Source organism: Notothenia rossii (assembly GCF_949606895.1).
Source record: "Notothenia rossii genome assembly, chromosome: 1".
Taxonomy (NCBI): Eukaryota; Metazoa; Chordata; class Actinopteri; order Perciformes; family Nototheniidae; genus Notothenia; species Notothenia rossii.
Window position 1 is genome coordinate 38,753,686 of NC_136912.1, and position 72,089 is coordinate 38,825,774.

At 41.5% G+C, this 72,089-nt stretch overlaps 2 protein-coding genes and 4 long non-coding RNA genes across 6 annotated transcripts; 3 read left to right on the top strand and 3 right to left on the bottom strand.

Annotated features, from left to right (window-relative positions):
* Positions 1-8,019: 8,019 nt before the first annotated feature.
* LOC307044927 (uncharacterized protein) lies at positions 8,020-24,334 on the top strand (the record flags this gene model as incomplete). Its single annotated transcript, XM_079690380.1, has 4 exons — positions 8,020-8,573; positions 8,922-9,099; positions 10,319-10,587; positions 24,137-24,334. The coding sequence occupies exons 1-4, from the start codon at positions 8,361-8,363 to the stop codon at positions 24,332-24,334; spliced, it is 858 nt and encodes a 285-aa protein (XP_079546506.1). The 5' UTR covers positions 8,020-8,360.
* A 10,468-nt stretch (positions 24,335-34,802) lies between these two features.
* On the bottom strand, positions 34,803-42,465 carry LOC307015393 (uncharacterized protein). The gene is made up of 3 exons (XM_079643953.1): positions 41,001-42,465; positions 39,600-39,690; positions 34,803-39,275 (listed from the first exon to the last, which is right to left on the bottom strand). The coding sequence occupies exons 1-3, from the start codon at positions 41,421-41,423 to the stop codon at positions 39,202-39,204; spliced, it is 588 nt and encodes a 195-aa protein (XP_079500079.1). The 5' UTR covers positions 41,424-42,465; the 3' UTR covers positions 34,803-39,201.
* On the top strand, positions 42,110-42,784 carry LOC307015709. Its single transcript, XR_013801620.1, has 2 exons — positions 42,110-42,218; positions 42,645-42,784. It is a non-coding gene; the product is annotated as an uncharacterized lncRNA (long non-coding RNA).
* LOC307015611 lies at positions 42,775-44,064 on the bottom strand. Its single transcript, XR_013801607.1, has 3 exons — positions 43,571-44,064; positions 43,344-43,442; positions 42,775-42,906 (listed from the first exon to the last, which is right to left on the bottom strand). It is a non-coding gene; the product is annotated as an uncharacterized lncRNA (long non-coding RNA).
* A 201-nt stretch (positions 44,065-44,265) lies between these two features.
* LOC307015564 lies at positions 44,266-45,318 on the bottom strand. Its single transcript, XR_013801588.1, has 2 exons — positions 45,048-45,318; positions 44,266-44,659 (listed from the first exon to the last, which is right to left on the bottom strand). It is a non-coding gene; the product is annotated as an uncharacterized lncRNA (long non-coding RNA).
* A 6,059-nt stretch (positions 45,319-51,377) lies between these two features.
* LOC307013295 lies at positions 51,378-54,284 on the top strand. Its single transcript, XR_013800925.1, has 2 exons — positions 51,378-51,987; positions 52,696-54,284. It is a non-coding gene; the product is annotated as an uncharacterized lncRNA (long non-coding RNA).
* The last annotated feature ends 17,805 nt before the right edge of the window (positions 54,285-72,089 follow it).

The window sequence follows — 72,089 nt, forward strand, 5'->3', positions numbered from 1 at the left end:
AAAACATAAACAACAGAACAACAAAAGGACATCATACAGCAAAAATTACAGGGATTACAATTTACATATCTATCCACATGTACAGGTACCAACAGCATGTGGAGCATCCAACCAAGCTTTAAAAACATGTAGTGGTACCAGCTTGGTAATTTTACATTCTTTTTGCAGACTGTTCCAAGTTAGTGGAGCTGCACATCTAAAAGCTTTCTTCCCTAAGACATTCCTAGCACATGGCACATTTAATAAAACCACAGCATGAGATCTCAGGCAATAAGTACTTTCAATTTGCCGAGAGATCAGGGAGCAGATAAGATGGTACTTTATCCAACATGGCTTTGTAAATGAAAATGTACCAGTGACTGAGCCTCAGTACAGTAAGTGATGGCAAAACCGCCTTGGTTTACAGTGTACAGTGATGCGTAAGTGCTTTACAGTTTGTCACAAATTTCAGTGCGCTGTGATAGTAAAACCTTATTGTGGTGTCATTATATATCCAAAGCAGTCAGAAGTCAGGAAATCATTAGTGATGTTTAACCACTCAGAAGACAGCCCATCAAAATGAACACATTGGGACCTTTCAGAGAGGTAGTTCATCTTCTACATATAATAACGGACAAAGTAAAGAATGAAGTGTAGGCTATGTTTAAATGTTCGGAATTTTACCGTGTATGATGGTCCTCTTGAGTTGCCGTACAGCCAATGGCGTACAGCCATTGCTCCGTTTTCATGTTTCTTTAACATGTTTTTCACAAAAATGTTCACACGCTAGGAGTATAGGAATACTTCAATTCGGTTCGTCATGATCTGTAGATGTGATTTGCCCCCGAGCACCGCTGGGTAAATTACCGTACAGCCAATCACAATGCGTACAATGCGTGAAGTCATTGGTAAGAGACGGCCCCCGAACACATCTGGTACCGACAACGGCGTTCCGCTGCGCCAGCATAAAATAAACATTCTGGTCACCTCAACATCAGGGATCTTATTCATTAAACTCCTTCTGAATCAAACCGTCACGGTAGCCTTACCTTACTGATCCCTCTTAAAATAGAAAAAAACACGTTACTTTACCAGCAGAGGGAAAATGAATTATTACATTATTAATGTGACTAATAAAGAGCAGTTTGATTATTAAGTATTATTCTGTTGATGGATGTCATTACATTTGTCGAAAAGCACATAATGACTTGTTTAAGACTCGTTTTGTCAAAGTTTAGGACTTGGACTTGACTTGAACTTGCCCATCCTGACTTGAGACTTGACTTGGACTTGAGCGCAAAGACTTGAGACTTGACTCTGACATGAGCGCAAAGACTTGAGACTTAACTCGGACTTGCAAAACAATGACTTGGTCCCACCTCTGCTTTTAATCGGTCCTTCTTTGCTCCAAAAACAATGATTTCAGTTTTTTGTTTGTTCAGTTGGAGAAAGTTCTGAGTCATCCAGTCAGTGATGTGCTCAATGCACTTGCTCAGTGTTCTAATCAGAGAACAGTCTCCTGGAGTGATTTTAAAATAAATCTGGGTGTCGTCTGCATAGATGTGATAACTTAGATCGCTCTTTTTAATAATTTCAGCCAGAGGTAGCATATAAATATTAAAAAGCAAAGGTCCTAAGATGGAGCCTTGAGGAACCCTGCATGACATATTTGTCAAAGTTGATGTGTTGCTTATTGAGACAACGTTTTTTCTGTCCTTTAAGTAGGTACTAAACCAAGCTGTTCCTGAAACTCCCACCCAGCTTTCTAGACGGTCTAGCAATAAGTTGTGTCAAACAGTGTCAAACAGTGTCAAATGCAGCGCTGAGATCTAATAATACTAAAACTGATATTCTGCCACTGTTTGTGTTTAAATGAATGTCATTTAAGACCTTAACAAGAGCAGTTTCAGTGCTGTGGTTAGGTCTAAAGCCCGACTGAAACACATCAAAACCGTCATTTAAAAACATGAAATGACTCAACTTTTTCAATCAATTTGCTTAAAAAAGGAAGGTTTGATATTGGCCTATAATGATTCATCACGGTTGTGTCCAAGTTATGCTTTTTTAGGAGCGGTTTTATTACTGCAGTTTTCAGGGCCTGTGGAAATACACCTGATTGAAGAAAGTTGTTTACTACTGTATGTGTAGTATATCTGAGGCCATACATGGAAAAACTGTTTTGAAAAATCCTGTCGGAATAATATCGAGGCTACAGGAGGAGGATTTCAGATGTTGAATAATGTCTTCCAGGTCATTAGCATTTATCAGACGGAATTGTGACATGATGTCTGGATTGGCTTTAGGTGGACACAGGGACAACACATTGGCTTTACCTGATGCAGAGGCACTGACTGCCTTTCTAATTTGCATGATTTTGTCAGTGAAGAAGGAGGCAAAATCATTGCAGGCCCTGGTGGATAGAAATTCTGAAGCTACTGACACTGGGGGGTTAGTTAGTCTGTCGACTGTAGCAAATAAAGCACGTGAATTGTTTTTATTTTTGGTAATGATGTCAGAAAAGAAAGACTGTCGTGCCTTTTTTATTTCCTGATTATAGACGCAGAGTCTCTCTTTAAGGTACATTTAAGATCACAGAAAATAGAGACAACAGAGCTAAATTGATGAAGAGCAATCAGCTTCATTAACTAAATCTGAGATAATGCAGTGTTACAGACCTGAAATCTAAAGAGAAAGTAAATACATCACTGCAACTTATAAAGAAAATTGGAATCCTAGTTCAACCATAGCCAGCTTTTGTCAAGTATGTAAAGACATCAAATAGATTTGTTTTTCGGCTTGTACATGGTTCCTTTTCACTGATCATCTTGATTACATCTCAACTGTTCTCTGTGAGTATACCCATCAGTGTAATAAGCTAGGTGGTAACATGGTTCATGTCTCTCATCAGACACAAATTATGGCCATGATTTAACATCCACAACTACATGGTGTAAGTTAAAAGTCAGAGCGTCAAAATCATCAGCAGACTGTTTTGAGGTGCATAGGCTAATGTATGGCGCATTTCCACTGCAGCGCGTAGCACGGTTTAAGCATACTGTGCCAAACCCGGCCCGTTTTTTTTGCGTTTCCACTAGGGGAACTTTTACATTCTTTGAGTTGTTGAAACATACTTTTTTTAGTTTTCCTCTACTCAAGAATGATATAATAATAATATGTGTCAAGAGGTTCCAAGCAATTATAGGAGTTGGGTCAACTCAATCATGTGATTTTTTTCTGCATGTGAAACGATGAGTTGAGTCTACAATTAAAAGCTAAGATATTAAGTGTAACCAATGCAGATAACAATCTGCTAAGAACCACATAAGACAAGAATAAATTATAAATCACAATTGAGTTGTCTGAACCCTTTATATATTTGATAGCATTGAAACATTGCAGATTAAACAAATACATTTAAAAAAAAAAAGGGAACGTTATAGACATGCAGAGATGGAGTACTCGAGTCCTGGACTCGGACTCGAGTCGGAGTCGAGTGCCGATTTTCGGGACTTGTGACTCGACTCGGACTCGCGCACTGATTGACGCGACTCGGACTTGGACTCGTGAATTCTCGCGTACGCTGACTTGGACTCGGACTCGTGAATTTTCCCCCCCACGATGACTCAGACTCGACTTGTACATTGACGCTCTGACTTGGACTCGGACTCGAGCAAGTTTTCTCTGGAGTCTGATGTCCTCTATCCTGGCATGTGCACCTGTGAGGCGAGTTCACGGACTGGGCCCCTCTATTCCAGTCTAGAGATGTCTAGAGACACACCCCGCATCGTGCTGTATGCTTTCACACATTCTGCTTCCACATTGGAAAAGAGAAGTGCAAAATGCTCGTTATGTGGAAACAATATTGAAGAGAAGGCTTCGTAACACATTACCCTAAGTATCGAGTTCAGACATGGCTGTTTTGAACTTTCTGGCGCTAAATAACCGGTAAAAGTTCCTTCAAAATAAGAGTCCTGATCTTATTACTATCAAAATAAAAGTACAAAACGAAAACTTTACCAGAGGAAAATATTGGCATACAAATATAATCTCTTCTCTAAAAGGCAACTCATTTTAAATATAGTTAGACATATCAAAGGTCATTTACAATAATACTACTAATATTAGTATTAGTAATAAGCTTTATATTTGTATAGCACCTATTACAAGAATTGTAGCCAAACTCGCTTCACAGCAGTTCAATAGACAGATTAGTATAACATGACAGGATAAAAGCAATGTAGAGGAGCAGCTACATTTCAACAAATATATCCACGAAGGTTAATACATGAAGACTTGTGACTCAGACTTGACTTGGACTCTTCTTAGGTGACTCAGACTTGGACTCGAACATAGGTAATGATGACTCGGACTCGACTCGGACACTCCTTGGGTGACTCAGACTTGGACTCGGCTCGAACACAGGTAATGATGACTCGGACTCGACTCGGACACTCCTTGGGTGACTCGGACTTGGACTCGACTATGACTCTCCTTTGGTGACTTGGACTTGGACTCGGATTCGAAGAGTGGTGACTCGAGAGTGACTTGGACTCGTGAATTGGTGACTTGACTACAACACTGTATAATACATTATAATACAATACATTTTATTAAAATTTGAATTTCAAAACAGTTTTCATAAAACAGTAACAAGCTTGTTTAAAAGCACAATACATTAACATACATGGAGACACATGGTTATTACTTGATGGTTATTCCAACTGCATCTGGCTCGTGGGCATCGTATAACTTCATGCCGTGCATCACGAGCCTCTGTTAGACTTCGACCTCTTCTGTTCCCTGTGTATACAAACAAAACACTAAATTGAGTGCAAATCAGGACACACCATGTGTTTTCCTCAACAACAAAAATGAAATCCGTCTTGAAAACATAACAAGACAGTTTACATTAGCTGTTAACAGACGGTAACAGAGGTGCTCTAGATCAGGGGTTCCCAAAGTGGGGGTCTCGAGATGATTGCAAAATAAAAATGGAAAATAAATTTTTTTAAATTATTATTATTAATAATAACGTTTGCATAGACATTTTCAGGGGCGGACTAGTGAGACAATAATGAGTGGGGAAAACTGAAATTCATTTACTAGCACCCCCCCCCACCCCCCCACCCCCCCCCCCCATCGTCAAAATAACTGGCGACCCCCTGTCGCCAGTCTCTGGCTCTGTTATTTTGGGGGTCGCAGGCTGAAAAGTTTGGGAACCCCTGCTCTAGATACTGGAGGCGTGTGGCACAGTGGATAGAGCGTTGGTGTATGCAGTCAGCATGTCGTTGTGTCCCTGGGCAAGACACTTCAACCCAAATTGCTCCAGTGGGGATTGCCCACAGTATTGAGTATGTAAGTCACTTTGGATAAAAGCATCTAACAAGTAATAATAACAACACTGAAGTCGATAGCAGGAAGCAACATGTCTTCAAGAGGAGGTGCGACTGTTTTCTGGTGAGGCAAATAAAAGAACAGAAATCATTTCAGTAGAATTCATTAAAACAGCTTTAATTCAATTAGTGGAATCAAACATTATTAAAACAAAAGTATAATTTAAAACGGTATTGTATTTATATACATTTCTAAGGATGGCATTTATTAACCCTTTGGAGTACTGGGCTAATTTGGCCGTTTTCGCATACTGTTGATTTGTCTTACTAAACCCCATTAAGAAATGTTTGGCGTGTCAATGTTTAGTATTTTCTCATTAAAGACAACCTCACCTATACAACCTGATAGTTATTTTATTCATTTGGAGATACTATATGAACATTCTAGACCCAAAATCCCCCAAAAAAACGTAAAAACGGATTTTGAAAATGATATTATTTTTTATATAGGTAACACAAACATGCACAACGAAACAATTTGAAAGCTGGCAATATATGCATGGGATGTCATGATGATAATGTACAAGTTTGATTGAGGTAGCATGAACCTATATACAAATGTTATGAACAAATAACAGGTGTATCCATAGACGTTTTTTCCTCATTTCCCAAGTTCTGTCAACAGTGACACAGTAGGCACATCAACACATTTAAAAGCTTAAATAATGTACATGGGATTTCATTCTGATAAGGCAAAAGTGTTATTATAAATATAATACAAATATATATATATCAACCCAGTCTCATGGCATTTCGTGTTCACCAACACGATTTTTAATCTATTGATTCGTGTTCAACAATACGATTTTCCCCCTTTTTTTCGTGTTGCACAGCACGATTTTAATAGCAATGTATTTCTATTGGTAGTCTCACGGCATTACGTGTTATAGGAAGACCGGAAGCTGTTGGGTTCATGAAAACATGTTCTTACTCAATAGCAAGCCACAATTATTGCTTTTATTTGATCTCACCAGAATGCGTGACTCCACCACGACTCCTTAACACCGCATTGCGTGGTGGAGTCACGACATTTGTTACATTTACGTGTCGGCACCACGAAAACAACGCCAATGTAAAGTGAATGAGGCTCCTTTGTCGTGGTGCACACACGCATTTCTACAACCTCCTGCAGTGAGCTTTTTATTCTATATAACGTTTTTAAAATCTACTTTATAGCTTGTAGTAACTCACGGGAAGCTTGTTTTATTTTATTTGTATTCATAATAAAAAATAAATTCCGTCAGAATGTATTATGGTGCATTATTTACCAAATTTGTGTTCTCAAAAAACAGTGCATTGTGTGTAATACAACTGTGATTTTTATTAAATGTGTTATTTTTTAAGGAAGGCCAGAGCTTCAGCTGTGTCAAATAGATTGTTCCCTTTAGTTTACGTTAAAAGACAATTATATTCCTATTTGATCAATACAGGGGTATTGTAGGCCAATATTAGTCATTTAAAAAATATATAATGATGATAATGATGGTGAAAACCACTCCCCCCACATCGGAATGACGATGGCTACTGACTGTATTTTAAATGCTTTTTGTTTAATAGTAATAATAATCATTTTTATTATAACAACAATAAACCAGAAGAAGATTCCGTCGTTACCACGGCAACGTTACGTCGCGCTTGATGGCAACGGGACGTAGCCAAATTACGTTACCCACAATCACCTCACTTTCATTAATTTCATCTGACAACGGACTTCAGTAAGTATCTAAAATCAGGGGAGTTTATTTCTTTAAAACACAAAATAATATTGCTTTTATTTATTCCACTGTAGCACAGTCTCTATGGCGTTTCATTCCTGGATATTAGGTTGAGTTTTGTAGTGTATTTAGCTTTTACAAAAGGCTACGCGCAACCTACTGTAGCGGCCACGTCCTCCTACCAGCTACTAGCGCCCTCCGGCCTTCCGTTCAAAGTTTTTAGCTGGATAGCATTTATAGTTTATACAGCTACATGACATTAGCTGTCCCCGGCACAGTTGGATAGTGGAGGTGCCTGCTAGAAAGATATGTTTAAATGCATGTATTTGCACATGTGTTGTAAAGACAGTGTTCAACACAGAGTTTTAATAGTGACTAAAGGAGATGGAGTGGAACAAAAATGTGGAACTGGAGTTTTTCCAGAGGATTTGACTGGCCAGTGGGGACCACCCAATGTCCCACTCTGAATCAGAAATACTTAATTGATCTCCGGGGGAAATTGGGATTGGTAAATTGTAAAATTAAAATATATAGTAGAAGATATAAGAAAAAGAAGTATGTAAAAATATGTGCATAATATAACAATATGCAGTGTTTCCCCTAGGTTTACTGCTTTGGGGGGGTGCTGGCTGAGGGGAGAGAGGAGCTGTGGATTATTGTTATTGATTAATGCATCAGTGTTTCTTAGGGTCAAAAACACTAAACTCACAACTTAAAATGAAAGCATTTAATTTATTTAATAAAAGAACACATGTTCAATGTGAAAAGTGACAGTAGATATAGATTAGTTGCAATTTGGTGCTATATAATATTTAATATTTAATATTTAAAAATGTTTATCAAAAAGTGTTTTTAAACACCTTGAATTTCAGGGGGAGCGCGGGGCTCCGTTGTCGGGGCGCAGCGCCCCTCCAAGACAATGGTAGGGGAAGCACTGATATGCACAGTATAAATGCATAATGTGTGCCAGAGTAATGCTCAGATTAATTATTATTGCATATAGAGTAATGCACAGATTAATTATTATTACATAGAGTATTGCACAGATGTTACTGTTATTCTAAATAATCCTATTTATTTTTCCTGTTTTACAGCTTCATTACAACGCTTACTATCACCAACACACACATATCCACACACACACACATATAAAACCAACGGCACTTTTAAGAGCCACTCTCTCTCTCACTGTCTCTCTTTCTATCACTCTCTCTCACTTTCTCTTTCAATCACTCTCTCACTTTCTCTTTTAATCACTCTCTCACTCCTACAAATGGCTGGAGGGTCACAAAAAAAGACCTGCCCAAACTGCAGAGAAAATATTTACTGTGGAAATAAAATCTGCCCACTATGCGAACATCCACAGCCAAACAATGTGAGACTCAAAAAGAAAATGGACAAATTCCAAAGCCAGCAGAAGCAGTGGTTGTCATCCATGACTAAAAACCGAATCAAGTCCCACGTTCTTGATGACGCCGCCCTTCTGGTATGTAGTTTACAAAATTATCTCATTCACCAAAAGTGTGAAAAGTAGTTTTTTTACTTTGACAGAGGATTATAAATGAACTGGTATTGCTTCACATCCACAGTATTAATTGTATAATTAATGAGAATATAATTCATGATTAATGATTTTCAAACAGAGTTAAATATTATGTGTAGGAAGTTTAGGAAGTGTCTCATAAGTTAAAAATCCCAAATGTATCCAACAAAACATTATGAACAAATCATTGTTTTTATTATGATGCCAGGATATTAGGATAAATTCAAATGTAAACAACAGTTTTGTGTATTTATCTAATTGATCTCTACCTCTCAACAATTATTTTCCCAGCTGGAGAAGTTGCATGCCCTTGGCTTGAAGCCCCTGCTGCTGCTGGCGTATCCCCCTACCAAGAGGGTGCCACGGACATCTAAAATGAAGGTTTTGATGCCCATGCATGCCCAGCTTAGCCCATCAGCCAAGACATGCCTCGACAATGTGGAGGCCATTTTCAAGCTGATGGTTGCAGGTGATATTGCATTTATTTAATAACCATCTGCACGAGTCACTCATGCATATATTGACTATCTGTTATACAATGTGTGGTGTTGATTTGTCCTGTTTATTTCAAAGCAACAAGAGCGTAATTTTAAAGAGCTGGGGTCTCGTTTATAACTGTTATGTATGCACAAAACAGGGCTTGAAAGAGGTGTATGCCACTTCCCATGCAAAAGTTGTAATCTATATCTTTTTTTTGATTGACAGAAGATTATGATGACAGGGGAAATTGTCTATGCAGATGGTGAGGTGGTGAATTGAAGCCAGATTGTAGAAATACATGTTATAAGCATCATTATACATATAATAAAGCCTATGAGTCCTAATTATATTGCAGGCCAAAACTTAAATAAATACATTTTGTTCACTTATCAAACTTCCAATTTCCAATGATAACCCAGTGTGGGGGATACCATTGACTTTTGCAAATATTGAAGCGATCAGTTTGATTGCTGTAAACATTTAATTACTGTATGATACTCGTAATGCTGCATGGGGGACCACTGGCACTGCTAGGACCCCCTGCATGTAAGAATTAAGAGGGGATAAGTGTTCTGGGACATCCTCCACCACAATCAGAGTCACAGCCACACAGTCAGAAAAAAAATGTGTTTCTTCTTCAAATAACCCTCAGCTTCTCTGGCTCCTCTGCCCTGATGCCAAGCAGATACCTGTGGGTGACATCATACTCAATCAATCTTTTTTTTACAGTTTAGCTTGATTAGGGTTGCCTTTGTTTGCATGTTTTGCACATTGGCCTAATTTCATATTTTATAATGTATGTGTGTGTATTCCATGTTCCTGTTTTCAAACATTCAATGTTCAAAGGTGTTATTGTCATATGCACTGCTACAGCGTAGTTGTTGGAAATGACAATCTTAACTCCCAGGCTCCTCCAACAATGCAGCATACAAATAGTACAAGAAGAAACTAGTCCAACAACGTAGGTGCAAAACTAATATGCAGGAATAAGTCAAATATATACTTATAAAATAGAATAAGATAAGACAGAAAGTAAAATGAAATACTAATATGGGGAGGCATGAATGAAAAGGTTGTATAAACAGATGTGGATATGTATAAATATATTATATATGAACGGATAACTAACCAATGCAACATTATGGTATTATACATAATAAATACATATGTGGGCTTTTAAACAGATTTGTACTACAAACCCTTTGTAGGTTGGACAAGACTCAACCCAGACCAAGAGGAGAACCCTGACACACCAACACCACCCCAAGACCCACCCAACCAACTGCCTGATGGAAGCTACATCTTAAATTTGGTGCCATGTGATCCATCACCCATCACCCATAGACAGCAACCACAGGAAACAGCAGATCCACCACCACACCAGGCTCCAAGCACCCACCCACCACCACCACACCAGGCTCCAAGCACCCACCCACCACCAAACCAGGCTCCCAGCACCCACCCACCACCACACCAGGCTCCCAGCAACCACCCACCACCAAACCAGGACGGTTTGTTTTTTCATCAGGAAATGCAGACCGGCTCAAACAAACAATTTTTAATCATCATCCTCACGATCATTTAATATATCATATGTTCGCCGAATTGACATGAAAGCACTAATAAATGTAATTTCATCCACTTGAGTTTACAACTACAAAAATAATCGATTTGTTTTTATATCACATCCGACGGGAGGAAATTCAGCAGCTCTCACTACCGATTTGTAATCCTAATTGAATCATCATCTTCACCACGATCATTTATGTTTATGTTCGCCGAATTGACATGAAAGCACTGACAAATATGAATATACTGTAGTCAACTTCATTAAAACGCTATTAACGTGCCTAAACTCAGTAATTCACAATTTCTACGCAAAGGAATACCAGGTGGACCAGGATACAAGCTGACAGTAGACTAATACAAATTAATGTAGTTCAGTGCTAATATAAGATGAGTAATATTAAGCTGTTGATCAAACATGACATCCAGTAGTGATGTTACGTATTGCGCCGAAGCTTCGGAGCGCGTGTCGAGTAATCCCCAAAGCTTTTTGTAAAGCTTTTATCGAGTATTTGTATTTTGATTTTGAAATTCAGTCCCTGACGGACGCCAAAAAACCCGAGATTATGGAATTAAACAAATAAATAAAAACAAGGATAATTGTTTGTTATTGGTGAGTACATAACAGTGTGTTATTTAGAAAATAATAACAAATTAGAAGGAAAAAAAGATTAAAAAAAATACAGATTTCAGTATTCTGAGGCTCTGAGCACTATTTATTTTCCTTATTAACACAATAATGTCACCGAATGTTATTCAGTTAAAATATCAATATTTTGGCTTTCCAAGTTAACATTGATTGATGTGACTGCGATTAAATCAGCATATACTTCTGCCAAGGGATGCCACCCTCAAAATGTCCTGCTACCCTCTTGCCACCCCATGAATATTTTTTCTAGATCCACCCCTGAGTAGGCAATGTTTTTCGTTTTGTTTATTTAATAAGTTAATTTCAGTACAACTTTGGGAATTTTGTTTGTTTGTTTTGAGATTTAAATAGATTTTGAAAATGGAGATAGAGAGAGAGAGAGAGAAGCAACGCTGTCTGCTTAGTTTGCAATACTGTCGCTCAAGCCTTTATGCAACAGGCCTATACATTGTTTATGTTACTTATGTGCTGGTGTGTCCATGGTTTTGAGTCTGTGTGTGTTGAGCGCAGCGCCGTCTGCTTTTTGCAGTACAGTAACTAAAGTAGGACTAAGCATACCGGTAGTTTTTTGTGCACTCACAAAACGGGCAGACAGGTCTACTGCGCACTTGTGGCATTGTTTGGGATGACCTAATTAAAATAGTGTCCGCCGTCCTCTTTGAAAAACATACACAACGCAAACAGACACCGGTCACAAAAGTATCAGATAGGCTTCAATTTACTTTTGATTGTCTATAATTAACTATAAAAAAATATCTGCATTTTAACACTACGTTTATATATGTACTTATTTTTACGGTTTGCATATGAGGTGGTCCTCGAAAATCCTTGATAATAAATAGTGGTCCGCATCCGCATAAACTAAAAGTTTGTGTGTAATTAACCTCACAATAAGAGGTGTGTATATTACAAATATTAATGTCATATTTCAAGATGATTACTTAGATATTACATTATAGTTGGTTGAGCTGGAGTTCATTATTGAGCTTACACGTTAATGTCACAGTCATATTTGAAGAACGAACCCAAAACTTGTTCTTTTTATTAATTGTATTACAAAATTGGTATCAAATAAATAGTAAGTATCGGTAACACCAATACTGATAAAGTAAACTATTTTATTTGTGTCTGGGAGAAGGTACTGTACCCAGTTCCTATGTTCGGCAGTTATGGACTGGGCTTTCTTGTACAAGAAAATAAAAAAAATCAATATGGACCATTACTGTATAATTATCCTTAAATGATGTTATACAATGCCCCTAATAAGTATGGCATTTTGAAACATGATGTGCAACAATTGTTACTGTCATTTGTGTGCATTTTGTTGTTAACTAAGATAATGTTATGATGTTGTTAGTATGCACGTGGACGCTTTGGGCATACCTGGAGAAGGAAGAAACGGGTCTTCGGAATGATGGGAGTTAAAGACAAAAAGCGGAGACTAGTGTTGAATCTAGTGGAGAAACGATCAAGATGCCACCTTGTCCTTCTGATTAGACAGCATGTTAAGTCAGGAAGTAGCATCATGAGTGATGAGTGGAGGGCATACAGGAGAGTGCTGAGTAACACGGGGAACAACCACTACACCATAAACCACAGCAGGTGGTTTGTGAACCCCCAGGCTGGCAGTCATATCCAACATAATGAAAGAGCATGGTCGACCGTCAAAGGACATGTCCGTCGACAGAGAGGAAACCGCACAGAGAGTTTGTCGGAGGAACACCTCAAGGTTCTTGAATGGTCATCTTGGCTTGGCTCTGCTCATCCTGATGGACTGCTTGGATGCTTGTTCAAGGATATACACAAAGCCTTTCCAGTCTGAGTACAATTATTTCTTACCAAGTCTTTAATTTATCTCTGAGAAAAGCTTTTATGTTTAAATATGTGTATCAGTCATACTAAACAGTCATTAGTTACTGTGAGTCCTAATTTTCTTCATGTGTGAATAAAATGTTTTGCTTGGCTCTTTTGCATCTTACTTTGCATTTCATGTGAAAAATGTGTATTAGGTCAGCATGAATGTTATAACTCATTCATAAATGGACATGTGTATTAAACTTAAAAACAACGCACCCTTTCAGTTATAAATGTTAGTGACTCATCAATAGATGGTGATGTGTTTCACACTTTACAATAAGGCTCCCTTTTACCAATTATAAATAATTGTAACTCATTAATAAATGGTGATGTGTTTCACACTTTACAATAAGGCTCCCTTTCACCAATTATAAATGGTTGTAACTCATTAATAAATGGGAATGTGTTTTACACTTTACAATAAGGCTCCCTTTTGGCAGTTATAAATGTTAGTAACTCATTCATAAATGGTCATAAGAGATGCCAAGAAAAATCAAGATGGAAGGGGGGGAATCAACTCAGTGAACAACAGATACCAAGGATGCTGGCTGATGAAGAAGACAAAGTAAGCTAGATAGCCAATAAGGCTTAACAGTACAGATAAATGTGGGCTCACTATTTGGCAAGCAACCGGTCACAGTTGCCCTGTTCATCTCATGTCTTATAAAAGCTTATTCATAATTTATAAAGTGTTCACAACCTAATTAATTAATGAATTACAAACTATTCGTAAACCCTTTATTATTGTAAAGTGGTCCTGTAAGAAATTAAAATCAATGTTTATATGGCGTAATTTAGATTGAACACACTTAAAATGGTTTTATTCTGACAATTCTTCATTTCCAGTTAGCATTAGCATGTGGCTAATGTTATTGCTGAATATTAAATGAATGTACACTTGTATTTTGAAAAGCTTTTTTAACCAGTTTAGCCCTGAGTTGGATGTAGAAAAGTCAGAATCAATATAGATGTTTTTTATTTTAAAGAAAATTCAGAATGAACATAGTAAAAAACTGTAAATTATAGTGTCCGTCCCAAAAATATTTTGTACTTAGAGTGAAAACCAGTGGTGTAGTGGGGATTTTTTTACTGGGTGGACAGGGCGGGGGGTTGACGTGGATACACTATGGACGCGCTCGTGAACTGTAAACAGGGGGGGGTACACTGTGTGTGGACCTCTGTGTCGCCTGTCAGCGCAACTTAAATGATGCCGTTTAGACAATTTAATAATAATGGGCGGTGCCGGCCGTCAGCGAACCGATCCGGCCTTTCAGCGTGACTGTCACTCAAATGCGGGACATAATCTCAATTTGTGGGACGCGGGAAAAATAATAAAAATGCACACACACGCACACGCTTCAAATCAAGTCGCATAAATGCTTGAGGTTAAAGGACAACCCCGTCGTTTACAAGACGTTACTTCCGTCTTCACGCCATCAATGATTATAGCTGTTAAAATGCATTAAATAAAAAGTCATGAATGAGAATACGAGGAGAAAAGGCGTGTGGAGTTACAAAGGGCCGGCCCGTAGCACCGGCGTTATAGATGTTCGCCTAGGGCGCCAGATCTGGGGAGGCGCTGCGCTGGCAGTTCTGGGAGGGAAAAAAACATTTTTGACCATTGGTGCTCATCCTAATTTTCGGCCTTGATGTAACAATATTCATAATTAAGTAAATGTAACACCATTTTCACCCCGGTTATATGTTTCATTTGCCATGTACGATGGGCGCTGTAAGTGATGAAAATGGGGGATGTTGGCTTATCTGGCGCCCGCAGCTCACAGCCAAAATGCGAGTGAGCGAGGGAGAGAGTGAGGGTACACCGGTACCGGCGCTGTTATTAGAATCTGCTGCTAGCTGCTCTGATGGATATAAGAAGAAGATGTTTCTACAATAATGTGGAGGGAGAGTCCTCTCCAGTCAGACTGAGAGGCTGATGACTACAGCTCAGTGAGGTAAAGGAGTGTTTAGATAGTTAACTTTAGTCTAAGTTATCTCAGTGGGTCTCCCTAGGCCAGCTAAAATCTTGCCTAGCACTGCAAATTGTCTAGAGCCGGCCCTGGAGTTATACAATAAACACACAACGTCTAAATCCTCTTATTTACGCGATATCAGACACAAGAACGAGGGGGAAGACCCCCCCCCCCCCCCTTCGTCAAAGCAGCCAATGAGAGGAGGAGCCAGGAATCGCATATACAGATGCTGCACGGAGAATCTGCCTCTCTCCTTACTCCTCCCGACACGGCGCTGTTTTTGATTTGCTCTGTCTGATTCAAAACCACGTTACTTCATTAAATTACCATTTTAACTTTTTTGGGACTACATTGTCTCTTTTTAACTTCCTCCTGGGTTTGAAAACAATGATCATGATCTACAGTACCCAATAATTATATAAAATGTATCCAGTGATGGATCAACAAAAAATGTTCACAAGTTAAAACCCTGTGAAGCCTAACACATCAAATAATAGTCAGAAAATTCTATTTTTTTTAAATTGAGGTGTTGAAACTTCTAACAAAATAGAAGAAACAAAATATTTGGTAATTATTTACATATGATTTTTTTTGTATCATATTCGATACGTCAGGCCTTTATGAAAATGTATTGCACAACCCGAACCAACAGACTGCAACAAAGAAGGGAGATGCGTGCCACAACGTAAGGGGTATTGCGGGGGAACTACGCTCCTTGATCTTTTGGGGGTTCCAGCTACACTGGCCCAGGTGCCACCCGTGTGGCTGATTAGACGACAGCCCCGCCCACCTCCAGGAACCTGCTAAGACAAACACAAGCAGGCACCCTGGAGTGGGTGGGGGCGTCAAACATTTCAACTGATTTTGTTCCGCTTTTTTTTTTAACAGGAGCCTTTTTACAAGCTCTATTTTGCCTTGTGGTAGGACAAAATGCAGTTTCTGTCTTTGTTGAGGCACAGATGGACTTTACATTTCCCACAGTATACATGTGTGAAATGATTGCCTGTGCAGTGCTTGCATCTCTGTCGGGTTTCCCATGTTGGGGAATGATCAATGCCATCCTTTCTCACATCAGCAGGCACACTGGAGTGTTGCCTTTTACGGGGGGTGTTGAGTCCGGTTCTGGAGAGGATAGTGGTCTGCCACGCTTGATTTTGCCCTTTCCTGAACTTGTAAGGGAAGTGCCAACAGAAGCCTGAAACCTTCGCAAGGCCATGGGTTTTATCCTGGGCTCAAGTTTCTTCTGGTCTCTTCTGTAGAGGTTCCATGCATTGATAACTGCCACTGTGACAGTGTGCCACCAAATGTACATGTACCATCTTCGGGATTTGAAGCTGAATTTGTAGAGTGCAGACAGCATATCAAGGAGGTCAACACCTCCCATGAACTTGTTGTATGCTTCAACAATGGCTGGTCAGGGAACCATAATGTGTGTCTTGGTTTTTCGATCCCACCTTTTCACACTTCAAGTTGGTTCGATGCCAACATAAGAGGAGAGTAGGTTCACAGCTTTGTTGTCAAACCATCTAACAATGATGATGTTTTCCTGGTTTGCTCTGAAGTCCATTGACCCTCTTCTCTTTTTCTTGAGCTCTTTTTCATCCATCATGTTGCAGTCTTTGACCCTGTTCATTCGGACAGTGCCTATGTAGTGGATTCCTCTCTCTTTCAGGTGGTTGACCAGTCGAACTGATGTGAAATAGTTGTCTGCAAAGACATTGTGATTTCTTCCTGCTGGAAGGGTTGATGTCATTTTCAGGACAACATCTCCAGTAACACCAACATCAGATCTCTCCTTGTCTGGATTTTCTGGACCTTGACAAACATCAAAGTCATAAAGGTAGCCACTTTGTCCAGCACGTCCCCACATCTTGAACCCCCATTTGTGAGGCTTTGTGTTATGAACTCAGACACTTAGGAGATAGGACCCAATTGCCCGACCCGGGAGACAGAGGTAAAGTATTTGTAAGATACTTTATTTTTCCAAGAACAGCAAAAAAAATGATCAATAAAAAATGGTTTCTACAAAAATGGAGAGCAAAATGAAAACGCTCACACAGTGAGGATCAAAACTTTCATAAGAGCACATAGAGAGCATAGACCTGACTGTGGCAAAAGACAAGAGCAAGGATCTGACCAATAGACAAAAACGAACTGACAAAGAACAGTGGGGAACAGGGGAATTTAAACACAAGACAATCAGACACAGGTGGGAACAATCAGGGGCGGGGCTGACGCTGATTAGCACAGGAGACACAGAAGGGGTGACAGGTGAACACAATCAGGGCCGGGGCTGGTACTGATGAGTCTGGAATGACAGGTAAACGGTAAGTGACAAAACAAAATAGGAAGTGGAAAACAATACAACCAAAAAACAACATAAATCTCAACATTTCTGTCGGTGCACAACACTTTGCTGGCATATAAACACGAAGATGAGACTTTTCCGTAGAATTTTTTCAAAGTAACAGACACTGACAGACACATTGGATTAACCTATGGATTAACTTTCAGCCGCGTTTTTAATCCTTTTTATTGACTTTTGATAAGAATAACAGCTAAGGTGAGAGGATGTTCCGTTTTTGCTCCGTAATGCTACGTGTTGTGATGTCTGTGTTTGAAAAAACACCCCGCAGCCCCCGACTGAGGGGGCTCTCGGCTTAACAGGTTAATTAAATAACGCAGATTGCATCATGAAATGTACTACAACGACACATATTTTTCACGTCACATATTTTCCGGAGAAATGTACTCAAAAACCTGCTGTATACTATTTGATACATTTTCAACACGATTTCTCTATGAAATAAGCTAAAAAATATAAACTAATTATAAGTTGCTTCAATACAGCAAATATTTATAGTGAAATATCAGTAACAATATAAAAGTAATTCTTACCGTAATTTATTCAATATTGGCAAAGATGACGCTTCCAAAAGCATCTGAACCGTTACATGACGGTAGCCATTTTGGATTTGGTCATTAAAAGCGATCTACAGACGGCAGTGCCCGAATGATCCACCAGAGGGTAGAAGACATGTATCACATTGCATATAACAGGTCTTTTAGGAACGTACTAGTCATTTGGATGACGTGGAGGTCTCAGAAACTCATGTATCAAATATGATACACTTGGCGTTATAGGGTTTTAAAACAATTCCTATTCACAAAATCTCAATATATATATATACAGTGTCAACATTAGGCCCGAGTAAAACAAAACCCTGAGATCTCCATACAAAAATAATTTCCCAAAACATATCCTTTTGAGCACATCCTACCGCGCTGTGGCACGGCACGATATCCACTTTTATAGATCCACAGAAACAGGAGGATTCCACCGCATCCCTTTGGGGCCCTCTGCTTTCCCCTACAGGCACCTGGTTTTGGTTGAGTATGTTATGAGTTTTCTCAGTTGCTTCACTTTGTGCACTTCAACACTCTATCACTCATACATGTCCATGCAATCCTCAACTTTATTTACACTACTGATACCACTGACATCCACACCTCGTGCTTTATTTGGTTTGCACTTAATTAATTTGGCTAATTTGAACTACTTGCTTTAATAAACACATTTTGTTAAACCGTTGATATGGTGTGTCTCCTCTTTGTTGTGGCCTTTTGAGCTATGTTATAACAAATGCTCACGTTCATATTGCTGTATTTTAATAAATGTTAACTTGGCCCATTATGTGACTATTTGAGTTGGGGGGCCCGACCTTTCTTTTTCTCCAAAAGGGGGGCCTGACAGAAAAGGTTTGAGAAACACTGGACTAATTGAACTGGGTGCTGACCGAACCACGCAGGCCATAAAAGAAGGAATGGTGAAGCTTTTCCAGGAGGCAGGCTTGGATGATTGGAAGAAAAAGTTGGTCGCTGTTCGCACAGATGGGGCTGCTGTTAACGTTGGTGTGTACAACGGAAGTGTGCCAAAACTAGGCCGACTGGCTGCGGTGGGAGACTCGCTTGTGCACACTGGAGAACTGCGCCAAATCAGCTGATCGCAACGTTCCTTACTGTGAGAATTTTAATCGATCTGTGGTCAAGCTGCTTCAGTTTTATTTACAGAGAGGTGGAGCAAAACACACTGCTTTGCTAAAGAGATTGTGTCATAAAAATGGGATCCCCTTTGTGAAACTGGGTAAGTTTCACAATATCAGATGGTCTGCGTGGAGGCATGAAACACTGTTAAAAATATCAAGACTATTGCCAGCCATTAAAATGCAACTGGCTACAAGTGATAACAATGACTTGAAGCATTTATGCTCTGAGCGTTTTCACTGTTTTCTGGCCAACATGCTTGACATTGGCAACATTTTGAAGATCACATCCATTAGGTTTCAGAAGGAAAAACTGACCATTGGGGAATGTAAGGATGAACTCATGGTGGCCATTGGACAGTTCACACTTCTGCTAGATGCTGAAGGCCACTACAGGACACACAGTTACAGTTTTGGCAACACAACAGTTTGCAACATTCTTCATAAATATGAGGCCACCTTGCAACTTGACAGAGATACTGTTCTGAGAGAATGGATGCGTTTAAAGCAAGCAGGAAAACGCTTGGCTGCCTCCTCTGTGTATGACTTGCTCCAAATATTAAATTGTAATCCAGATGCTTACTCCAGCTCTTACACTGCCTTTGAGCAGTGAAGCTTGTAAGAGGGGATTTTCACGGCCCGTCCACACAGCAGCTTTAAAAAATCTTCCAACGCTTCTGCCCATTCACTTTGAATGGGGTGACATCACTTTGCCTCACTTTTCGCTGAACTGCATTGTGGGAAGCAAAGCGGAGATTTCCCAGGCATCTCAGGATTCAAAAGTTGAGCAATGTTCAACTTTTGAAGCTGAGGTGGAAGCGTCAGCCAATCAAATCCGTTTATGCAAATCTGACAGTACAAGCGCTAGCCAATCAAACCGCGTGCAAGCTGGGAGAGCCAGACCGCAGTTCATTTTATATATTCCTGAAAATGGAGGAGAAATTAGTTATTGCTGGAGCAAATCACCCGGTTCTTTATGACCAGTCCCTATTAACTTACCGGGATACAAACCGGAGGAACCAGGCATGGAGGGAGGTGGCAGAGACAGTGGGTGAAACTGGTAGGTTTTCGCCTGTTTGGGGATTTTAGATCCAGTTTACTTCGTTTTAACATTACTATTGCTTTGTATGTCGGGGGCGGGAGATTCATGTGATTGATTGTTGGTCGCGTTGCTCGCAAAAAATCCCCAAACTTCAGATATGCCCACCTCCAAGATTATTTTAACGCTGCCGTGTGGACGTACCGTCACATCTAAACATAATAAAAACCAAGTACAGATCTCGTATGTCACATGCTCGTCTGTCAGCCCTGATGCACATTCACCTGTCAAAGAAGACCACAGAGACATTTGACCCAAAGCCAGCTGTTGACCTGTGGATGGAGAAGGCAAATCGGAGGCTTAAACAGGGACAGGGAGGTGCAGATGCAGCATCCTCCTTTTACCATGCAAGAAGTGGAAATAGAGGACAGTGAGGAAGACACTGAGGAGGACAGTTAGGAGGAATACACTTATTGAAACCACGCTTCGTGTGGGGAGAGTACCAAACCCTGTCTCCTGTCTCATCTGAGTAATACTCAAAAAGTCATGTACACCTGTTACGGCCGCCACCTTCTATCTGCCAATGAACCTTTCAGTAAATGTTTGCAGCTGTGTGTTATATGTACAGTGGGGCAAAAAAGTATTTAGTCAGCCACCCATTGTGCAAGTTCTCCCACTTAAAAAGATGAGAGAAGCCTGTAGTTTTCATCCTAGGTATACCTCAACTATGAGAGACAAAATGAGAAGAAAAAAAAATCCAGAAAATCACATTTTCTGATTTTTAAAGAATTTATTTGCAAATTATTGTGGAAAATAAGTATTTTTTCAATAACAAAAGTTCATCTCAATACTTTGTTATATACCCTTTGTTGGCAATGACAGAGGTCAAACGTTTTCTGTAAGTCTTCAAAAGGTTTTCACACACTGTTGCTGGTATTTTGGCCCATTCCTCCATGCAGATCTCCCCAAAGCAGTGATGTTTTGGGGCTGTCGCTGGGCAACACAGACTTTCAACTCCCTCCAAAGATTTTTTATGGGGTTGAGATCTGGAGACTGGCTAGGCCACTCCAGGACCTTGAAATGCTTCTTACGAAGCCACTCCTTCGTTGCCCGGGCGGAGTGTTTGGGATCATTGTCATGCTGAAAGACCCAGCCACGTTTCATCTTCAATGCCCTTGCTGATGGAAGGAGGTTGTCACTCAAAATTTCACGATACATGGCCCCATTCATTCTTTCCTTTACACGGATCAATCGTCCTGGTCCCTTTGCAGAAAAACAGCCCCAAAGCATGATGTTTCCACCCCCATGTTTCACAGTAGGTATGGTGTTCTTTGGATGCAACTCAGATTTCTTTCTCCTCCAAACACGTCTAGTTGAGTTTTTACCAAAAAGTTCTATTTTGGTTTCTTCTGACCATATGATGACATTCTCCCAATCCTCTTCTGGATCATCTAAATGCTCTCTAGCAAACTTCAGACGGGCCTGGACATGTACTGGCTTAAGCAGGGGGACACGTCTGGCACTGCAGGATTTGAGTACCTGGCGGCGTAGTGTGTTACTGATGGTAGCCTTTGTTACTTTGGTCCCAGCTCTCTGCAGGTCATTGACTAGGTCCCCCCGTGTGGTTCTGGGATTTTTGCTCACCGTTCTTGTGATCATTTTGACCCCACGGGGTGAGATCTTGCATGGAGCCCCAGATCGAGGGAGATTATCAGTGGTTTTGAATGTCTTCCATTTTCTATTAATTGCTCCCACAGTTGATTTCTTCCCACCAAGCTGCTTACCTTTTGCAGATTCAGTCTTCCCAGCCTGGTGCAGGTCTACAATTTTGTTTCTGGTGTCCTTTGACAGCTCTTTGGTCTTGGCCATAGTGGAGTTTGGAGTGTGACTGTTTGAGGTTGTGGACAGGTGTCTTTTATACTGATAACGAGTTCAAACAGGTGCCATTAATACAGTTAACCAGTGGAGGACAGAGGAGGCTCTTAAAGAAGAAGTTACAGGTCTGTGAGAGCCAGAAATCTTGTTTGTTTGTAGGTGACCAAATACTTATTTTCCACCATAATTTGCAAATAAAGTCTTTAAAAATCAGACAATGTAATCTTCTGGATTTTTTTTCTCATTTTGTCTCTCATAGTTGAGGTATACCTAGGACGAAAATTACAGGCCTCTTTCATCTTTTTAAGTGGGAGAACTTGCACAATTGGTGGCTGACTAAATACTTTTTTGCCCCACTGTATATGTGACCCGCTCTATCGAAATCAGTCGGAAGTCGCAACGGCTCATTTCAAAATAAACGTGGATTTGCGTAAAAAACAATTTTTTCGGGGTTCGGGTGTTTTGTTTGATTTTAAACAAACAAAGTCTTGGCTTTCAGAATATGAAACTTTTATTTCCAAACTCACACGATAAATACATTCTTTAAGCTTGTAAAGGGAAGATGACAGGCAATCTGCTCTTCCGCAGCGCCGCCCCCCCTCCCTCCGGCTGACATTATGAATGTAAGCGTATAATAATCATAAATACCACGGCAGGGTCTGTTACAGTTAGTTTTCATCTGATTTAAATTAAACAAAGTCTTGGCTTTCAGAATATTAAACTTGTTTCGGCAAATTCAGATGATAAATACAACTTTGAAGCTTGTAACGGCATAATTACAAGCGGAGAACGGAGTAACTTAACGTCACAGCAGGCATAACAACAGCCGGTGTTTCTCGTGAGGGTTTTCCCCGGGAAACAAACGCAAAATTACACAAACACTCTCCCAAGCTTCTCCCAGACCAGTAATGCAAACGAAAATATCTTCCCTCCGTAGTAGATTTGTGACCCGCTCTATCGAAATGACGTCACAGCAGGCATAACAACAGCCGGAGTTTCTCGTGAGGGAAACAAACACAATACACACAAACGCAAAAAAATACACACACACACACACACACACACACACACACACACACACACACACACACACACACACACACACACACACACACACACACACACACACACACACACACACACACACACACACACACACACACACACACACACACACACACACACACACACACACACACACACACACACACACACACACACACACACACACCAGTAATGCAAGAGAAAATATCTTCCCTCCGTAGTAGATTTGTGACCCGCTCTATCAAAATGACGTCACAGCAGGCATAACAACAGCCGGTGTTTCTCGTGAGGGTTTTCCCCGGGAAACAAACACAATACACGCAAATGCAAAAAGACACACACACACATACACACACACACACACACTCGGGAGCTTCCCCCAGACCAGTAATCCAAATGAAAATATCTTCCCTCTGTAGTACTTTGATCATTTGCTCCGCTAATAATCAATCAGATCGATGGATTCCAGAGAAGAGGAAACTTTAAAGGCCTTTTTCTCAAAATGATGACTCGGTGACAGTCATTATATAATGTGACATATTTTGCTTAATATTTGGAGTACAACAACAATCCTGATATCATTAGAACGCTATTGTTACAACCCGGCTCCTGGGCTGTAACAAAAAGCAGGGAGGCGAGACGAGGGTTGTAAATAAAGAAGACATTTATTTTAAATGCCACACAATGATCCAGCAGCACCAGCAACAGATCTCCGAAACTGGCCCGGCGTGAGTGCCCAGAGGAGTGAGACAGACATAACCGGCTGGGCTCCTCTTGAAGGCTTCCGGCCAGGTGTAGCTCATCAAGCTTCATGCAGCTCGTCCACAGGTGTAACTCATCAACAGATGCAGCTGGAACCTGCAATCAAACACAAACACACACACACATCCAGACGGCACCCCACGTGGTGTGGAGGGGTCGTCACACTCCCCCCCATAAGAAAGGAGTTCCCCTAAGAACACCGTTAATTACCAAAACAGCTAGGAGCTCCTCTCCGATATTCCGGCATGGACAGAAAAACCACTCTGGCCAGTCCCTTGACCCTGCACCTGGAAGAACCCGGAATGTCCCTCCAGAAACCACAGCCCAGCCCCCGGCAACAAACCCAAGACCGGGTCACGGCTCCAACGCCCAGGTCGCTGCCGGACTGGCCCACCCGTCTGACACGCGTGACATGACCCAACATGCCGAGAGACATCTCTCCTCAAACCAGGCCAAAATAAATACCTCAGTCAACAGGTAACCACATGTTTTACGGACACCCAGATGTCCTGACTGCCCATGCGCTTTTCTGAGGACGTCCTCACGAAACCTGACGGGAACCACAATCTGACACACTGGCCCACCAATGAAGCCCTTCCCACGTGATCAGATGATTTCTGACCAGCAATCCCCCTTGCAGCTGACAACCCCTGGTGACACCATTTCCATCCTCGGTGGAGCGAACCGCCTCAAAAAACGGACTGAGGGAGACATCCGCTTTCTGCTCCATCACCAACTCACTGCGGGATACCGATAACAAGTCAGGAATAATCACAGAATCTTTCACACTGACCTCTTCACCCTGCTCAGATTCCTCCTGTGCACGGCTCACAGCCCGTGTCACAGAACCAGCCACAAACACTGCAGGAAAGCACTTGAACTTCTCCTCTGCCTTACCAATCACAGTATGCGACGATGACTACATGGTAGGCGGTGGACCCTCAGCCCACACACGGCTGCCAGCCAGGACGTTACCCAGGATCACGTCCACCCCACCAATCGGCATTAGAGGGCGGACCCCCATGGCGACCTCACCCTGCACCAGATCTGAGTTAAGCACAACAGAATGCAGAGGAACAGGCACAACATTCATTCCCATACCTCGAATCCGGACAAAATCCCCAGTTCCAGATTTGTCCGAAAACGGTAACACAGAGCTCAGAATGTATGAGTCATATGATGCAGTGTCTCTCAAAATCTTTACCGGCGCGCTTATATCACTTCCCATCAACGACACGTATCCGTTTGACAGAAACGCAGAGAAATCCGGTTCCTTCAACCCGCTAACCTGCTGATAGGGAGAGATGACAGGTAAGGGTACCACAGACACAGCACAAGCAGCAGAGTTAACCTGGCCTACATGGTTCCCCCTGCTAGCCTTAGCTTTGGGACAGTCACCCTTCCATTGCCCTCTCTCCCTGCAGAAATGACAGATTTCCGAATTACCCTGTGGCTGACCTCGCATCTCACGCTCACCCCAGTGCGGATTAGCTTTCTCTTCCCATCTCCCTGCTGCGCGATACATACCAGCTTCATCCTGGACCCTGAAGTCGCGACCGCCCCTGTGCGTTAGCACATAATCATCTGCCAGAGCAGCAGCCTCTGCAGCAGTTTTCACCTTACGCTCGCTGATGTAAACCGCAATGTGGCTGGGCACAGAATTTTTTAATTGCTCCAACACCATCAACTCACATAATGCGACAAACGTATCCACTTTCAACGAGTTACACCACATACCGAAAGAGGTAACCAGATCCCTGACAAACTCCACATGTGTCTGCCTGCCAGACATCTGCCATGACCGAAACCTCTGTCGATAGGCCTCCGGGACCAACTCGTACGCCTTCAACACAGCAGTTTTAACCATCACATACACTTCGCTGTCCGCCACCGTTAAAGCAGAATAAGCTTCCTGGGCCCTACCTGTTAGCACACATTGCAGTAATAAGGTGCTATTAGCCTCTGACCACTCTCTGCTCTCAGCCACCCGCTCAAATAAGGAGAAAAATTTATCTGGATCCCGCTGATTGAATTGAGGCACAACCCGCAGATTACCGGCAACGTCAAAAGGAGCAGCTCCACCAGGGAAATTAGAGCACCACCAACAGGAAAACCCAACCTCCGCTCCTCTAACTCAAGCCTCTTAATTTCCAGCTGCAACACCAAAATGTCTCTCTCTCTGCTCAAAAGCCAGGTCCGTATCACGCCAGCCAGACATGTTGACGCTGTCTCTGCCAGGATCTACAGTATCTTTCCCCCCTTTGAAAACACCTTACTCGAACAGATTTTCTCCAACAATCCCTCTTATGTTTTCCTTCATCCTTTTATCCCCAACATCCAAACGAAAATGTTCAGCAACACTGACCAGCTGCTCACGTGAGAAACCCTGCAGTAGCTCCTCTGTAGGCGCCCTCACAAACTCCTCCACACTGTCCATCATAGCACACTGTATGCACGTTAACGCTACTAAACAGCCTTCACGCTACCGCAGCCTGTCCCTCTAACTGCCACACAGTACCTGGCTAAACTCCCCGCTAGTCTTCAGGTGCTAGTTATGGTAGGTACTTACGCATTAAATACCGTAAGCTCGGCGAAGTGACCAGAAAACCGGCAACTCCACCTGCGAGCTAATAGCTCTAACCACTTTCACACCGCACTAACAGCCCCCCCTACGACCTCCAAGAGAGACCCTACTATACCTAACAGGGACAGATACCATGGTAACTAATACTGATACTGTGTTCGTACTCGCTGCCATACAATCCCTGTGCATTAAAACTGCAAAACACTCACCCCCGTAACGCTACTCCCAAAAAATCAGCTGCACTCAATGACAACAGCAGCTGCGCGAAATCCGTCCCCACAACGGACATCCAGTTTGCACACGTTTCCCAAGTCCAAAACAACGAGCCCCCATCTGTTACAACCCGGCTCCTGGGCTGTAACAAAAAAGCAGGGAGGCGAGACGAGGGTTGTAAATAAAGAAGACGTTTATTTTAAATGCCACACAATGATCCAGCAGCACCAGCAACAGATCTCCGAAACTTGCCCGGCGTGAGTGCCCAGAGGAGTGAGACAGACGTAACCGGCTGGGCTTCTCTTGAAGGCTTCCGGCCAGGTGTAGCTCATCAAGCTTCATGCAGCTCGTCCACAGGTGTAACTCATCAACAGATGCAGCTGGAACCTGCAATCAAACACAAACACACACACACATCCAGACGGCACCCCACGTGGTGTGGAGGGGTCATCACACTATGAATCTCCTCTTTCAAACGGTGTATACAACTCAAAATGTGTCTTTGGGTCAATGCGACTGATTTCGATGGAGCAGGTCACATATAAGATCATCCATCGTCCAGGCAAGCTCCACACTAATGCTGATGCTCTTTCCAGGCTACCAGCTTTTCTAGAACAAATGCCACATTGTGATCATAATCCCTCCCAGGGAAGCATAAGCATGGTAACCCAAAATGTGGGTGCAGTAAAAGAGACCCCCTCTGCTTCAGTGTCATGTCAGGCAGAAGAGATGGATGAATTGACTCAGGCCCAGGTGGATGACACCGAGTTGCGGTGGATAATTGACTGTAAAACGCGGGCTAACAGTCGTATGCCAGAAGACCCTGAACTTCAGAGACATTCCCCTGTGTGGAATCAGCTTCAAATGCAGGGGTCTAGACTAGTGAGAATTCCACCTTTATACTCATACCATCCGCAGTCGGATGGGTTGATTGCGCGTTTTAATCGTACACTTTTGTCTATGCTGGCCCTGTTTGTGGAGGATAATCAGTTAAACAGGGACACTCTGTTGCCTTATTTGATGTTTGCTTACCGCAGCAGTGTACATGCTAGTACCTCCTTCACTCCATATCAGGTCTTATTTGGGGAATTGTCTTGCCTGTTGACATCATGCTAAATGTGGATAAACCAAAAGTAATTTTCCTCAGTGAATGAGTATGTGTCTAAACTGAGGGAGACATTTTCAACTGTAATAGAGGCAGTAAAGAAGCACCAGGCTAAGGCATCATAACGACAGAAAACATCCTATGACTTCAGGGCTAATTTCCAATTTTATTCTGATGGGGAATTGGTCTGGGTGCGGAATAAGGCTAAGAAGCGTGGGCTGTCTCCGAAATTGCAGAGGAGGTACAAGGGTCCATTTAGAGTGGTGAATAGGGTGACCGAAGTGCTTTATAGGCTTGTGCCAGTAGAGTGGGGTCCAGAGGGTGTTGGGTCTTAAGCCCTTTATCTCTTCTTTAACAGCACCATCACCTCCAGCTTCTGGGTCCAGAGTCGAGGGACAGATTAGTCCCCAAGCGGGGACCAGTCTGCGTCCTCGGGTCCAGTTCGGAGCCAGTTGGGTCCACTTTCGCCAGTCCACCCTGGAGGCCCCTGCAGGAGGGAGGACACCACTAACAAGTCGGGAGGGTCGGAATCCTGTGCGGGAGGACCGGAATCCTGTGGGGGAGGACCAGAAACTTGTGGTTGAGGACAGGAACCCTGTGGTGGAGGACCAGAACCCTGTGGTGGGGGACAATGGACGAATTGTAGGAGCCTCGCAAGGAAACCTATCCGCCGAGGGACCAGCCTCTCTTTCCGGGGACCTGCCTGGTCCCCCAGCGACTTCAGACGCGGTGGCTGTGTCTGAGTCTCCTAGGGGAGAGTCGACAGGGGGTGGACGTTCGGGCCGACAGCGGAAGCTACCGGTGTGGTCTCGAGATTACGAAATCACACCATAGTGACTCGAGGAGGAGTCTTTTTGGACAAGACGGGGGAAAGTGTGATGTGAATGCACTGATTAACTGAACTGAAACAGGTGTGTTAATCAGCGGAGGGACTCACAGCTGGGGGACTGACATCTGAGAGAGAAAAGGCAGTGGAGAACGGTGAATGGAGGTACATGTGACTCTGCACTCTTTTGGGTGGGAGGGTGTCGTTTGCAGCGGATAGAGCTGCCGGCGACGTAGACAGCCAGACAGGAAGGACGTTCGAGAGTCAGGATCGGGAGGCCTGTTACCTCCTATAGATAATCAGGGCCGGGGTTTTAGTGAGTGCGAGCCGCGATCCCTTCTTACGTACGGCGGTGCCCAAGCAACACAGACACCAGTAACTCAGTTCCCGTCGTCCAGCGAAGCCGATCCCCGGGGAGTTGGACGGCGTCCCAAGTGTAGACCCCGGGGGAAGGTCTCGCCAACTGGCGAGTTACGTACATCCATTTGTATTGTTGTATGTCTGATTTTTAGAAGTGTTTTACAGTGTATGGAAGGAGAGCAGCAGGGGAGAGGCTACCACGAATTGGAGCTCTCGCCCTAAATTCTTGGTTGGGTCATTGCAGTGTGTGTGTGTGCTGTGTGTGTTCTTAATTGCCTAGTTGTGTGATGATGTGTAGTCAATTCCACCCTTCAGTGTAGCATAAATGTGAACTCTCATGACAGGAACAATACCGGAAACAGACGTAGGAAAGATCCTCAGCTAGCTGATCGGATGTTTTAGCCGCAATGCATGTTTTTAAAGATATTACTGATTTTCTTTGAATATAAGAATGTAAATACTGAAATGAGAGAATAGTCAGGGGATTTGGGTGATGGGAGACCCATCTATGGAATCACAATTTCAATAGCTTACCATTAAATGACGGATACACCTTTCTGTTTGTGATGTTTTACAAATCAGATATTCATTTGTAGAAGTAAAACATGAGAAATAGTATAGCAATATCCTGTAAAAATATGAATAAAACCACATATGTTCAGATGTTATACATACATAAGTGTCCTACACTAATAATACAAAGTTATTATTAGTATGCTGTGTGTACCTTGTGTGCACCGCCTAGCAGTGGCGTAGCCAGGAATTATTGTATGGGTGGGCCTGGAGAAATGTAGGTGGGCCAGGGGGAGACTTATTAAGCGTGGGGTCTGAGCTGAAACTTCATTAATGATTTTTTAATGCACTAATTGAACATAAGCATAAACTAGCAGTGAAAACAAAAACATAGGCACGGCGGCCTCAGAATGTGTGTTATACTGACATCCACATGACTAGGGATGGGTATCGGTAAGGTTTTAACGGTAGGCCTACTACTACTTTTATCGATACCGCTTACCTTCTTTTTTTTTGGAGAAAAAAAGAAGGTAAACTAACGAAACAAATTGTGAACAAAACTAACATTGCTTTTTATTTAAATTAAATACATAATATTTCACATCAAAAGAAACAACAATCGTATACATCGTATTAAATAATCGGATAGAACTGTAAACAGAATAGCTGAAACTTTAACAAAATAAATAACAAGTTACCTCTAATCATCAACCCATGTTTGTATAATTGGGTTAACTCCGTGTGTCGCTGCTAGGATTCATAAGACCTGACGTGGAAACGTTACTCGTGGATGGGGCTACAGCGCTACCAGAAAGACAGTCAAACCCGGTGCATTTCTCCGTCTGAATGTGGTGCACTTTTGCAAAAATGTTTAGATAAATTGCTCGTGTTACCGGCGCCCTTACATGCTAAACTCTTATTGCACTTTTGGTAACGAGCATCGAGACGGGTAAAGTTTAACCACACCTCGGAGCGCGTTCTCTCTGCCATCTCCTCCGTGTGTGTGTGTTGCTGCATGTAGCAGCTGCGTGTGTGTAAACTGCCCCGCCCCCTCGCAAGCAGGCGGGGATTGGAAAGATCTAAAATACTAAAAATAGACGCATTTTGCTGTCTTTTTGCATATTAGAAACGGAGTTGGCGACACTAAAAACAATATAATGTTTGTGTAGCAATAATACATATGACAGATATTTTTTACATGTCTCTCTCCAGTACCGACCGATAACGTCGGAGCTTAATGGTACCACGGTCTTTAATAATTCAGCCCTGGGGCCGGTTTAATACCGGGGCTCGGTACCCATCCCTACACATGACTGGCTCGGCGGCCACAGGTTGTTTATCCTTGACAGTCGCACAGTGGGCACACACTGAGAGAGTCTTTTCATATTCAGCAAATGTGTACACGCTTCACTGCAGACCTCAAGAAGAAAAAATACTTTAATTCACTCACGGCAAAACTTACTTTACTTACTAATTTACTCACGTTAAAAAAATGCACTCCCTATTCCATTGTCATGAAGGTGGAATCTAACTATATCCAGAATAACTTTGATTGGATCCAGGCTATAAACATGTTTAATTCTGCTGTAAAGTTGTTAATGTTATTTTTGTTGAATAATGTTATTTGATGAAAAAATATTAAGAGTAGGCTACATACTTTCATAGGGGGAAAGTAGAAGGTCAATGATAGAAATATAGAATATAAAAAAACAAGAAGGTACTTAAGTGATCTCTACAATAAAACAGTTTAGTGCTGGATGTACAAAGATATTAATATGAGGAAGTGCAAAACAGACAAACTAATTAACCTTTATTAAAACATTAAATAATACCCTAGGTTAAGCTATTCTTTCAAATAAGAAAAAGGCTTTGGGGGTATCTATCTACAGATAAATATTAAGCCCTGACAAAGTACTTAATGTCTAATATATTGCTTTCCTGCAATGTTAACTATGTTGAAGCACTTATTTTAACCGATATTATACACATTAATTATACTCTTATGTATGTATGTATGTAGATAGTATAAGAAATGTGCAAAATTTAATTAACTAGTAGTAGAGAATAACGAGTAATGATCCCTTTCATGCTTTAAGGTCACTACAGTGGACAGCTATTCAAAATGTGTTTTCTTTTATTTGCATATATTTTCTTTTGCATAGTTGCACTATCAGCCACTACATAGGACCCTATTGCATCATCCCATACATTGCTACTCAGTGCCAAGTCAGAGTATGTGCATGATACATGTCTCTAAATCAAGATGGACGACAGAAAGCCACATGGACCAAGTCACCCATCTATATCTTGCCAATCCTTTTATGGAAAGCGTCCCCTGTAGGTATAAAAAATGTGGTGACATCAAGTAACATCTAAGGAATCATATAATTCATAAATGATCAAAGTATTGATTTTATGTTTGCAGGAAATCATGGTTAACCACCTGTCCACTACAGTGGACGTCATGCATCACTGGCTATATTTCAGCTACAATTCGTACTGGTACTACTGCTGTTGTTCCCGTTCCTCCCTACAGGCAGATCATGCAGAATGTGTGGGGCCTCACCTTGTGGAGGGGGCCACGCCTTGTGGAGGGGGGCCTCATCTGAGGGCACATATGTGCTTAAGTGGCGCAATTAGGGTGGCGCGGCACGGTTTCGCCGCTGCGAGGCTCCACTAGCACTCATCAAATAACTGTGCATGGGGCCTCAAATGGGCCCCTGGCCCTGGTTATTTTTGAAAATACTTCATCTGCAATATCTTTTTGGGCCGTAAATCAACATACTTATGCTATTATAATGTAATTTTAAGTTTGCACATCTTTATTTATCATTTTTTCAAAATGTACATCTCTTCAGTTCAAACCCTGAACGCATACTGTCCACCTGAATGGACATATGAAAATCTATTTGAAAAAACTAGATTAAAAAAAACTAAAGTTCAAATCTTGTTTTTCATGCCCCAAGAGCAATAAAAACACTTGGTAAAAAAATCCTGACTGAGGTTTTCATTATGCATGCATAAAAGGGATGACTTTATAGAGATCTGTAGATACATGTTTAGTCTTCTCAAGCACCAACAATCAAATATCTCTCCTGATTGTTGGCACTTGATAATCACCTTTCCCTGAATTTTACTCAGGTGTAACTAAAGTCTGCTTTAAGGGTTGTTTATATTTCACATCATTAATCAGAATCTGCGAAGTAACTAAAATAAATGTAGTGGAGTAAAAATACCAGGTTAACCTCTGAATTGTAGTGGAGTAGAATTACAAAGTAACAATGAGCTGTCATGTGGGTATATATTAATGCTGCTGTCCATTATGGATACAAGCGATTTTCACCCATTTAGTAATTACATGTTTTAAATTTGTACACAACAATTTGTTTCCTATCGCCTAAACCTCCAGGGCTGTACACAGTTTAATACTGTCAACTTCTAATTTTGGGAAAAACGAAAACTCCTTTTAAAACTACAATTCCCAGTAGAGACGTGCCATAGATAGAGAACATGTCGCAAAACACAATAGCCAGCATGTGTAGTTCTGGGGGGTGTTCGAGTCCAGTTTTGAATAGTCTGCCATGGTTTCGTTCCATTTCAAAGCGCTTGACACTCTGCGTAACCTTGGCGCACTGCCACTCCAACATCCAATCTCAGAGCTTGAAAATTAATCACGGGGTTTGTTGCAAAGCGGACAGGCGTCGTCACAACAATAGCTGGGGATTGTGGGTAGTGTAGTCTCTTTGGCGCTCCACATTTCAGAGAAAACAAGTTGTTTCTCAGAATTGAAGGGGAAAAACACAAAAGCATTGTACACAATTTAAACCTATCAATGTCGTTTAATTAAAAAAGGTAATCTGGTGTTTTTGAGTTGATGAGTAGTGGAGACATCACTGTAAAATCAATCAACAGTAAGGGGAATACTTACTTCCGGGTGTACAATTCTGCGTTATCCAATGGGAATGGACGCTCACATTGCCTTTAAGAGCTGCCGACATAAACAGGTGCGGTGCTTCCATGAGCGTCAAATACCGCCGCAGATGGGAATACATTGCAATCAGTTGAAAGCTCTTTGCGTCCCTTTATGAAGCTGAAGGAGCCTAGGAGCGTCACAACTGCACGCCACGGGACCCTGACCAAACGTTGCTCCTGGAGGTTTAGGGAGTGAGAGTGTGTTGTCAAAATCGAAAACAAAAAATGAGGGAGCGTAAACGAGAGAGCTGCAGCGAGAGCAAAAGTCTGATCATTGAGAAAGAAGAAACAAGAACCGCAAACAAAAACCTATGTTAAAACAAAGAAAAAAGACTTGATTACACAAATTATTTTATTTTTGAAAGGTATTTTATTTGACTCAGTTTTTTTTTCTTTTAAACTCATAGTTTTGCTTTATTCTGAGAAAGTGTTGCTTTATCTTTATGATACAAAACTAATCCCATATAATACCATCAGAAATGTTATTGGATTAAAATATTGAAGCCCCTGCACAGACAAACAACACATTTAGCATTCAGACCAGGCGAAGGAATTGATCACAGCGTTTGATATGGAAATGCAGCATAAGCACACTGTACCACTGTGCATTTGCATTCTGTTGATCACCCCTTGATTCAAAGCAGAGGCTTTTCTGTACATGTTTTCCTTTTGGGATTGGGATGTCCTCGTTCACTCAAACGTCACTCTTAAACGACGTCTGTTAATGATGACATGTGCACAGCTGTATCCCCTCTTATCGGGCTTAACTGAATAACCCTTTAGAACCGGCCCATGTCTGGTTAAATATTTATTTAAATGAATGAATCTTTCTCTTGTTAGTCAAGGAATTCAATGTATGATGGTTGGTCCTGCTTTTGTGTTCCGTTTTGGTGTAAAATGTAGCATACATTTAAATTAAAAATATAATTATAGTAATGTGAAGCCTTTTAGAAATGAATTGCACATAATAATTCCCACGGAGCTGTGAGCACTTATACATTTATGTGACGCTTTTCCACTCATCTTCCAGTCGGTTTTCCTCTGTTGAAATCGACCAGCTGTGAAGGTGGGGGCGGGGCTTTTATACGTGAGTAGTGAAAACACTTCCGCGTAGTCTGCTCGCGTGTATCCTCCCTTTCCTCTCCTCCCGCACCCCTCCTCCCTCACCCCTCCTCGACTCCTCCGTGTGCATTTCAGCTCGGAGGAGGGGAAGAGAGGAGTCGAGGAGGGGTATTGGGATGAGGCTTCTGTGTGCGTGTGGGGAGTGTTGCAGTCATACATTGGGAGCATTTCAAAATGCAAAATGGGGGGGGGGTGCTAGTGGATCGCCGGAGCTGTTAGATTAACATTAACATGCCTATATTGTAGTTCTAAGTGCAATGCCTTGCGGCCTGTAGCACCATCCTTGATGGAGCATATGAGTGAGCAGAGAGTAAAGTAGTAGTAGTCGATTCTTGTTCTGTTTTCTGTGACTATCTGCCTCACCCTCTCAGACGTTCAGTTGCGCGCGCTACTAAAGAGACGTGTTACCATGGAAACCAAACAATGGTGTAGATCAGCCTTTCCCAAATTCAGGGACCTGTTTTGATTGGGTCGCCAGTTAAATGCATTGCTACACACACAAAGCGTCAGAGCTGATGGCTGCTTTGCAAATATTTAAAAAAAATAATTGTTGCTCTCAGATTTCTTCTGTGCGCGCTTGGGTCTTTTGTGCAACAGCCCTGTCAAAATCCCTCCGTGGGGATTCCCCACAGTATTGAGTATGTAGTTGCTTTGGATAAAAGCGTCTAACAAGTAACATGTAATGTAATGCGCTATAAATGCGGTTGCCAGGTCCACATTGGGTATACAGCGTACGCCGGCTGGTATTAAAAATCACCCAATAACCCAGCAATGTTAATGATAATATCTTCTCTGTTATTTTCAGGCATTCAAAGGGAACAGAGGGGCACTGAGGGCATCCTATCAAGTCAGCGTCCACAAAAAAAAAGTTAATTAGTTGCCAAGTGTTGGAGTTTCTTTTTCTCTCAGAGTGTTTTAAAACAGCTCTGTTCATTTAAAAGTGTTTAAAAAATGTGTGTACATAGTTTTTGATCTAGTGACAAACAATTTGTACTGTATATACTTGACTGCACGTTCCATGTTTCGTCTTTCTGCTTTGATCCTTATTTTTTTCTGGGCAAGCTCAAAGGGAAGGTTTTTATGGTGAGAAACCTAATTGCTGCGATGCACTTTTATAATTAAATAAATATTTTCATTTACATTTTAAATTCATGGTGTGTTGCATTCTTTGTTTATAACTGTAGATATTATGGAAAATCATGACATTTTTTGAGCTTGGGTCCCTTAGGACCACAACATTTCTGTTTTGGGTCTCATGCTGAAAAAGTTTGGGAACCCCTGGTGTAGATGTATTAAAGTCTGAGTGGAAACAGTCCTGAGTAAATCAGATTTTGTCAGAAGTCGGGAGAAATGCGGGAGAAATATGACCCCGGGAGGAAACCGGGAGAGGGCAATGAAATCGGGAGTCTCTCGCGAAAATCGGGAGGGTTGAAAAGTATGGTTGCAGTAGAAAATTCAACTGTAGCGCTGGTGCTTTAAATGGGAAACCCTTAAAGTTTGAGCACCCTCTATGAAACGTCAAACTACCCCACAGCACCCCCTAGAGAAAATCAGGGGTATTAATCACGCTATTTTCTCGTCCCAAAAAAGACCGGGGGAATAAGACCCATCCTCGATCTGTAAGCATTCAACAGGGTAATAATGAAAAGGCCTTTTCACATTCTGACGATCAAACAGATACTGGAGTGTGTTCATCAGGGAGACTGGTTCGCGTCTATAGACCTGAAGGATGCATACTTCCACGTACCCATCATCCCAAAACACAGGACATTCCTGCGTTTCTCATTCCAGGGAATATCGTACCAGTACAACCGTCTGCCGTTCGGTTATTCCCTGGCTCCTCGCACTTTTCCAAAGTGTGTAGAGACGGCGCTGCAGTCGCTACACTGAGGAGGGATGAGAGTACTATCCCTCCACATAAACGTGCTGGAATTGCTCTCCGTACGGAGAGTAAACCAGCATTTTGCCCCGTTGTTGCAGAATCAGCATGTGTTGATTCGCACACAACAAAGCAGCGGCAGCCTAAATCAATCGCCAGGGCGGAGTACGCTCAGCGCAGCTTCTGAAGACAGGCTGTTGCTCTGGGCGCGTGCACACTTGCAGAGCAATGTAAAGAAACTAAACTAAACTAAAGAAAAGGGCAGACCTCATGTCCAGAGGAGGTCCTGGCCAGGGGGGACTGGAGCCTCCATTCCGAGCTGGTCTCCCAGGTGTGGAGCCGGTTCGGGAGAGCAGAGGTGGATCTGTTCGCTGCACGCGGGAACGCGCAATGCGCCCTCTAGTTCTCCCTAAAAGCGCAGGACCACCCCCCCCTGGGGGTGGACGCGTTCGCACATCGACCATGGCCCAGGGTACTGTTTTACGCTTTCCCACCAGTCCCACTGATCCCTCGGTTCCTGGACCGAGTGCAGGAGGAGCGACTGTCAGTGATCCTAATTGCCCCGGAGCGCACGGGCTCTTCCTGGTTTCCATGCCTACAGCGTACGCTGTCAGGCAGACCGTGGGGAATTACAGGTAAAATCATGCAATAACCCCTATAAAATCACACCTTAAAAGTCAACACAATCTATAGAAGATATATATATATATATATATATATATATATATATGTTGATTAAAACCAACCTTGAATAAATAATTAAAACATGCACATTTTGGGATTTCAGGCCAATAGAACATTGCCACTCCGACATTTCCCCCCACCCCCCTCTTTAACAATGGTCGTCCCGACCAATTAGCTGCGATACCTGGCTGGAGGAAGCCCAAAATGTGCTCGCTGTGAGCGACGGGGGCTTCGGTTGTGCTGTCCTGGTTCATTATTGAGGGCTACTCGTGCTGCTGGAGGGTCAGGTGGATCAGCCTGTGCTGGGTCCCTTTCAGGTTCGGCTTGCTGGATAGGATTGATGATCAACCCCGGAAGCCACCAAGTAGGAGGGGAATGGTGATTTGGCTGGTCCGTTGCTAGGGTGCTTGGTTCTTCTGTTTGCTCCCTGATTTCCTGTAACATGTTCAGAGGGCATGGCCAGAAGTTATTACGATGTACTGTGCGTGTAGGTGCTTTCTTACCCTTTGGTCGAAGGACATACACTGGGTGGTGCTCCCGCAGCTGGCTCACCACAACAAATGGTTCTGGGGTCCACCTTGGTGTCAACTTTCCTCTCGCCCTCCAAGGAAATTTCGAATTAGAACCCGTTCACCAGGGAGTAGGGGTGCTATCTTAGCTCGTCGGTTATAACGGGTCTGGTCTCTTTCTTGTTTTTGCTGGGACTGCTGATTTTCCGTCTGGTATGCATGGCTTGGTGCTGCTTTACCCAGCCCTGTAGAGTGTGAGACTCTACCGTTGGGTTAAGACCGGTTGCCCAGTCTACCAGTAGTCTGGCATGTCTCCCAAACACAACATAGTGTGGGGTCATCCCCCTGGTGCTGTGGGTGATGCTATTGTAGGCCTGGATGAGGGGTGGCAGCCGGTGGGGCCACTGTGCCTTGTCAATCTCTGCTAAGGAACTTAACAGTTTTAATAATGTCTGGTTGAATCTCTCACATGCTCCGTTCCCCTGAGGATGGTATGCCGTTGTGCGGCTCTTTTGACATCCATAAAGTTTCCATAGCTCACCCATTATTCAAAAGCAGCCCCCCAGTTGGTTAGAATACGCTCTGGGTAGCCGAACGTCTGGATGAGCCCACTGTACAGGGCTTGTACTGTTGTGTTTGCAGACTGGTCTTTGGTAGGGTCTGAAAAACCATACTTGGAGAACAAATCGGTTATCACCAGACTATAGAGGTACCTGTCATCTTGGCATCCCAAAGAGAGATAATCTACTCCAACAACTTCAAATGGATATGATGTGGTAATGGGTAATAGAGGGACCCTAACCCAGCTTTAGCACACACGCATTGTAAGCAGGCCTTGGTCCACTCCTTTACATCTTGAGTCATTATGGGCCAGTTGACGTAGCCACAAAGTTGACGTAGTCCTTTCGCTGCTAGGATGCCCATTGCCTGATGATATGTTCTCCACACATCCTCCGTTTCCTGCTTTGGAACAATAACTTGGAAAGCCTCAAGTCCAGAACCCGTCTGGGTCCACAATCTCTCCAGTACATCATTTTGAATTACAATTTTGTCCCACCCTCTCAGTAGACCTTTTGTGTAAGGGGAAAAGGACTCCCGAACATCAGGCTTGGGCAACTGCTGTTCCTTATTATTTGAGAGAGCTCTCTGTCCCTGGTTTGGTGTTCTTTCCATGTCCCATCTCCTTCAACCGTGACCAGGTCAGAATGCAATGCCACCATTTCCTTTTCCTGCTCAGGCAATCTGGACAAGAAATCAGCATTTCCATTTTGTTTACCTGGACAGTATTTGAAGTTCGCCAGTTGGGCCGCCCATTTCTGTTCCACTGCTCCAAGCCAGGCCGTCTCAAGGTGGACCAATGGGTTATTATCTGTGAAAATTACAAATTCAGCACCATAAAGATAGTCTTTAAACTTCTCTGTTACTGCCCATTTCAAGCCAAACAGTTCCAAGTTGAAGGAGCTGTAGTTCTGGTTGTTGCGATCAACTGGTTGGAGGCTGATCCTAGCATCGGCAATTACCCTCTCTTTTCCTCCTTGTACCTGTGCAAGCACCGCTCCCAGTCCTTCAAAGCTGGCATCAGTGTATAACCTAAAAGGTTGGGAGAAGTCAGCATATGCCAGGATAGGAGCATTCAACAAAGCTTGTTTTAGCTGGTCAAAAGCTTGCTGGCACTCGGGGGACCAGCTGACTGGGACAGTCTTCTTTGCATGTGTGTTGCTACCATGTGTCAGGGTATTCAGAGGTGTTGCAATCTTAGAAAAAGCAGGTATGAAACGGCGGTAGTAACCAGCAAAGCCAAGGAAAGATTTTACCTGCTTCACTGCCTGGGGTACTGGCCAGTTTGACTGCTGCAGTCTTAGCTGGGTCTGTAACCACCCCTTCCTCACTGATTACATGTCCCAGATACATCACCTCTCGCTGGAAGAGATGGCACTTTTTCGGCTGCAATTTTAGTCCATGCTGATGTAGCCGCTGAAACACTTCTTCCAGGTGTTGCACATGACTGTTAAAATCAAGAGAAAACACAACAATGTCATCCAGATAAATCAACAATGAGTTATTTACCAGATTTCCCAAGCAGCGTTGCATCAGTCTTTGAAATGTGGCTGGTGCATTACACAAGCCAAAGGGCATCCATTCAAATTCATAAAGACCAAATGGCGTCGTAAAGAGAGTCTTCTCTCTGTAAGAGGGTTCCATTTCCACCTGCCAATAGCCACTTGCCAGGTCCAGCGTGGAATACCATTTGGCAGCTTTCAGCTGGCGTCCTTGTGGGTGAGTGCGTTCAGCTTCCTGTAGTCCACAGAGAAACGCCAGCTTCCATCCTTCTTTTTGACCAGTACAATAGGGGCTGCCCAGGGGCTCGCTCTCTCTCTCACTATATCGCTGTCCAGCATGTTCTGCAGTAAGGTCTGTAGACAGACCGGTACCTCTCACGACTTGGGGGTGCTGAACACGTTGGGATTTGGTCAGTGCTTGAATTGGGCCGGTACTCACCGGTACGCAGCACCGGCACTTCTGATTTTTACCCATGTGGTACCGGCACTTAAAATGCCGGTACTCACGTCATGACGCATGACAACAAATATGCCCATCGTACCTTGATGCGTCATGAGATTCCGCCGGCATCTCATGTACGTCTAGGTACGCTGGCCATATTTGATGCGCCGCAGCGATAGACTAGAGCAGAAAAGACATCACATAACGTTAGCATTTCGAAAATGTTAGCTTGGCTTAATAATAGTGCGAAAAGACAGCGGTTGTCGCCGGACAAGGATTCCCTCTCTCCTTTCCTGCTGAAAGATGGTGAGTGTACTCAGGGACGAGGAGTCATTTAACCAGCCGCCAGTAGGAGTCAGGCTTTACTTTCTCTTATATCCATAAAGAAAAAGTAAATCTGTTTCCAGTTGTTTCATATGGATGTTGAGAGGTATCCATATATCTCTTCATTTTGCTCTCAAAGTGCACCAGATTGATGCATCATGCAAATATACAGTAAAGAGACAAACCCACCAGCATTATATGATATACTATGACTTTGAGCCAAATACTTGTTTTTGGGCTGTATAAATAAATTGACTTGAAACAGTTGCTGATTTAGAGTACTGGCACCTTTTTTATTCCAATTCAAGCACTGAATTTGGTGCTTAACAACGCCAGTGCAGCCAAAGTCTTCCTCATGGCTTGAAAACACCTTTTTCCACTTCTGTTCATCTTCCCTTGTTGATCAGAAGTCAGCCCATCTCCCTGTAAGCTCATGGCAGGATGCAATTCATTATCCTTGATGACCTCTGTGACCCCAACCCTTCTTACCGCCACTTCAATGACATCCGGTGCCACACTGTTGAGGACCAGCTCTTGTTCCCCTTGTATGTCGGTCGCAGCCACCTCCGTGACCTGGCCCAATGGCTGTCGCTGGGGGACCTCTACTGGGTAAGGGTTGGGGTTGCAGATCCTGACAGGCACCCATCCATCCTTCAATGTGGCAAGGGTTCGTCCCACACGCCATTCTGTGTCACTGTCAGGAAGAGGCTCAACAACAACATTACATGCCTGGTTAGCTGCACCTTCAGATACCTGTGTCCACAGGATCATCTCTGATTGGGGTGGGATAATGACCACTTGTTGTCGTGGCAATTTTGCTATTCCCTGATAAGCTGGGAGAGGCATTCTGGTGGTGACTCGCTGACACTCTGTAAATGCCTGTGTCCAGAGCTGTCCGGCGGCATGAGGCATGGTGGTTTTGAAAGCCGACAGTCATGGGCGGTTCCCCTGAGTGAGAGCAGACCAAACAGGTTGAATAATGTTCATGCCCAGTAAGCCCTTATCCGGTCCCAAACAATCATCATTAACAATGATCACTCCTTTTCCAGAAACCTTTAATCTTAAACCCGAGAGACCCAGGTACCGCGGCCCTCCTGCAACATCTTGCAGGAAACAGTGTCTGAGGGCATGTTCATTTAATAAACTATGAATGTGTTATATCCATGTAACGGGAAGAAACTCATCTAACTGATCTTTTTTTTTTTTTTTTTTAAATAAAACCCCACAATGCTAACGCTGAGCCTCTGAATTAGCAATGAGCGAACAATGCTAACAGATGACTGCACCGAAATTCACTCACAAAACCTTATTATTTATCTTTGCTGCACATCCAACCCATCGTTTCACATCGTGAGGTGACACAGAATCGAGGGGTACCCTTCAATATCCCTCAATTATACTAACTCTCAGAGATAATAACAAGAACAGACATCAAAACATATGGCGCTAGGTAGCTAAAAACGCTAACATGGCTCACATGTGTCGTAGTCTGGTCAAAAGTAGTCTTCAATGGCATTAAAACAAAAAAAAACGCTGCTGAAGTTAATCCATAGGTTAATCCAGCGCCGTATAGATAGAAGACTTACGACAGCGGAAGTCCAAAAACGGTTATCGTCACGTGGTTCATGCAGACGAGGATCGTTCCCCGGAAGTTCATGGCAGGCAATGTGAATGCATTGATAACAGGAGATAGAACTACGATTTTTGGTAATTATTAGCGAATAAAGGTTTTGATTTGCAATATTTATAAAACAAATCGATATGTGTATGTATTTACATCAATATGTTTTAAAAAATAAAATAGAATTTGCTAATATTAAGTGATAATATTAGGATTAGTGTGAACAACTAGTTCACATGTTAGGCTAACAGTGCCTTGGTTAAAGAGCCTGTTGCTGTTTATAGCTTTGAATTCTTTAAAACCAATATTATCTTCTTAAACTTGTATGGTAGTCAGGAGCATCACTTTCTAATGTTTGATATATTTAGAGAGAGGGGATCTAAAGGAATGCTTCAAAATTCAGATTAGATTAATTTCTACCATTTTCTTAAATTCATGGTAGTTTTAGTAATCCCATGGTAATTGAGGACACAAGTTATCTAAATGACTAATGTCATCTTTATGGCTTTCAGAAAGGACAGGAGACCGACAGGTGACTATCAAAGGACTAGCAGCAGCAGCAGCAGCAGCAGCAGCATGATGATGATGTTAAATGTGTTGTTTTAGGAACATCCATTGCAAATACATGGAATTCAATAAACATTGAATAGCATATCATGCAGTTTGTCTGTGCCTTTTCCTCCGTGTTGTCCTGGTTTGCTGTGCTGCCTCCTAGTCGCCACCATGGTTTGCTGTGCTGCCTGGGGATGCTCAAATCGCCCTCTGGTTCTTGTGCTGAAAGAGGGAGTAACAGACAGGAGAAAGGGTTATACACACCTATATAGCACACCTATTGGATGGGAAATTGCCTTGGGGAGATAAGGTGTGGTCTTTGTTCCCAACTGAAGTTATGGAACTTTATTATTTGTGAGTTTAACAAAGTATGACAAATGGCATCAGTAACAGATGTGATATGAATTTCTATAAAGTTGTCTCACATTCTTGGTCATATTTTATATAAAGTATGTAATGAGTATAACATGTCCAGTAAGTATAAAGTGTTTCCTAATACTGTGTATTCAACCACTATGGAATATGTATGTGGGCAGACAAAACTGATTTGTTCTGTGTGTGAAGTAACCTCAAGTCACTCCGCAGGCACGTTTTGATGCAGACCAGTTTGTCAAGACAAAAAAGGGCAAGACTAGGCTGAGAGCAGAGGCTATACCCACCATCTTCGTGCATCGCCCTGTGGTCAAAAAGAGAAGGGCCCCTGCACCACGATTCACCCCGGGACCTGTATCTACAAAGCCCATAGCTCTTGATCGCAGCTATAGTGTGAAAGGTGACACAGGTATAATAAGTATGAACTCTTAGTAACAAAAGTCATATTTCTTATTTTTAAGTGGTATAATATTCTAAATGTTCGAAAATCTACAGTGCCATGTCTTCTACTTACATTAGTCTCAAAGATTGAGGGAAGAAGGGATGAGGAGACTGAGAGAAAGGAAAGTGAGGGTGAAGAAAGAGAGGACATGGCTAGTGAGGAGAGACAGGGAGGGTGGACACCACCCACTCAGCCAGCAGCCAGTCAGCATACGAGGGAACCAGCAGCCAGTCAGCATACATGGGAACCAGCAGCCAGTCAGCATACATGGGAACCAGCAGCCAGTCAGCATACGAGGGAACCAGCAGCCAGTCAAACAGATCTATTAAAAAAATTAAAGAGCCAAGAAGGAATCACCAAAAAAGCAAAGTCTGCACTAAGAAAAATCAGGAAGGAAAATGCAGCTCTCAAGAAAACAATGAAAATTAGGGACAACAAATATAAGAAAACGTTTTAAAAAGACCAACCTAAGGCATTAGGCAGACTCACCACAAAGGGGATGAAATGGAGCAATGAGACAATTAAGAAGGCTTTAGAAATGTGCTTTGCGTGCGGAACAACGGGTTACAAAACTCTGCAGGAATTGCAGATTCCCCTTCCAGGATTAAGGACATTGCAAAGAAGGATGCAATGTGTTAAGTTTGAGACTGGTGTGTAACAGCTAACATCAATGCCCCTCCACCTGCCAGCACCCAGCCAGAGGAGCGCAAACAACAAAAACAAGCAAGGTGTCCCGTCATTTACCTGGACATTTGGGTTGGCAAAATGGAGTAAGAGATGGACTTGAAAAACCTTGGTGGCTCTCTACTCATGTTGTTACAGTTGTCTTGGTTACAGCTCTCAAGTTTTTTTTTGTTGCCATTTCCACATCTTTAGAAAATATGAAATAAATGAAGTGAAATCAACCTCTTCTCTGGAGAACAAACTTTGATTTCTCCGTCTTGTGAGTTTGCAGTCTTGCAGTTTTGCTCCTCCACCTGTAACATCACTGCCCCTCCACCTGCCATACAGTAGGTTACTAACAAGATTACTTATATAATACAGTGATAGAATACATGTTTAGTATGCTTACTTATATAAAACAGTAGTATTAAACTTACTTTGTGTTTTCACTCTCACTTAAGTCCCTCTCCCTTTGCCATCAATCCAAAATCAGCTGAGCTGCAACATTATACAGACAGGTAATAATCAACATAATCACAAGGACACAATATGGCTCTGCTAAAAACACTCACTCTTACACGCACCAGTTATATTTATCTAATATTTAACTCCCTCCACCCCCGCATACAATCCCTTTTAGAAGACCCTCTTCTCTAATTCAACAACGTTGGACGAAATTACATTAAGAGAACGGAATTTACAATTAAAAGGCTGTTCAACGTGTGTTGCTAACTTGATCCGGAATCCTAGCTTTATCTGTTATCTGTAAACGTTCCCTAAATCTACTAATTTAGGGATAATCCACTGACATCCTTTAATACACATGTTAATTTGAATCAGATGTACTGATAATATCCGCAATATAAATCTTTAAACTTCTTCTTACCTTTAAAAGTCCGTCACGAACGGTCTATTATGCTGCAACTCTACAGCTCTGCTAGCCTTCGCGCTAACTTCCGGGGAACGATTGAGAGGCTCCACGATCCGCCATTGCTGTAAAAAAGTGGTCCATTGGAGTGAACGGAGATGACGTAACTCTCAGTCTATACGGCGCTGGGTTAATCCAATGTGTCTGTGTCCCTTTGAAATTATTTCTGATAATCCATTAGCAATAAACCTGCTTTTCGGTTTCCAGATAGCTTGAGCTATATATAGCTTCAGTCTCATACAAAACTGCGTCCGCGAAGCCCCCACCTTTTTGTTTTACCATGTTTGTGAGTGGGGAGATTCCCCTTCGATTCTATTGGCTCTAACGGTCAGAAAGAGATGTCAATCACCAAAATCGACCAATGGGTTCCAGAGAAACGGTAAAACCCCGATTTCCACCCAAATCACCTGAGGTGGAGGTTTTTTTTTTTGCTAAACCTCTCTAAAAAGGTCAAATGTCACTTGTTTTGCATCAATCTTTATACAGGGTACTTATTATATGTTGTACTTTGAATTCCAAATGCTTTTAGTCTACCTTACCATCATCCAAGGGTAGTTTTCACTATAAGTAACAAATAATTTTTGGATGGACACTATAATTTACAGTTTTTTACTATGTTCAATCTGAATTTTCTTTAAAAATAAAAAACATCTATATTTATTCTGACTCTTCTACATCCAACTCACAGGTTTATCATTACTTTGAGAAAAAAAGATTATTCATTTAACCCTTTTAGAAGGGAAGATATGGTCATTTGTTCTGGGAATGTCCTTTTCGAGCCTGAAACCTGAAAAACAGGCTCAGGGCTAAATTGGTTAATGCTTCCTGCCATGCAGTCAACCAAGGCATAACCAACATATGGGATCTCCAAGCCATTTGCAGCATGAAGGGTCAGCCATGAGACCTCATCAGCACTGGTCACATTGGTCCGCAATGTGACCTGTGATCCTGTATCAAGCACAAAGGGAATTGGACAGCCATTCATGTTTACAACAACATTTGGACACTCAACAATCAGGGCAGACTTAGGCTGGGATGTGGGCTCCTCCTGGGTAATTACTCGCTTGGCCCTCGGCTGTAGGGGGGCTCTAAATATCGTGGGTCCTGATGATCCGTCGGGGCATTGGCGCTGAAAATGGCCGGCTGCACCACAACTCCTGCAGATGGGTCTGCCCTGTGTGTCCAGTGTTTCCCCTAGGATTGAGTCATAGCTGCGGTGCTAAGGGACGTGGGCCCAGCATAATGTGAGCGCGGAGCACGCGTGGAATTTTTTAGTGTGTGCACGTGCGATGTGTGCCCCGCCAATTTGTTTCTATGTGTCTGCCAGCACAAGAAAGGCTCGTCTTGAGGCCTAGTACCAGGGCCGGTTCTAGACAATTTGCTGCTCTAGGCGAGATGTTATATATAAAGAATAAAGGAAAAATCTCTACTAAAGACAATAAATTACGAAAACAGAAACGTATTGACATGTAATGTACGTAAAAATTGCTTCAAATGTATTTAGTATTGTACAAACATGTTTGAATTGGGGGGTGGACGTCACATCAACATTCCCCCCCGGGAAGAATTTTTTTTTAACATTTGAAAGTAAAATGCTTCCATCTGGTGCACTCAATTAGTAGAGATCTGATCTAGGGGGTACTGTACAACTCTAAAACACCCATATGAAAAAGATCGGTTTACATTTCAATAATCAAATAAGTACTGTATATGAACATAACCAATAACCTACCATAGCCAATAACAAATAAATGTAACTTATTTTATTTTTGTTGTCCATTCATATCTTATTTGACTAGTTAACATTTATTTATTAAATGCATATTTTTGTATCTCTCCAACTTTAAACAATATTTTTGGTTTTACTGTCCTATAGTATACATTGGAATGATTTATAACCTGTTTTTATTTATCCTAATAATTCTAAAGAAGTGCCTTGGAAATATGTGTTTACATAATTTGTGGTCAAAACGTTTGAGACCCACTGAGATAACTTAGGCTAAAATTAACTATCTAAACACTCAGAGAGTCCTTTACCTCACTGAGCCTCTCAGTCTGACAGGAGAGCTCTCCTCCACCCTGGTTGTAGAAACATCTACTTCTTATATCCGTTAGCGCAGCTAGCACCAGATTCTAATAACAACAGTGCTGGTACCGGTGTGCCCTCTCTCTCCCTCGCTCTCTCTCTCTCTCTCGCTCCCACGCTCGCACTTTGGCAGTGAGCTGCGGGCGCCTGATAAGCTAAGAGGGTTGTCGACCCTCCGCTTCGCGTCGGGCCAAACCACGCCCCTTAGCTGTGATATACTGATTATATACCACGGCCTGTCGTGAGCTATTGCTTAAATATACTACTGTCTATATAATACCATTATCTATATTTCTACTAACTCTTAGATAAGATGAGATGGAGATGATTATTATAATACATTAACATTACACTGCACTTCTCGTTAGTTGGGACTGCATTTTGTTGATCTAGTCATTTTACTCTTCGCAATGACAATCGAGTTGAATCTAATGATGTTATTAGGACAAATACATTTGATCAGTCTTGTATTTACACAGTCAATGTTTCAGCATATATTTGTTCAGTTTTAGATATTGTCCCCTTTAATAACCCTGTACACTGTCAGTAGTTTATAAGTTTTAACAGGCAATCCAAACTAAAATGCACAGTACTTCATATTTGTGAGTCCCTGTCACACATTATATAACGTTGTCAAGCTTTAAACATGACTTCCTCCAGTCTCACAGTTTCACCTGCATCAGCCAAACCTTCAGACATGGCATGCATATACATATTTGACAAGCAGTACACTTTTCCCTCAACAGGGGGAGATGTGGCTCTGTCATTTTGGGCTCAGTTCCGAGTCAGAGATAGGTGCTCCTTGTCGACAGTGACGGGTGCCATCCTGCCACACGACCCGCAGGCTGCTTATGTGGTTTGAACTTTCAGTTTTTATGTTATTTAATAGGATTTCCATAGCAATGTGTCACTCACTACCTGCAGGTTTTCACTTCCACTGAAGGAGAGCAAACGTATGCTGGGAGCTGGCAGGGAGTTCATCACGGTTGTCTTAACATGGAAAAACTGATTCTGCATGGACTGTCAAAGCTTAGGCCGAATGAAACAGCAGGAATGACCTTCACATTGATAAAAAGGTTTTCTCTAAGGTGGCCAGCAATATCCTGAGTGAACATGTCATACTTGGTGACAGTTCAAAGTGAAGCAACAAGGATATTTCTTTGCAATAGCTGTTATCATATTAACTGAATATGCTTGTGATACCCACACAGATCATGATCTTAGAAAATATTTGTTGTAAGTTCACCATGACCCGACAAGACTCACATCTATCTAAGAGGGATACCGAAGAACCCAGGTGACCATTTCATATGACATCTAGCCAAGTGACTTCTTTTATATTTCTATCTTGCCCAAATGTACGCCTCAGTAGCACTTTTACTCCAATAAGGAAGCTTCTAAAGCTGATTGAGGGTGCATTCACACTTTACACGACACTGTTCAACACTTCATTCTGCTTAACTCTTTAACTAAACAACCGTGGATGTCTTGAAAGACTCTTTCACTAAATATTTTTGAAGACATCCACGTTCTTGTGGCACGTAAATACTACGCTTCCTATGTTTTGGTGCGGACTGCGTTCACACCAGCAATGAACCGCTCAAGAGTTCGCAAGCAAACGTTCCGAGACCACCTATTTTAGCGGAACCAGAGTCCGGTTGTTTTGATCACTTTAGAGGTCTCGGACTGTGTTCACACAGACCCAAATGAAACCGCACCAAGCGGCTAAACGCACCAGGGTTCGATTCAACTGACTGAGGTTACATTTAGATAATCTTATGGCTAACCATTTGTTCTTTGCACTCCTCATTCCTTCTTGTTTGACTTCAAAAAGAAACAAGGGCACACTATTATACCAATTGGTGAACACATTCACTTACACTAGAAACTTTTTCTTGTTGTCAAATAGTCAGTCTATCAGGGTTATTGCAGGAGATTGTATCCAAACCCAGGAAAAAGGAGTAGGGCAGGTGTGTATAACAATGAACAGGCTTGTATTTTATAAAAGCTGATATTTAAATAAAAAAGAAAGAGTACAGACCAGAGAGGGCACAATAAATGTAGTAAAAACACTGGGAATCAGGCAGGGACACAATATCAGCGAACATTAGGAACCAGAAGGAAACAAAGCCAACACATGGACAGAGAACACAAGGGAAGAGAGGCATGCAGTATACACACAGGACTAATAAAAAAAAAGACACAGCTGGGGAGGGCAGGCAAAAACACAAGGGTAGCAGGGGAAAATAATCACAAAACCAAACAGGCGGGAGAACACAAAGACACTTTTTCAAAATAATAAACTTGAAACTTGAAACGCACAAACCAAGTTCATGACACCATCCCCGCTGTTTGAAAAGGTAGCCACAAAATGTTTGTAGCTTGTCCATCGAAACTTGTTGAACAGTATTGGACCATAGGTGAAAAGATAGGAGAGCAGAAGATTGGCATAGTCAATACACATAATGTAGTTGGCAGAGGTGGGAAGTAGTGGAGTACAAATACTTGGTTACTGTACTTAAGTACATTTTTCTGTTATCAGTACTTTAATCCACTACTTCTTTTTCAGACGACTTTTTACTTTTACTTCTTACATTTTTAACACAAATACCTGTACTTTATACTTTTTACATTTTCAAAACAGGCTTGTTACTTTAGTTTTAATCTGTGTATCTGTGTATCCATTATTTCCTGGTCTTCTCTAAAGAGGAGTGACCAATGAAAACGTTTTCATTTTGCCGTTGTTCAGCATGGAAACATTCATGAGCTAACAATGACATTATTGTTCTATTAATATAAAGGGAGGTTAGTTACGATTTAAAACAGCTGGTAGTTATGGGTACTTTTTACTAAAGTACATTTCAAAGCCCATACTTCTTTACTTTTACTTGAGTAAAGAAGTTTAGTCACTACTTCTACTTTTACCAGAGTATTTTTAAACACAAGTATATGTACTTCTACTTGAGTAAAGGATGTGTGTACTTTTGCCATCTCTGCTAGTTGGTTAGCAAAGTTCCTCCTTAACTGTTTGATATTTTGTCATCACTTTTGCAAAACTACGCTCAAAAAGAAAGCAAAGTAAAAGATGATGGCATGACATGGTGCCTGTTTGGCTCTAATTAATAAAATAGATAACAGGTTATGAGTCTAGAAGCCAAACTCAAACTGTATGCATGTTGTAAATAAACACTTCAAGTGTGAGATGTCTGACTGGAATAATATTTTCTTTGGCTAAACCTCACTGCTGCTGTCTTTACCCTCAATAAATTAGTAGCACATCCATTTAGAAGAGTCCTGTTGCTAAAGCTTAATCCACACATTCCAACAATTCAGAATGGCCATAGCATAGTGTCCTGTATCAGTCTCCTATCGTTTTTTTAATGAAAACCTAAAACATATATATATATATCTTATACTATTTGGGTTTTCTCTTCACTGTAGTGTAGGTTTGTGTGCATGTAAATTATATGAAATGTCTTAAATCCCAAAGTTCCCTCCTTTGTTTACTTCTGTAACATAATAACATCACTATGTAACACTCACGATTCTATTGGCTAGCACATTGTACGTGATGTGCTAAGGGGCGGGACAATTCGGACAATCGAAACAGAGCCAGCCAGCTAACCAATCAGAGCAGAGTGGGCTCTGGTTTCAGACAGAGGGTGAAAAGAGGTACTGCAGGACAGGCAGTATGAGAAAAATAAAGAGCTTTTTTAACATTAAAGCATGGAATCATGTATCAGTAGAGACACACAATACAAATATAAACCTGGAAATGAGCATATACTATATGTCTTTCTACAATAAAAGAAGAAAGGACGTCTTGACTGAGGATGGGCCATGCTGAGTTCAATTTTAACATGTTTAATGCCTGTGACAAGCAGAGATGGGGTCGTAACTAAAAAAAAGTAGTATATTACATATTACATATTACTTTTTAAAAAAAGTAATATATTACACTACTTCGTTACCCCCCACATAAAGTAACTCGTTACTTTACTCGTTACTTTACTTGCAGGGCCGGCCCGCCCCTCCCTACAGGCAGATCACCCAGACTGCGGCGCACCTACAGTGTAAGCGCGCCACAGTTTTGCCTCTGCGAGACTCCACTTGTACCCAATCACAAGTCTTTATTTTGATTTGCTCTTTAATAGAGAGCCGCAGTGACGCGTCGTAAAACCCGGAAGTAAGTTAGCATTTTTAGCACTTCCGGTTCCTTCCTCAAAAAGCAATGCATTTTTTCCATAGGGTTTTGGAAAATAGCTCGAAATAAGGTCTGTGGTTGACACAAATTTAAGAGGTAATTGACGTTTTGTTCTACGACATTAAATACATCAGCAGTGACCCCACTGGGGATTTTTGAAGAGTTTACGTGTCTGAAAAACGATGGTTGTTACCGAATGGCTGAATAGGACTACAGAAATTGTCGAGGCCGTTGTACGTCATTACGCCGAACACGTAAACACTCCCGCTAAGTTTGTTTTCCCCTGTGTTCTGCTTAAAAGCAAGTACCTGCCTATCTTTAGTATCTGTATATCTATATCTGACCATTAGAATCTGTATTTTTGAAATTGTCGTTTTTAACACCGTAGTTTTACAAATTATAGAATAATTAATTACCAGTGCTTTCCAATTTTACTCGGCAGTTCGTTTCGTTGGCTAACGTTAGCTAAAGCTAGCGCTACTAGTTAGCTACCCAATGGTTTGTTGCTTTGCTCCGGGTTGCAGCCACAGGTCTTCGCATGAAACGTGCTTGTTCTATCGTTTCCCGGCCAATGTTTTCCAAAGGAGAGTCTGGATTCGTGCCATGAGGTAAGCTGACGTTACATTTTTGTCCATGTCACGGTGAAATGTAAATAATGGGTAGTGACTGTATCGCCGTTATAGAGATGGCGCTGCTGAAAAGACCTCAACATAAGTAAAGATAATGAATACATCCTATTAAAACCTGTGTGGCTTATATGATAAGTCTTATTAGTACAAGCAGCATAACGTTTCACCATGTAACTAAAGATTGTAGTCAGGGAAATCAGTTTGACATATTGAACTAATAACACATCACCTCTGGCTGGCAGAGAACTCTCTGCTCCATAGCTTCTCTTGGACGTAAAATCACATGTACATTTTACATTTATATTCAATTTAATATTCCATCCCTCACATACTTTTGTATATATAAAATAACTCATATTTTGTTTTTCTTGTTATGCTGCTGCAACACAAACATTTCCCAAATTGGGATCAATACAGTAATATCTTAATTAATTAAGAAATATAACTATTATAATTAGTGTAGCAGCTGACACCTATTTTCAATATGGATTAATCTACCATTTATTTCTTTAGTTCAATTTTCATCTATAAAAATGTCAAAATAGTGAAAATGTTCACGAGACTTATCAAAGTGCAAGGTTATATCTTAAGATGTTTTGTTTTAGCCTATGTACTGTATGTCTTAATGCTCTTACAGTATGTGACGGTGTGACTTCCATGAAACTATATTTTATATCTTCCCAACAGACGAGCTGACAGAAAACCTAACACTCTAACAACCACAACATTGCAAAGGCGAGTAAATGTAAATTAAAAACAATTCACAATTTTATTATTTCTTCTTCTTTCTTGCAGTGAGGTGACCTTGCACTTGGTGCCAGTAAGGATGTTCCTCACGCAGGCTGAATGTTTCTCCTTCCTTACTGACAAAGAAGCCCTTGATTTGCAATGCTTCACTAATTGTCATTTCCCTTGCTCCGTAGGGACACTTTACCTCAAGCACAGCGGAAGACCCTACCAGACCATCTGGAGATGCCCCCAACATTCCTGATTGGGAGAGCCACAAATCTGACTCATGGACCTGCATCTGAGTTGCAGTGGTGAATGCCCTGACGCCCTCACATTCATTCATAGTCCCCCACTGTACAGACAAAACACCATCAAGGGCCTGTTGTTGTCCTAGCACCCTGGCAATAAAGGAAGCAGTCACACGCTTTGACCTCAGGACAGCTCCAAAGTTGCTGGCAGTCAACCTTCCTTTCCTGAACAAATGCCAGTTTGGGTTGGTTCGCTGACCAGTGGTAGCCACCTGAATTGCCCTCTGTTGCTCTTCAGACAATGCCATGCTTGCCACAATTACCTCAGGTCCCTGATGCCCAACAGATTTGATAATTTCAGGAACAGTAAGTGTTTCCAAGCTGTAGTGTTCCTCTTCTGGCTCGGGGGAGAGAAGCCAAGAAATTCCTGAGAACCCGCCCCCGAGTCTGTCCCTCAGCCAGTCACGATCTTCGGAGGTAGGCTCTCTTGTCAGCGGGTTAAATTAGTTATTGGTTTCAACAGTCACATTAAAACAGTTACTAAATCAGCTTACTATCACCTAAAGAACATATCTAGGATTAAAAGACTAAAGTCACAGCAGGATTTGGAAAAACGTGTCCATGCTTTTATCTTCAGTAGACTGGACTACTGCAATGGTGTCTTCACAGGTCTCACTAAAAAATCTATTAGAAAGCTGCAGCTGATTCAGAACACCGCTGCTCGAGTCCTCACTAACACTAAGAAAGAGGATCACATCACTCCTGTTCTGAAGTCTTTACACTGGCTTCCTGTGTGTCAAAGAATATATTTCAAAAATACTGCTGCTGTTTATAAAGCACTGAATGGTTTAGGACCAAAATGCATTTCTGACCTCCTGCTAAATGATGAACCATCCAGATCTCTCAGGTCTTCAGGGACTGGTCAGCTTTCTGTCCCCAGAGTCAGAACTAAACATGGTAAAGCAGCGTACAGTTATTATGCTCCAAATATATGGAACAAACTCCCAGAAACCTGCAGGTCCGCTGCAACTTACTACTTTTAAATCCAGGCTGAAGACTTTTCTTTTTGTCGCTGCTCTTAATTGAACTATTAATATCTTAGACTGCACTGTAACTTTTATCCATGTATTTTTTCTTTTAATGTTTATTTTATTAGCTTTTCTTTTTAATGACTGATTTTAAATGCCATTTTCTTAATGTCTTTCATTTTTTGTAAAGCACTTTGAATTGCCTTGTGTTGAAAAGTGCTATATAAATAAACTTGCCTTGCCTAATAAAGATTTCATGTGACACATACAATTGATTTGTTGATGGGAATTAATGTGAATAAATTAACTCGGTCTTAAAAGGTTAACGGTACTCTTGCTATCACTACTCACCGACACTATAAACCTTGTCCCTCATGCTAGCCCTGACAACACCGGTAAGCACACCTTCATCTAGGCTGCACTGCAACGTGTCCTGACTTGTAATGGTTCTCTCCTCTACATACACTCTTCTTGTCATCTTTGTAAAACGATGTCAGACTGGTAATTGACACAGCCATGACTTCTAGTTAAATTCAGTGTGGCTAAAATGAAAAGCTTTGTTAAAATATGCAAGCACGCGAAAGTCAAATTCAGCTTTATTGTCAAAAGTTCTACATGTGTTATGCATCCAGAAATATCGAAATATCGTTTCCCACAGTGTGACATGTATACATAAAACAAAAAGGGCCTAGATAAACGTGGTATACATTAAACAAAACGGGCCTAGATAACCGGGGTATACAGTTTAAAATGTTAATATATTTAAAGTTTTCAAAGTGCAGTTTCAGTGCAAGTCAGCTGAAACGATCTTAAGTTGGCGTGAAGTTGAAGTCGTGCGACCCTGCTGCTGTACTGGCTTGTAGTTAGTTTATAGCATAACGTTAGCATTTTGCTTCTGCCGACTAGATTTATTATTCAAAAATTATAAAAGTAGGGTTGACATGTGGATATTATCCGGCTGAACAAAACGTGATCCATCTCTTAAATATGTGTCAACCACAGACCTTATTTCGAGCTATTTTCCAAAATCCTATGGAGAAATTGCATTGCGTTTTAGACGAAGGAACCGGAAGAAGTTTACTTCCGGGTTTAAGGACGTATCACTGCGGCTCTCTATAAAATAGGCTACCAGCCTACCACAACAACCTAACAGTCTGTGAAACGTAAAGACACTAATTAATGAAACCAGTTCAAGACGCATTATTCTTATTCTTATCATTCTTTATGAGCGCAGTAAAGGTAAGGTATCTAATGACTTATTTATTTAGTATTCCATAACTTAGTAGCAGAGATGGTCAAACTAAAGTGAGACATGGTAGAATTCCTACAATGAAGTGGGACATTGAACTGTTCACCCGTGAGAGGGCAATCGAGAAAAGAGAGCGAGCGGCCCCGTTGAGGGAGTTTACAGATGAAAAGACACAGAAAGACAGAAGCACAATAACGGCAAGTAGGCTATATTTAGGTGTTTTTTTGTAAATAACCGACGGTATCAAGAGGAAGTAAAGTCCCCCGGTTTGTCCCTTATACCCTAACTGCCATGAGACAACTCAAAATCAAGTTTCCAAAATCTGACACTGAGGTGGTCTTAACGCACTGGCAGATGACAGCGCTGACAAAGTGTGTTTCCTGCAGCGAGACGCTACAATACTAATTGTGGGCTTATCATGTTGATTCGGCCACCACAGAAAGAAGACAAACAAACTCTCGCTCTCTCCATAGGGGCAGGTCAGCCAAACGGGCCGTTGCCCGGGCAGCATTAGCCCGTAGCCTACCTGTGCACGTCCCTACAGCAGTGGAACAGCTTCTGGCCTGGACACAGTTTGCACCTCACCGTCGCATTCCTGTCTATTCTTCGGACGAACAAAAAATAATGGGCATACCTCCAGCCCTCGAAAGTTTTTGCTTTATCAGCCATGTTTGCAGCACTGCACGTGGAGATGTGGACGCGCAGATTACGTAGCCTATAAACCTGCGCCGGAAACCCCTCTTGTCTGTCAGTGTGATTGATTTTAGCTAAGTAACGAAGTAACGCGTGTCGGGGCAATGTTAGTAACTGTAGTGTGATTATTGAATTATACAAGTAACGCGTTATAATTATTATTATTATTATATATTATATTATTATACACCCAACTTTGGTGACAAGTATGATGTTATTGGCACAAATTACTGTATCATTATATAGAAAGGCCTAAAAAAATAGATGTCACCACTACGGCAGTAAACCTTCCTTCCCATAATGCCCTCTGGCTGTGTTCTACATTTCGGGATCATGCAACTTTTCACCCTGTACAGCAAAAATCTGAGCGATTAGTCAGACGTGTTATTGTCTGGCTGTGCACGCACGCAAGCAGCATCGTAAACATGATAACCCATTACGCGTCTGGAACAATGACATAGATGCATTGCTGAACACAGCGAGGACCCTTTTTATGTGTATAGTGTACAATGATAAAGTGCCTGACACTATCGTAGAGTTTCTAGAGTCTACGGTTATGTGGGAAAAGTACAGAGGAAAAGAAGACAACAAAATATCTCCTCAGTGATCATCTCAGCTTTCATCTGAACAGGAAGCAGAAGGCAGAGGACCGCCCTCTCTGTGACCCGTCTCTCTGTCTCATTCTTACCCTCTTTGTCTCTCTGTTTGCTTGATGCACCCTGACCAGGTGATGCACTCCAGATTATAAACTGCTTTCATTGATACGGAACAAAAAGCAGACAATGCCGCTCACAGGTAAGACGCTAATTGTTCATCATCCAAAAATGGAGCTGAGAGATTGACGACTTGTGTGGGAGTTTTTTTGGTTTTGGTGTTGTTTTGATGCTGCCCTGCAGGTTCAGGTAATAATGAGGACTAAAATTAGATTCACGCTGGGTACTGGCAACAAAAATATCATAGCAACCAGAACTTTTCCTGAGGGCTTGAAAGATGTCATGTGTATGTTGTTTGGCTCTGTAAAATGTATTTATTTTTCGAGTAATTTATGTGCTTTCACACAAACAAAGCAAAGATGTTAAATATGTTTGCACTAGATGGCACTGTGCACATGGCTGTGAGAAACACGACTGTGAGTTGATCAAACATGTTTTATGATCAGTTATTGACAAACGGTTTTGTGTTTAGACATCACCCCCACATCAGAGCGGCTCTGTTGCCGTGGGAACAGGTCTAAAACAGGTGCACAAATCCGCACGGTTAGATTTACTCTCTTTCTAATGTCTCTAAGGCGACTCACTGTAATGCATACGGCAGCTGAGTTGAGTCAGCAAAGGTCACAGAGGATGACACTACACTCCGAGAGTGAATTAGCGAAGGGGTCTGCCAGGGCCAGGTGCTGAGCCGTTAGCCGTCATTGGCTTACAGCCAGCCAATAAAAGTCAAGTCTCGGAAAGTGATGTCCTGTAAAAGCCAAGTCTTACTTCAACACAGCGCTGGCCAGGTAATCCAGGAGTTGAATAAAATGTAAGGCTGGCAGAACGTGATCAGAACACCTGTTAGAAGATTAGCTCTGTTAGTTACAGTGAAGCTAGAGCAGCTCACATCCACACTCAGTTATGGCCTGCTCTATGTCAATAAATATACTTTACAAACAAATTCAAGTAAACTCAAGGACCAGACTGAAAATATAAAAATAGGTAATAAATAAAATTAAAAAATCCACCAGAAGGTTTTTCTAACTAAAGATAGTTTGTTTTATTTAAATAAAAGTTAAACAACACAGGAGGGATAGACACTTACATTTGTTACCTAATGAAAACAATTATATTTTTAAAGTTTATTTTAATAACTTTGTTAGTCTATTTCTGCATATCCAGACATCCATGAAGAGTGTCTGTGCAAGAAGCCTCTTTTCCTTTACAGTAGTTAGTTATTTATTTAATCATCACTCATCGTGCTATTTATATCTCTGGAGTGATGAAGCCCAAGCCTAGACACCAAAGTCAACTATATGCTGCTTCTCATAAACATGTTAAAGAAACACGTGAGTTGTCTGACTGCAATACAGATTCTCTTAAATCAAGATGCAAGTATTTATCTCAAAATCTGAGCAGATTGAAGTCAACAGATCACAAAATGGGTAAAAACTAAGTATATAATTGTGTGTTTTGGGTGAGTTGACCCTGTAAATAATACAGAAGAAGATGTCATTCATTGGTGTACCCCTTTAAAATTGAATATGCAAGATCAGAATGTGTTCACATTTAATTCCCCCAAAAGTCATATATAGAAATACTATGAAAATTACATCAAATGTATTTATTGGTCTCGATTGTGCTTTCCAAACAGGCTCTGTCAAGTAGCCAGTGCCTGCGGTCGCACACTCATGAATAAAGATGGAAAATGGAAACAATGCTTGCAGCATTTCCATTCTCATGGTGGTAGAAAACAAATAGTATATTTCAAACAGGTGGCGCAAGTTCAATAATGCCATTGAATACTTGTGTTGAGAATAATAAAGCAGTGGCTTCCTGTTCAATACATCTGTGATATTGCCCTAGACTTCATATGCTAGAAATAAGGATTCATCCACATATAACTGGCTCCATCTGTGTGTGCAGCCGCTCCACCGTTTCTAGTCTTTGGTATTTCCAGACAAGTGGCTACTGAAATCAATCTTACTAACTGCTGTCTGTGCAATTTACTCTGCGCGAGTTGGCAGACTTTATTTTGCTTAATTTAACATCATTTTTCATGGTGGGGCTAAGCCATTTCTTGGTATGGCTGTAGCCATACCCTGGCGTTGCCACTGGTGGGATGTATGGGGCGGGCCATTCTGCGCATGCGTTAAATGCGTTAAATATTTTAACGCAATTAATTTAAAAAATGAATTACCACCGTTAACGCGATAATTTTGACAGCATTAATATATGTGTATATATGCGTGCATTTGTGACCTGCTCCATCGAAATCAGTCACATTGACCCGAAGACACATTTTGAGTTGTATACACTGTTGGAAAGAGAAGATTCCTTGCTTTCTAATGATATGAGGATTGTTGTTGTATTCCAAATATTCAGCAAAATATGTCACATTATATAATGACTATCACTGAGTCATCATTTTGAGAAAAAGCCTTCAAAGTTTCCTCTTGTCTGGAATCCATCGATCTGATTGATTATTAGCGGAGCAAATGATCAAAATACTACGGAGGGAAGATATTTTCCAGCGCCATATAGATAGAAGAGTTGCGACATCTTCGTTCACTCCAATGGACCAGTTTTTTTTACAGCAATGGCGGATCGTGGAGCCTTCAATAGTTCCCCAGAAGTTAGCTTGCCGCAGACTTCCGGGGGGAACTATTGAGGTTATCTGCGGCTAGCAGCGCAGTAGAGTTGCAGCATAATAGACCGTTCATGATGGACTTTTAAAGGTAAGACGTTTAAGATTTATATTGCCGATATTATCAGTACATCTGATTCAAATTAACATGTGTATTAAAGGATGTTAGTGGATTATCCCTAAATCAGTAGTTTTAGGGAACGTTTACAGATAACAGATTAGGCTAGGACACCGGATAAAGTTAGCAACACAAACGTGATTTTTTTTGTGGGGTGGAGGAATATAATTTTAATTAAATATAACATTGGGGCACGTGTGATTGTAATGAGTGGAGGTGGAGAAATTACCATCTCCATTTTGGAGTAGGCTTAGAAGCTAGTATAATAAAGTTAAGGTTACACAATAATAAGGAAGAGAGCTATGTGTGTGATACATCGCTATTGATATGAATTTAGAGTGCATATTTGAGACTTCCAAACAGTAAACAAAAACGTAACTTATGGGTGAGTGTTTTTAGTGTATTATGTTGATTATTACCTGTCTGTATAATGTTGCAGCTCAGCTGATTTTGGATTGATGGCAAAGGGAGAGGGACTTAAGTGTGAGTGAAAACACAAGGTAAGTTTAATACTACTGTTTTATAGAAGTAAGCATACTAAACATGTATTCTATCACTGTATTATATAAGTAATCTTGTTAGTAACCTACTGTATGGCAGGTGGAGGGGCAGTGGTGTTACAGGTGGAGGAGCAGTGATGTTACAGGTGGAGGAGCAGTGGTGTTACAAGTGGAGGAGCAGTGATGTTACAGGTGGAGGAGCAGTGGTGTTACAGGTGGAGGAGCAGTGATGTTACAGGTGGAGGAGCAGTGATGTTACAGGTGGAGGAGCAGTGATGTTACAGGTGGAGGAGCAGTGGTGCTGGCAGGTGGAGGAGCAGTGGTGTTACAGGTGGAGGAGCAGTGGTGTTATAGGTGGAGGAGCAGTGATGTTACAGGTGGAGGAGCAGTGATGTTACAGGTGGAGGAGCAGTGATGTTACAGGTGGAGGAGCAGTGGTGTTACAGGTGGAGGAGCAGTGATGTTACAGGTGGAGGAGCAGTGATGTTACAGGTGGAGGAGCAGTGATGTTACAGGTGGAGGAGCAGTGGTGTTACAGGTGGAGGAGCAGTGGTGTTACAGGTGGAGGAGCAGTGATGTTACAGGTGGAGGAGCAGTGATGTTACAGGTGGAGGAGCAGTGGTGTTACAGGTGGAGGAGCAGTGATGTTACAGGTGGAGGAGCAGTGATGTTACAGGTGGAGGAGCAGTGATGTTACAGGTGGAGGAGCAGTGGTGTTACAGGTGGAGGAGCAGTGGTGTTACAGGTGGAGGAGCAGTGATGTTACAGGTGGAGGAGCAGTGATGTTACAGGTGGAGGAGCAGTGGTGTTACAGGTGGAGGAGCAGTGGTGTTATAGGTGGAGGAGCAGTGGTGTTATAGGTGGAGGAGCAGTGGTGTTACAGGTGGAGGAGCAGTGGTGTTACAGGTGGAGGAGCAGTGGTGTTACAGGTGGAGGAGCAGTGATGTTACAGGTGGAGGAGCAGTGATGTTACAGGTGGAGGAGCAGTGGTGTTACAGGTGGAGGAGCAGTGGTGTTATAGGTGGAGGAGCAGTGGTGTTATAGGTGGAGGAGCAGTGGTGTTACAGGTGGAGGAGCAGTGATGTTACAGGTGGAGGAGCAGTGGTGTTACAGGTGGAGGAGCAGTGATGTTACAGGTGGAGGAGCAGTGATGTTACAGGTGGAGGAGCAGTGATGTTACAGGTGGAGGAGCAGTGGTGTTACAGGTGGAGGAGCAGTGGTGTTATAGGTGGAGGAGCAGTGGTGTTATAGGTGGAGGAGCAGTGGTGTTACAGGTGGAGGAGCAGTGGTGTTACAGGTGGAGGAGCAGTGGTGTTACAGGTGGAGGAGCAGTGATGTTACAGGTGGAGGAGCAGTGGTGTTACAGGTGGAGGAGCAGTGGTGTTATAGGTGGAGGAGCAGTGGTGTTATAGGTGGAGGAGCAGTGGTGTTACAGGTGGAGGAGCAGTGGTGTTACAGGTGGAGGAGCAGTGGTGTTACAGGTGGAGGAGCAGTGATGTTACAGGTGGAGGAGCAGTGATGTTACAGGTGGAGGAGCAGTGGTGTTACAGGTGGAGGAGCAGTGATGTTACAGGTGGAGGAGCAGTGATGTTACAGGTGGAGGAGCAGTGGTGTTACAGGTGGAGGAGCAGTGATGTTACAGGTGGAGGAGCAGTGGTGTTACAGGTGGAGGAGCAGTGGTGCTGGCAGGTGGAGGAGCAGTGGTGCTGGCAGGTGGAGGAGCAGTGGTGCTGGCAGGTTAAGGGGCAATGGTTAGTCCAAATATTTCCATTGCAACGACTAATGGGTTTGATAGCAGCTGTGGATTTTTTTGGGGGTTGCTGGATGTTGAAGCTTGGCTGATGTTGTTCCTTTTCACCTTTTTGGATTGGCTCTTGCTTCCAAGATGGCCATCTTTTAAGGTTTTTTTTTCCTGTCATTTCGGATTTGTTTTGCCTCGATTCTCAGCCTCAGGCGTATGAATCTTCTAATGATTTTGTCTTGTACTCCACAGCATGACGGAAGCCTGCTGGAGAGTGCCTGAGCTTCTTTCTCCAAGACACCCACTGCATTGGGGAGCTGCATGAGGGAGGAACCAGTCTTGGTCCTAAATAGTTCCTCAATTTGGTGAATGAAATCAAAGGCTTCTTTGGAGTTTTGTAACCTGTTGGTCCGCTAGCAAAGCACATTTTTAAAGCCTTCTTAATTGTCTCATTGCTCCATTTCATCCCCTTTGTGGTGAGTCTGCCTAATGCCTGAAGTTGGTCTTTTGAAATCGTTTTCTTATGTTTGTTGTCCCTAATTTTCATTGTTTTCTTGAGATCTGCATTTTCCTTCCTTATTTTTCTTAGTGCAGCCTTTGCTTTTTTGGTGATTCCTTCTTGTCTCTTTAATTTTTTTAATAGATCTGTTTGACTGGCTGCTGGTTCTCTTGAATGCTGACTGGCTGCTGGCTGACTGGGTGGTGTCAGCTCACCCTGTCTCTCCTCACTAGCCATGTCCTCTCTTTCTTCACCCTCACTTTCCCTTATCTCAGTCTCCTCAACCCTTCTTCCCTCAATCTTTGAGACTAATGTAAGTAGAAGACATCTCACTGTTAATTTTCGAACATTCTAAATATTATACCACTTAAAAATAAGAAATATTACTTTTATTATTAAGAGTTCAGACTTATTATACCTGTGTCACCTTTCACACTATAGCTGTGATCATCAGCTATGGGCTCTGTATTTACAGGTCCCGTGGTGCACAAAAATTGTGGGAATAGCATCTGCTCTCAGCCTAGTCTTGCCCTGTTTGGTCTTGACAAACTGGTCTGCATCAAAATGGGCCTGCAGAGTCACACACACACACACACACACACACACACACACACACACACACACACACACACACACACACACACACACACACACACACACACACACACACACACACACACACACACACACACACACACACACAACCCCGTTTTGTCTGCCCACATACATATCCCTTGAATGCACAGTATTGGGAAACACTAAATACTTACTGGACACTCATTACTATTACTCTCATTACATACTGTACGTAAAATAAGACCAAGAATGTGAGACAACTTTATACAAATTCATATCACATCCATTACTGATGCCATTTGTCATACTTTGTTAAACTCACAAATAATAAACTTCCATAACTTCATTTGGGAACAAAGACCACACCTTATCTCCCCAAGGCAATTTCCCATCCAATAGGTGTGCTACATAGGTGTGTATAACCCTTTCTCCTGTCTGTTACTCCCTCTTTCAGCACAAGAACCAGAGGGGGATTCAATGGAGCCTGAATACCTGTACTGAGACCCTCACCCTGCACCCTGAGTCTCAACTCTCAAAGTTTTTCAAGCCTTTCACTGTTATTTGCATTAAACCAAACATTAAGCTTCCCAATGGTGTGTTCTTCGTTTTGTGAAAAAGTGCAAATGCAGTGTTTGAATATGATTACCTCACATATTTTGTTGCGGTTGTCTGTTTTGATAGTTAAATTGCTCCTGCTAGCCATTTTTTCCTCCTCTCTGTGTCAGTGGGGAAGCCGTACATTCTTACTCTTTTTTTCGGAACGATTGGAGCTTCCCCAGGCAACACAGCAAACCATGGTGGAGACTATATGTCAGGACAACACGGAGGAAAAGGCACAGACAAACTGCATGACATGCTATTCAATGTTTATTGAATTCCATGTATTTACAATGGATGTTCCTAAAACAACACATTTAACATCATAATCATGCTGCTGCTGTTAGTCCTTTGACTCATTGTGCTGTCAGTTGATAATCATTGATAGGCACCGGTGGGTTTCCTGTCCTTTCTGAAGTCATAAAGATTAGATTAGTCATTTAGATTACTTATGTCCTCAAGTACCATGGGATTACTGAAACCACCATGAATTTAGAAAATGGTAGAAATTAATCCAATCTGAATTTTGAAGCATGTCTTGCCATCCCCTCCCTCTAAATATATCAATAAACATTAGGAAGTGATGCTCCTGACTACCATACCTGTTTAAGAAGATAATATTTGTTTTAAATAATTCAAAGAAATACACAACAGCAACAGGCTCTTTAACCAAGGAAACCAAGTAAACCAGTTAAGTTAACCAAGTATATGTTAACAAGTAAACTAGCTGTTCACACTATTCCTAATATACATACATATTAGCATTTTTAGCATAGTGTTTTTAAAACATATTGATGTAAATACATACACATATCGGTATGTTGTATAAATATTGCAAATCAAAACCTTTATTCACTACTTATTACCAAAAATCGTAGTTCTATCTCCGGTAATCATGCATTCAAATGTCCCGCCACGAACTTCCGGGGAACTATTGAGTCTCCCTGAACCATGTGACGATCAAGCATTTTGGTCCTCCGCTGTCGTAACTCTTCTCTCTATATGGTGCTGATATTTTAGTTTGGATTACTGGTCTGGGGGAAGCACGCGAGTGTGTGTATACGTGTGTGTGTTTTGTGTAATTTTGCATTTCTGTGTATTGTTTGTTTCCCGGGGAAAACACTGGCTGTTGTTATGCCTGCTGTGACGTCAAGTTACTCTGTTCTCCGCTTGTAATTATGCCGTTACAAGCTTCAAAGTTGTATTTATCATCTGAATTTGCCGAAACAAGTTTAATATTCTGAAAGCCAAGACTTTGTTTAATTGAAATCAGATGAAAAAAAAACTGTAACGGACCCTGCCGTGTTATCTATGATCGTTATACATCTTACATTCATAATTTCAGCCAGAGGGAGGGGGAGCTGCGCTGCGGAATAGCAGAGTGGCGAGTGAGAGCTGTCATCTTCCCTTTACAAGCTTCGAAAATGTATTTATCGTGTGATTTTTGAAATAAAAGTTTCATATTCTGAAAGTGTTGTATCTTGTGATCAATAATTGTATTTCCACAACATGGGAGTAGGTTTAACTGGTTTTACTTTGGTAACATCCTTCCGGGACTTCCTCGTGGGAACATGTACAAACGGCTCTTTTAATACCAAGAGTGAGTTTGCCCCCTGCTGGACAAATGTAAAAACATGTAATAATAACACAAGGTAAGATACCACAGAAAGCCAATACTTTGTTTATTTAAAATCAAACAAAACACCCGAACCCCGAAAAACTATTTTTTTTTACGCAATTCCACGTTTATCTTTTAAATGAGCCGTTGCGACTTCCGACTGATTTCGATAGAGTGGGTCACATATAACTCACATAAAACCAATTGCTATTCTGAACAAGTCAAACAAGCAAGTTTCTGTGTGATACACTCTGCCGCCTTTCCTGAGTTCTGAGTTTGGATTTTGGAAAAGCATCAAGCATTGAGTCTACTATTTTCGTATTCATTAAATGCTATTGTTTTGGGGGTGTTCCCTTTCCTGCAGTGCGTTATCCTTTTAAGCCCTGGGCCTGTTTTTCAGGTCTCAGGCTCGAAAATGACATTCCCAGAACAAATGACCATATCTTCCCTTCTAAAAGGGTTAAATTAATAATCTTTTTTCTTAAAGTAATGATAAACCTGTGAGTTGGATGTAGAAAAGTATCAATATAGATGTTTTTTATTTTAAAGAAAATTCAGATAGAGCATAGTAAAATATTAAAATAAAGTAAATGATAGTGTCCGTCCAAAAATTCTTTTTTTTACTTATAGTGAAAACTACCCTTGGATGATGGGTTAGTAGACTAAAAGCTTTAGGAATCCAAAGTACAACATATAATAAGTGCCCTGTATCAAGATTGATGCAAAACAAGCTAAATCTGACCTTTGTAGAGAGACTTACGGCCCGTCCACACACAGGCATGAAAAAAATATTTCAAAGCTTCGCCCATTCACTTGAATGTGGTGACCAGTGGCGGCCGGCCCCTAGGGGCGCTAGGGGCGCCGCCCCACCTCTTCCCACATACAAAAAAAAATATTAAAAAAAATATTAAATTAAAAAATATATATTTCAAAAAATATATATTTCAAAAATATATATATTTTATATTTTTTATTTTTAATGAACAAGGTAAATATCATACAATTGGTATCAGTAAAATATATAATCTACAATAAAATCTTGTTTAAAATTGTGTTACGATGTCTAAAGTTATTGATAAGACATGTTTCCTGCCTGGCCTTGCCCTTGGCATTAGTTTATCATTACGGGGCGCTGCCCCCGAGCCAAAAAGCAACCAACTGTCTCTCTAAATGTTTTACATCCTGATAAAATAAGCAGATAAACACACTGCAAAGGAGCATTATGTGGAGTCTGCATGCAAATTCAGTCTTCAGAGTGTGGCAGGAAAGCCCTGACAGCATTGGGAGCTGAATCAACATTTGGTTGCTTTTTCGTACATGCATTTTAAATGAGTCTCTAAACTTCCGAGGAAGCCGTTACTGATATCTTAATTCACTGTTGCACTCTGTGAGTCTTATTTATACCATACCATGAACAATAAACAGAAAAAAAACTATCAGCGAAACAGCAGAATTACATTTTCGGAATGTTAAGACACTTTATATTACTTGAGATGAAGCTGCTCAGGTTATTTTAAGACTTTAATAACCACGATGAAAGATAAGACGCAACATTAAATATATCTGACTGACACAAGAACAATTATGCATTTATAAAGTCTGGACACATCTTTCCTTGCATACAGAACAGAGCAAATCTGAAGAGAGGGCCCACAAACCGTCCTGCGTGGTAGCACAAAAGAAATACTATTAAAACAGTATCAACATTGTGTGAAAACGCACTGATAACAGCAACATGCAAACCACATTGTGTGCAAGGCGGAAAACACTGGAAAACAACAGCATGCTATTGGCTAACCGAGCCGGCTAGCTCTGATTGGTTAGCTTGCCGGCTCAGTTGTGATTGATCAACCTGTTAGAGTTGTCCCGCCCCTTAGCCTATACTGTACAATGTGTCAGAGCGCTAGATAATAGAAGAGTGACTGTTACTGCATTGATGTCACTATGTAATGAAGTAAACAAAATAATCAAATAGAGGTTTCAGGCAGGGGGGGGGAGTGTGGGATTTTGGGGATTGTAGCCTTTGCAGACCATTTACATGTACATTGCAGGAAACAGTGTCTGAGGGCATGTTCATTTAATAAACTATTAATGTTTTATATCCATGTAACGGGAAGAAACTCATCTAACTGATCATTTTACTTTTTTTTTCAAAAAAAACCCCCACGATGCTAACGCTGAGCCCATCCCTGTCTCCTAAAAATTACGTTCCCACAGAACTAAACTGCATTCTCAATTACGTTTAGCCAGAAACGTATTTTCTCCCACGTTACGTTTGTTATGAACGTATCTTAAATACGTTTATTTTCAACATATCTTTGCCATTTATTGTCTTGCTTATAATAATGATAATAGTCATTTATAAATATCATTTTAGAGCACACATTTGAAATCAGTAGGTGAGGCTGTAATTTCGCCAGCTGTTACTCTCATGAGCGAGGCAGAACATAATAGTTTTAACATGCCAAAAAGCTGCTGTGTCGTTTATTGCACCTCAAACATGAAAACAAATCCAGAGTTACGTGTTTCTATACTTCCTCAAAGAACAAAGGACAGTAACAGAAGATCTCTGTGGCTTCAGGCTTGATCGCCATTCAAATGACAGCGTTGGTTTCCCCAAAAGTGGGCGGGGCTGTAAAATGACGTAGATTTTACTCTCATCTATTATTCAAAACCATTCTATTTATTCTAACGTAAATTACATGCCAGTGTTTTATCTTTTTATTTATTTGTTTTTATTTTAAATGGTATAATTTCAGACTTTTTTTCCCGTCTGTTAGGAAAATAAATGGGGCTTAGAGCCTCAAAATATTGAAATCTGTATTTTTGAAAAAAACAAATTCCTTCTAATTTGTTATTCTTTTCTAAATAACAGACTGTTATTTACTCACCAATAACACACAATTATCCTTGTTTTTATTTATTAGTTTGATTCTATAATCTTGGGCTTTTTAGCATGCTTTTTAGCCATAAATAAAGTCACCGGAAACAGACGTAGGCCTATAAGGGACATTTCGAACAAAACACACCACAAACCCACTGAACAGATTACCCAAGATCCTCAGCTTGAAACTCGTTGATTGGATGTTTTAGCCGCAATGCATGTTGGGATATGATGTTAATGTGATATGTTATCCGAAAACATTTAAAAAAAATAATAATAATACTTTATTCCGAGTGCTCTTGCTTTTCTCTTTGGAAGTCATCACATAACGACATTGTAATATACGGTTTGGCTGCATTACATATTACACATCTGCCGTAGTTCTTTATTTATAGAGCCCTGATGAGAAGACTTCTGGACAAACTTGAAGAACTGCCGCCAAAACTGAATATGTGACGTGGATCATAAATATATCAGCAATTAAACAACATCTTGCATTTCTTTTCACAAAATACGTCTCCTTGCAGTATCAATTCGGCTGACTTTTATATTGGATCCAATTGGTAGATAGGTTATATTTACACCATAACGGTGCACAGCTGATAGAAAAGGACTTGCAGTTGTTAAAGATATTACTGATTTTCTTTGAATTAAAGAATGTAAATACTGAGGTGAGAGAATAGGCAGGGGATTTGGGTGATGGGAGACACATCTATGGAATCACAATTTCAATAGCTAACCATTAAATGACGGATATGCCTTTCTGTCTATGATGTTTTACAAATCAGATATTAATGTGTTTTACAAATCAGATATTAATGTATCTAAAACATGAGAAATAGTATAGCAATATCCTGTAAAATTATGTAAAAACATGAATAAAACTACACATCTTCAGATGTTATACATACACTGAACAAAAATATAAATGCAACACTTTTGTTTTTGCTCCCATTTTTCATGATATGAAGTCAAAGATCTAAAACATTTTCGCCAACTAGGTGCCGGTACTCAGTAAGAAGTGCCGGTACCACATGGGTAAAAATCCGAAGTGCCGGTACTGCGTACCGGTGAGTACCGGCCCAATTCAAGCACTGCTAATAATACAGTAAACTATTAACACTGTACATATTATTGTTTATTTGCCCGTGGGTTTAGGATTATCGGTAGTGAGACCCGTGCTGCATTTTCCTCCGGTCAGATGTGATATAAAAACAAAGCGATTATTTTTGTTGTTGTAAACTCACGTGGATTCAACTACATATATTAGTGTATTCACTTCAATTCGCGAACATTAAGATACATTAAATGATCGTGAGGATGACGATTGAAAATCGTTTGTTTGAGCCGGGCTGCATTTCCTGATCTAAAAACATAGCGATGGTTTTGTACTTACGCCAACGTGAATTAAACAACATTATTTTTTAAAAATAAAAACATGGTGATGTTTTGTAAATGATTAGATGTCTCTTATTTAGCACAGAATATGATCCTATCCATGACATATTGATCTTAACAAATATCCGATATATCAGATACCTGTAGATCTATCAGCTGTTTATTTCACATGAGTTCCAGTGTGGCAGCCTTTCACGGCTCCCCCTGGTGGATCCATGATCCATTGCAGCTGGTTTCATTATAATTACATTTACTTATCAAGGGGGCGTATCAAGTCCTGCGGGGGGTTTTCCTTTTCAGCAGGGGCCCACCCCGTGCAGATCACGGACCCGCACGGATAGGCGTCTGAAATGAAGCGCTACATCTGTAGTTGATGAGGATGGCTGCGTCTGTAGGTGGAGACTCCGGTGCTAGTGGATCGACGGAGCTGTGGATTAACATTGACATGCTTATTGTAGTTGTAAGGGCAATGCCTGTAGCACCATGGAGCATATGTGTGGGCTGGACCTGTATTTTACAGGAAAGAAGTGAGCAGAGGGTCGAGTTGTCGATTCTTGTTCAGTTATCATCTTCCTCACCCTCTCAGACTTTGAGTTGTGCGCGCTGCTAAAGAGTGTGCATCTAGACCGGGTGACGACACTACCTATTGACTCAGCAATCGCTGTAAGTTATATTCTTGTTTAAATAGTCTTCTCTGTTTCATTTATTCTACTCTGTATAATTATTCTGTAGTTATTGTAGCTGAAACGGGGCTTTTGTGAGAGTTTAAAACTCAGATCTGCTCAACAGAACCTGTTACACAGGTCTCAGTGGGTCACTCGTCTCAACCCTGCATTACAATAGGCAGGAAGACAATGCTGTCGCCCATCAGCTGTAGAAAGTTAACTAATTAGAGGGGCGTGGCCCCACAGCTGTGAGAACTCAGCAATCAGGTGTCCATTTTAGGTAGCTCCTTCCTGGAGCGTCAGCTTCATCGTCAGACAGACGAAGAATGACAAAGACATTGGAGTCCTGCGGGAGTCTGAAAAAGACTGACAAAGACATTGGAGTCCTGCAGGAGTCACGAGGGAGGCAAAGAGGAGCCAAATCCTACTTTGATTGAGCTAAGTATCGCCGGTATTTCATTTTATTTGTTTTTTTAGCCCCTCATGCTATAGTCATGTGTATTTTCTCCATTCCTATTAATGTATCTTCTCGCAATTATCACTCGCCCCGTGTATTCATAGCTAACCCCCCCCCCCCCCCCCTAACATCACCAGAAGTCATAATTCCGGGGGTGTAGGGGGTAATTTCTCAAAAAAATCTTCCCGGGACCCCCCCTAGTATGCTATGGTCACCATTTCCATAGCCCCACCAAAAATATTTGCCACCGGCCGCCACTGGTATGAAGGACTACAAAACCTTTTAGATGAAAAAAGCCTGGTGTTCACAAAAGGGCTAAGTAATCTCCTCCTCAATCACACCACAAAGAGGATGATAGCACCAGAGATTGCCCCAGGAGTAACAAGAATATTCGTTGCTCCGCCACGTGAAGCCATGCTTAGAGAAATAATCAGATGTTTGTAGTGGAGTCTGATCGTTCTTCGTCTGACCCTTCCCCTGAAAGTGGAGAGGACACAGAGGATCCCATGCCGTAGCTGCGCTACATTCCTCTGCACACTAAGTGATCTCTACAATAAAAGAGCTTAGTGCCTGATATTAAAACATTTATTAATAGGAGGATGTGCAAAACAGACAAACTAATAAGGCTTTATTTAAACGTTAAAGAATACTTTAGGTTAAGGTATTCTTTTAAATAAGAAAAAAGCTTTGGGGGTATCTACGGATAAATATTAAGTCTGACAAAGTACTTAAAGACATTGTTTTCCTGCAATGTTAACTATGTTGAAGCACTTATCTAAACTGATATTATACATATTTATTATACTCTTATAAGATGTATGTAGATAGAATAAGAAATGTGCAGAATACGACAGTTTAATGGTGGAGGTACATTGATAGATGTCTGTTGAGGAACCTGTGACCCAAGTTTTTCATTCATTGCATAACTACACCGTAGTTGTGTATGATATATGAATACACCTTTAAAATCTTGAAAGGGATCTGCAAAATAGCCATTATATACAGTCTTTAATGAACGATTAGAGAATAACGAGTAACGAATATACTTTATAGAGATATGCAGATAAATGTTTTGTCTTCTCAAACACCCACTACCAAATATCTGGCCTGATTGTTGGCACTTGACAATCGCCTTCACTGAATTTTACTCATTTGCAACTAAAGTCTGATTTAAGGGTTGTTTATATTATATCAATATCATTAATCCAAATCTGTAAAGTAACTAAAATAAATGTAGTGGATTAAAAATACCAGGTTAACCTTAAAGAAAGCCCTCAGGATTATAAAAGACCCCCATCACCCCAGCCGCAAACTGTTCTGTCTACTGCCGTCTGGCAGGCGGTACCGAAGCTAGGGGTGGATACCAAGTATTTCAGGGCCAGTATCGCCGATACCGATGCCAATGCTTTTTTGAAATTAAAAGCGTCTTATGTACTTTCAGATATGGGGGGGGGCTGCATGACATTATTTTTGAGCTGAAAGCATAGACTAAAACATGATTAAAGACATGACAGTTTTTTTATAGACAAATAAACGTTTTACTTTTGCAAATTTAAAGTGCAGACATGAAAAACAAGTTTTCAGTGACAGTTGTGAAATAGCTCCATACAACGCTCCTCTTTCTCTCAGCTATCATGCACGTGTGTGTGTCGCACTCGCGAGTCGCTGGCTGCTGCTTTCCTGCCCTGCTGGCTGCTGTCAGTCAGCTTGATAATCGGCAACCTCTCTCATACAATAAT

What these genes read in the sequence shown, in the direction of transcription:
- LOC307015393 (XM_079643953.1), bottom strand. Translation starts at nt 41,423, where the DNA reads ATGCCTCATGCCGCCGGACAGCTCTGGACACAGGCATTTACAGAGTGT. An exon ending in CGGATGTCATTGAAGTGGCG is followed by an intron (nt 39,691 to 41,000) that starts GTAAGAAGGGTT and finishes TGATTTTAACAG; the next exon opens with TCATGTGCAACACCTGGAAG. An exon ending in GCCATCTCTTCCAGCGAGAG is followed by an intron (nt 39,276 to 39,599) that starts GTGATGTATCTG and finishes CCAACCTTTTAG; the next exon opens with GTTATACACTGATGCCAGCT.